We start from the raw sequence: 72,089 nt of genomic DNA on the forward strand, positions 1-72,089 counted from the left end.
CAAGACAGGATGCGTGATACCTTTATCATCGCTGCTCAATTTCGAGCGCCCCCTTGATGGTTGATGTACGCCACCTTGGTGGCGTTGCCGGACTGAACCTGCACGACTTTTCCCTGAAGAACGTGTCTTGACAACTGGAATGCCCTGTACACAGCCCGAAGTTCCAGAATGTTGATCGGGAGAACTGCTTTGTGCGCTGTCCAACGGCCCTGAAGCGAGTGTGGACCTGCCACTGTGCCCCAACCCCGGAGAATGGCATCTGTTGTCAGAAGAACCCAGTCCGGGATCCAAAAGGGGCGACCCTTGGCGAGATGAGTTGTCTGAAGCCACCAAGACAGAGACAGGCGCACTTTCAGAGACAGCACCAGCATCTAAAGTCCTGATACAGTGCGGTAACCATTCAACCTGCAGGGGCCTGCACCAGCCTGCAGGGGCCTGGAATGGAACTGGGCATATTCCACCACGTTGAATGTGGACACCATGGATGCTAGAACCTGCATTGCTGAGTGAACCGACACCCGGCGACTCTGCAGGCAACTGCGCACCCGTAGTTGTAGAGAGATTTTTTTCTGGAATTTGAAAGATCCTCTGCTTATAAGAATCCAAAAGGGCACCTAAATGAACCATCCTCTGTGAGGGAATTAGGGAGGACTTTATCCAGTTTATCAGCCACCCGTGTGCTTGCAAACAAGCAATAGTCAAGTGCAGATGCTGTAGAAGTACCTCCGGAGAGCTTGCCAGCAAGAGGAGGTCGTCGAGATACGGAAGAAGTCGTATACCCTGGACTCCGCAGGTCAGCTGCCATAACAGCCATAATTTCGGTAAATACCCTTGGGGAGGACAAAAGGCAGCGTCCGAAACTGGAAGTGTTGCTGCAGTATAGCAAACCACAGATACCGCTGGTGGGAAGATGCTATGGGAACATGTAGGTATGCGTCCTGGATGTCCAGGGTTACCATGTAATCCTCAGGTTCCATAGCCAGAATGATGTATCGCAAAGTTTCAATCTTGAATCTGGGCACTCTAAGAAACTTGTTCAGAGATTTTAGGCTGAGGATAGGCCAATGAGACCCATTGGGTTTTTGAACCAGAAACAGAGTAGAGTAGTAACAAGTCCCGTGCTGAGAAAACGGAACTGGAACAATTACCTGCGCTTTCAGCAAGGACTCTATGGCTTCCTAAATCTGCAAGGCCTTGGTCTAGTCCAGAGGAGGGCTCGTGCATAAGAACTGGTGAGGTCTGTGACGAAAGGAGAGGGCATACCCCTGAGACACCACTTCTTTTACCCAAGCATCCTTTAGACTGGGATGACATAGGGCATTTAGATGCCTTCTGAGGTTTTTTCACTCCGTAGCATGGTCTGAAAAGCCATAGACGAAGCTGCCAGATTCTGGACTGAACTAGAAAACACATCCCACCCAAGGTGGTTGTCCAGCTTGTGGAAGTCCCTGAAAGGAAATGACAGACTGTTGAGGTACAGGAGGAGACTGCATATAGAGCGGTAACCCCTGAAAGTGGACCCAGGAGTAGACTGCAATAATTGAGGAATACCCTGAGAGGGGAGGATGGGTGGTTGGGGTAACCCCATATGGGGCAAAATGTCCAGAACCGCCAGGCAATCCACAATGGAGGCCAGCACCTGAGAAAAAAAACACCCAAGGAGGGTCCTGTCCCATTGTTTGGGGGTTTGAGGGACCAGGCAACTGATAGCACCTTACAAACCTGGGTACCCACAAATATGCAACACACTGGTCCAACAATATGGCACCGTGCAGCATATAATCGTCCTCACAGACCTCACAAATACTTGAGTTTATATATGTGAGATCAAAGAAACCTCCCTACACGCACCTGTCTGGGCTGTAAGAAAAGGAAAGGGATAGGTATAGACAGAATCAGAAAAAAGACGCGGCCAGCGCTAGCATAATGCAGAAGAAGTACTTACTGCACCTTGGCACTACAATAAACCTGCCCAGATTCAGTGTCTGGGAGGGCTATAGCGCTGTATACACAGTCCCCAGGGGAGAGGTATACAGGGGGACCGGTCCGCACGCTGCCAAAGAGATCTGCGATGCAACAGGAGATGGCCACCGGAGACCTCAGAGGGGGTGTGGCCGTAGGAGGAGAGCAGCTCAGCAACTCCAGACCCAAGCAGAAAGGCGGGCTGAGCTGAGGAACCGCTAAACAGGGAAGGATGCCTCCTCTGGCTGGCTATTAACCCCCAGGACACCGGCTCCAGCTGCCGAACACAAGTCCCTGGTGGTCTAGTGGACACGCGGGGTATGGGGGGCCTGCTAATCAGCCCACTTGCGTTAAACAGTGACCTGACTCCGGCCGGGCACCAACTTAAAACTGAGGTGCCTGTGGCTCGGGGGCGGGGTATAGAGGATGGACCGAGTGCATCCTCAGAGCTAAAGCTTTTAACTGCGTGGTGCCCGCGGATCCAGATCCAGCTATACCCAAAGGTCTCCCTGTGGAGCCTATGGACCCTGAAGAAGAAATTCAGTATATTCACTTTTGCCAATATGCAGAATATACCATAATTATACACAATCATAGTTATAGCTCAATATGTACAAATGAGGTAATTCACTTCTGTCATTGTGCAGATAGTTTTAGTTATCAGCATAAATCATACATGTGTCATTTTCACAGCAGCAAAATAGACCTAAGCTGGCCATACACCTGCTCGATGAGGCCGATGCGACTCACCGTGCCGTTTTCCCTTCAAACACCTAGCAGTCCTGCCACACGATGTACATATGATCTCACGCTCGTGTGAACGGCTTCATTTGTTAAAAAAGAAAGACTGATGCACGCACGGGGAGATCCGTGATGCATGCATCTATCTGTAACAAAATAAGCACAGATGCAGGGATGGTTCAGTGAGAACCATCCGTGCATCTGTGAAAAAAAAAAGTAAGTACAACCAGCACCAGGCTAGTCAGAACCAAAATATGGGGGACAAATGACATAGGGGTCCCCAGTATTCTGTGCAACCAGCACTGGGCTCCGATACAGTCCTGGAAATACAGGGAAAAAACTGAGTAGGGTTCCCCTGTATTTTCCAGAACCAGCACCGGACTTTCTTTTAGCGGGGGCTGATGCCACAGCCAGAGGAGCCCTTTCACTGGGCCCTACAGCCGCAGCACCAGCCCCAACCGCTAGTCAGCCCAGGCCGCAGATCCCTGGGGACCCCCAATAAAGGGGTCCCAAAAATCACAGGGCTGGTTGCATGTCATTTTTTTTTTTTTTTTACAAATGCACGGATGGTTCTCACTGAACCATCCCTGTATCTGTGCTTATTTTATTACAGGTTTTTTTTTTTTTAAACAAATGAAGCCGCTCGGACGCACGATGCATCGCATGCTGAAAACACCGGCACGATCAGCATACGAACACGACGGAGAAGATGGACTGCACATCTGATCACACGATACGTTTTGACCGCTGCGGGAGCGCGCATCGCATCCTACCTAAAAAGCCACACGATTTCCACATGATCCATCATACGGCATGTCGAAAATTGTGGGAATCGGCCCGAAATCGGGTAGGTGTTATGGGTTTATGAAAGTGCATAATAATCTCCGTAATAGAGTGTATTTTTATGTATCTCTGTGTACAATGTACATATTAAATTTCAACATTCTAAATTGTAAAGATAGAGACGTCTCTGTTCTCTTTTGGGACGGTATGTATAGGTTACAAAAGAGTAGCTAGACCCTGCACTGGTGGCTTATGACTGCTTTGTAAGGATGTCCATCGACCATCAATTAATCAAACCCATCAATGGTTTATCACCAATGTCAAATAGTTTTAACATCGGAAAGCCAATGGTACTTTGCCATCGATGTATGAGTAGCATGATACCCCCGGCGGCCACTAAGCTCAAACAGCAGCAGCCATCGATGGTTCATGTACCATCGATGGCAATCATCGATGGCCACCCCTCCTGCTATGTGCAATTGCAGTGAACAGCTCCTAGGAGAGTGCGGACAGGAGTAGCTATAAAGAAAGAGGTCACCACTGCTGTGTGTCAGCCGGCGTGGAACCTGTTGCTGTGCACTACAGGGATCCTCCACTGAACCAATGAGAGAGTGATGAGAACATAAATATACCTGTGAATGATTCCAGCGTAATGCAGGATCAGCGTCTCTCAGGGACAGCTGTCATGGGTTCCCTATTGCCTCCGCCGGGTACTATAAAGGGACGCACGTTTCGCCACTCACAGTGGGCTTGTTCACCTGGTCAGCCTGTTCACATTTACTAAAAACAGGACTTATGCCGAGTCGTACGCAATTTTTGTTTTTGCGGATGTTTTTTGTGCGTTTCCGCTTGCTGCTGAACAAGCTCATACATCTACAGGCGACTCAGTCATAGATAAATCACCCAGGGGTCTAGTTACTAAGCTGTGTTAGGAGACAGAGTGAAAAGTGATAAGGTGCCAGCCAATCAGCTACTAACTGTAATTTTTCAAACACAGCCTTTGAGATGACAGGAGCTGATTGGCTGGTACCTTATCACTTTTCACTGTCTCCTAACACTGCTTAGTAAATAGACCCCACAGTTGCATTTCCACTTGCGGCTGAATGTGTGTAAATGGGTGGTAAAGGGGTATTGGCGCTCAGGTTACGTGTACAGAATGGCAGGCTATGCGGCAAGATGAAGCTCTTGCACTAAGGATAGAGCTAGCGCAATTGCACACGGACTTCAAGAAATTAAACGTATGGACAGGGCTAGTTCAGCTGCGTAGATGTGCACTGCTCGGCATACGGGTGAACCCCTGCTTTCAATACTGTGCAGGCAATGCGCATGTAATTATGGCCGACTTGGTGCAACACTGATCTGAGGCTTGTGTGTGGTGTTGAGGCCGATACATACACACTATGGGGGTCATTCAGACCCACTCGCGAGCGGCAGTACGCTCGCAAGTGGGTCAATGTTCCCCACTGCGCATGCGCACGACGGAGGGAGCTCCGTCGTGCGCATGCGCGAAACCCGGCGAGCGAAGGACTTTCCTACGCTCGGAGTCTCGCACCAAAGGGGGCGTGCTGTCGATGTTGATTGACAGCACGCCCCCTTTGGTGGGCCTGCTAGACGGAGGCGTTCCTATGGGAACGCCTACCATCTGAAGCCGGCCCCACTGACATCACTAGTGATGTCAGTGGGAGTGATTTTGGCTCTGATAGAGCCAAAATCACTCCAGGGCTTGCGGTTGAGAAACCCGACCACAGGGTTTCACTCGCAAGTCCGATGGTCGCGATGGTCTTGACCATCTTGTTGGACGCTCGTATATGCTGTGGGTGGTGACCCACAGCTATACGAGCGTCCAGGAGGACGCTCCATTTTAATGGAGGTGGGCCCTGATTCAGAGCGAGCGCTCTGGTCAGAGCGTCCGGCTCTGAATCAGGGCCTATATTCCCACACACAACGGTAACCACACACTGATCCCTCTCTTACACAACTGTGGCATACCCACCACCCTAAAACCACTCACCCAATTTCCTGAAGCTCAATTAACCAACCCCCAAAATATTAAGAAACACACAAAGCACTAGGCTCCATGGTGATTAATGAATAATCAGACTAATCTGCCAAATACCAGTTTTATTGTGAAAATAGTCACCAAAAAACAAAAATATCAGACAAGAAAGTCACATGAGAATAAGCAACACTTGGACATAGAAGTGTCCCTAGGGCAGCCAAGTGCCCTCAGCTTGTGTAGGCGGTGTTATCCATCTTATGTATGGGAAGGCAGAGTCAGGTCATGTAGCATGGGATACACAATGAGCAACAGTTGCTGCGTTGTCCGACTTGGCACAAACAACATGGCCGGTACCATTATACGATTGTTATTTAACCTAAGCATTATACATGGGCGCAGATGTACATTGGCACTGCTCACTTACTCAGTAGGCAGCCATTTTGTCGGCAGACCATACGCAGTGTATGAAACATGAGTGATATCACTGAGCCACGAGGAACTAACATGATTGGCTGAAGGTTGGTTAAGATGCCAAAATGGCTGCCAACGAGTTGAATTTTGAGATCACACCAGTCACCTAAACTAGTTGATGCATAGGCGGGGTTTGTTGAAGTGCTACACTGTGTGGAAGGGACACAAGCTATTTGGTGCATTACAACAGAAGGTTAAGGCTCCTATATTACCAGATTACAAAAAAAAATTCAAAAAGAAAACAAAAAAATAATAATAATTCTCCTTTGCAAATAAACACACCTATTTTTACCAACAACCCAAAAAAAAAAAATACCAAGTTTGGAGCCAAATTTGAAACAAGGAAGTAGATTTTTTTTATTTATTTTTTTAAAGTAAACTAAAAAGTAAAAAACAAAAAAAAACATATCTACGAGAAGGAGAAGGATGTACACTTGTCAGCAAAGACTACATGGTAGAAAATGTCCACGGTACGCTCTACAGCATATGGTCGTGTATTATTGTGTGTCGTTACCGGGTACTTATTTATTTATTTTTTATTAAATACAAACGGGTACTGAGAGGAGCTAAGGATCCAGGAGGTGGGATAACGGGTGCAGGTCACGTGACCGGTTCCGGGACTTTGTCATCATCCGGGGGGCAGTCGTTAAAGTCCGCCAACATGGAATCTGCGTCGCGCATCTCCTCCTGTGTTGAGGAAATATCAGGGACAGTCAAATCCACTTAAATCAGGCAACAAAATATAGCAACAGCATATGATCTAGTGACACAATTCAGTGATCACCTGGGAAGGGTTTAAATGCTCCAAAAGGTGGGAATATTTTTTTAATCCTTTTAAAAAAAACTTCCCCCTAACTACTAAGCCAATGTTCCATTCCAAAGACTAGACAGGCGTTTCTCATGCTCGTTCCTCGTGGAAACCTAACAGTGCGTGTTTTCAAGGTATCCACAGGAATAATAAGTAGCATCTGTAAATCTAAAGTGCAAAGGGCACCCCCATACATCAGCAATGTTTTGGGGCAATTCCCTAATCCCCATACGTCAGGGTCAGGGCATCAGTGAAATCCAACATGTTGGATTTCCCCGATTAGCCGATCCCGACCAAAATATGATCGGGATCAGCAAAACGGGGATTTTTAACAGGAAGAATTTCACTGATTCCCAGATGGATCGCCGTTCGATGGTTGCCGATCTGCGTTTCCAACCAGGAGATCAGCAGTTCCAGGTAGATCGGGGAATTAGCCGGCAGCTGTATGGGGCCCTTTAGTCAATTAACACTCCTTTGCTCCAGTTAGGTGATCTGAAAAACATGCACTGTCAGTGTTCCACCAGGACCAGGTTGAGAAACACTGAGTGAGACGAACACTCCTCCCTGCCTATGTCTGCATCCAATGCTTCTCCAGGTATAACGATTATTGTATACGATGCTCAGTGGAACGTTGACAATGCAGCTGATTAGACGCCTACTGCAGCCGTACCTAATCCAATGTATCGACATTCTCCCTTGCACAAATTCGTTCCACCAAGCTGGTAGTAATATCATTTGCAGATCATACATGATGATGAAAAGGGACACTCAATGCCACCTTTTGTCAAAAGATCAGCCGCAAATTTATCTTAAATTGCACATTATTTAAAAAACAAAAACAGGATTTTGGACTGGCCCTGCTTATGTGACCTGGCTTGTGTATCCAGGTACCCTGCCACGCCAGAAGCAAAGCAAAGGGGTGCAAACTACCGGGAAGCTGGCTGGTTATAGCCAAGGACGTAATTTACAAAAAGTTTATTCTTTAATGAAAATGATAACTGAAACCACCATTTCTTACACCAGGCACTTGCCTCACCTCATTGCAGAAACAAAGCGGACTGAAAAGGTGGATTAAAGAAATGAATTGTTCAAACAAAGTGCAGGTTTTACTTTCCAGGTTAGCGTTGCCTAGGCCTAATCCGCTGCTGAAACAGGCCTGCCTGGTGTGGCGCTTTGCCCATTTGATGGGGTATGGGAGGTCCCTGATGTCGCAGTTCGGTTCAATGGCTCTTACCCCTGAACTGGACATGCTCAGCTCGGACAATATCTGGCTGGTATATGGGGGTCTCCTCCATGGGGAAGATGCTATCTTCAAACCTTTTGAACAGCTGTGGTTGGACTTTGGTCTGCCGTTTACTGGGGTCTAAAGGTGCGTACACACTGTGCGATATTTTGGACGACGGAACGATAACCACATTGTTCAGTTGTCCAAAATAGCCTTCATTTTTGTGCGCAAAAACGATGAACGATAACGAACAACGATGAGTGCTCCCGCTGGTCGTTTGTCTTGGTCGTTCATCGCCCGAACATGCAGGCCAACCTGACGATATCGTCAGGCTGTTGCATGTTCGGGAATGAGGGAGGGAGCCCGGCACTGGACGATATAGTTCATGATATCGTTCAGTGTTTGTGCTCAGTGTCGTTAATGAGACTTGAGCACACCCCTGCCGGGAACACGCACTAGACGATGTCGCTCACGGAGCAAATAGTCTAGTGTGTACGCACCTTTACAGACATCTTCATCTCAGTCATGCTGTGCGTGCCCAGTTTGGTACTGCACCATTTCTGGTTTCTCCTTCCCTCGTTAAAACTACCCTCCTTAGATTTAGTCTTAGGAAAATGTCATTCCAAGTGCTGCCAAACATCACTGGCAGTTGGTGTGGCTCCCCTACAGTATATGATAGTGAGGGAAAGGAATGTGTTACTACAGAGGTGAGGGGGGGAATGTGTTACTACTCAGGTGGGGGAGGGATTGTCAAATGTGTTACTAAGGGTGAAGGAAGGGAATGTGTTACAACACAGGCGAAGGAGGGGAATTTGTTACTACAGGGGGGAGAGGGGGTAATGTGTTACTACAGAGGTGAGAGGGGAATAAATTACTACAGAGGTGAGGAAAAGGAATGTGTTACTACAGGGGTGAGGGAGGGGAATAAGTTACTACTGAGGTCAGGGAGGGGAATAAGTTACTACTGAGGTGAGCGGGGGCACCTCCTTTACTCCAGAGGTGAGCGGGGGCACCTCCTTTACTCCAGAGGTGAGCGGGGGCACCTCCTTTACTCCAGAGGTGAGGAAGGGGAATAACTTACTACGGGTGTGAGGGAGGGATTGTATTTCTACACAGGTGAGGGAGGGAAACGTCGAATGTGTTACAACATGTGTGAGGGAGGAAAAGGGGTTACTACAGAGGTGAGGGAGTGTAATGTGTTAGTACACAGGTGAGGAAAGGTAATGTCTTACTATAGCAGTGATGCATTGCTATAGTGGTGAAGGATTATTGTTTTACTGGAGAGGTGAGATGGAAACCGTAAAATCTTAAGTCTACTCTGGTGAAACCAGGTACATCTGCTAGTACATTATATAGTCCATAGAGCCTATCATACCCCTCTCTGTGACTTGTGAAGATGAGCGTCTATGACATTGCTGATCACCCTAATAGCCTGATTCAGAGGCGGACGCAGGAGTGACTGGCGCTGCGCCTTTGGAAGCTGCGGCTCTGAGAAGGTATGTAAATAATGCAGGTGTCGTCATTTGAACGGAGACGCCCACCTGTGCCTTTCTCAGATCCGCTACGTGTCCCAGAATACGCAGGATAGGGTCATCATAGGGAACATAGAGCTGGCCATCAGGCTTCGGAGAAACTCTGGTTCTCAGAATTCCTGCTACAACCAAGTTGCTGAGCCCAGTGTCCCTGCGTCTGCAGGCCTCACAAAAAGGGCCGACACGTCCCAGTTTACTGAAATGTAAATCTGTTCTTACCGGTTCCTGAATGACCTCCTCTTCTTCCTCCACCACCACCTCTGGCTTCTTATGCTCTTCCTCCTTCTTCGCTGGCTCTTCAGTAACCACCGGAGATTCAGGCTCTGGCAAAGGTTCGGACTCTGACACCACACTCTCCTCTTCCTGAGCGAGAACTGGAGCAGAGGCTGGTGGCGGCGTCAGCACAGGAGGCGGCGGCGGGGGTGGGCTGCTTATGACCTCGGCCTCTGAGACCCTGTCCTGAGATTCTTCCACTTGGGCCTCCCGTTCTTCACTTTCTACCAACATCAGCAGACCCGTATCCTCACCCTCATCCTCAACAGGCGACAAACGTGGGGGGCCCTCCTCTGGCTCTACCTCATGTAATACTGGTTTATGTTCTTCATGTATCGCTTGCATTGCCTCCACAGCATCATGCATTGCCTTCAAATCAGAAGTAATTTGCATGTCCTCATGTATTTCACCCTCTTCTTCCTCTCCCTCCTCCTCTTCGTCTTCACCCTCCATGTCCTCATCTTCCTCTTCTGATAGACCTTCATCGTCATAAAAATCTTCCTCCTCTTCATCCAACCCCTCTATGTCTTCTTCATCCTCCTCCTCCTCCTCCTCATCAAAAAATTCATCATCCTCATCATACAATTCTTCTTCCTCATCCTCCTCCTCCTCTTCATCGGTGCTGTTGATGTTAATTACCATGTCACCTTCTGGTGGAGGAGGAGGCAATTCAGCAGCAACGGGCAGTTGAGCTGGACCAGGTGAGGGACCGGGGCAGGCGGGAGGAGGTGGTGACAGCACTGCTGCAGCAGGCGGGGAAGCAACAGCCGGAGCGGGAGGCTCCATGGCCTCTTCAGGCGGAGGTTTGACAGAGGGTGGAGAAGGTTCAGGTTTGGGTGCAGGCTTTTGTAGGAGACCTTCAGGTACAATTACCACACTATCGTCTGAATCACTCTCCAAAGAAATCTCTACATCGGACGCCTCTTCTTTTTCATAGTGGATAAAGACGGGTCGTGGCGTCTTTCCGCCAAAAGTCTCCTGTGGTGACGGCATTGGTGGGGCAACTTGAGACTCCATTGGCTGGAGAGGACCTGTGGCCCTGGCAGAAAGATGATTTGCTAGAGATGGGGCAGGAAATGCAAGTGGAGGAGCAGGGAGTCGCTGGGTCGGCACATCTGCCTGCAGAGGCGGGCGGGGACCATGCTGTGGAAGGGGGCGTTGGAGAGTGGGCACACGGGGATGGATGATAACTCTGCAAATCGCAAGTGCCTCCGTGCAGAACATAGAGACCTGCAATGAAGAAGAAACAAATACAGTAAAGCACCCAAACTCTGCCCTTTATCTCCCCCATCACCATAGTCCCCGCTGACCTACCTGCAAGCTCTCCTCCGTCATCCCAGCTCTGAAAATCCTGACTGCACAGTGCAGAGGGGCAGTGAGTCTGGGGCTGGGAGTCAATGTCAGGGACAGCAGTAGTCGATAAAGTTGCTTCCGACAGTCACTGTTGGCGTACGGACCGACCCACTGGTCGGAACCTTGCTGTAGACGGATCAGTAGGGGAATAGACAGCTCCTGTAGGCGCTGGAGATAGAGAACACATGATCGTCTACAATGTGCCTACAAATTAATTATAACATGCTTATCCAGGGACTCCTCTAGATCAATGACTATGCTTCTCATAACATGAAGCAGGAAATAAGTTAATAACAAAACAGTAACAATAGTGATTGCGACATAGATGGGAGTACCTGCGTCATACTTTGTGGAGGTGGTACTTCTACTGAAAGTTATTTTATTTTTTTACACCCTTAAATGGTTTTAACCAAGAACAAAAAGGAAAAACAAAAAAGGGCCCGATTCAGCAGCGATCGCAAATGCAACTACGTACGCAGATCGACCGATTATTTGCCATTGCGCATAAGCCGCACTGAGATTACACACGCAGAAGGGAATCTATCGCAGAGTGTGCGACAGGCTGTGAGCGTTTGGGGGGTGGTGAAGGGGGAGTGGTCGGAGAAACGCAGACGTGTGTCCATTTCAGCGCCGTTGCTTGGGCGCGCATAAATTAGCCCCTGTGATTACATAGAGCGCTCTTCGCGCAAAGACTTACAATGTCTGCGGCAGGTCATACCTGGTGTAAATGCTACGTGACGGGCCAATGAATCTCAACCAAGGGTAATTAGTCTTTATTAAAAGTCGTCCCATAATGTCTGTATTGCATTAAATATCTAAAAAGTGCTGTACAAACTGGCTCTGATTTGTTTATGAAATGAATTCATTAAGTCCAGTTACACAATACCGTTAGAGGGTTCTGTATTTCATGCTCTCTCCAAATGCACATTATAGTGTGACACACAGGCAACTAAAACCACAGATGAACAAACAAATACACGTACCCGATGCGTGTCTTCTTTGATTAATGATCCTCCATACAGGACAATTGTGCATAGTGCTGGGAGAGATAGAGAGAGAGAGACAAAGGTAAGAAATGGGTATTAGTCCTTCGGCCTGCAGGGTGACACAGACAGAAGGGAGCTATGAGCCTGTCCCTCCTCCTGCAGGGTGACAGACAGAAGGGAGCTATGAGCCTGTCCCTCCCCCTGCAGGGTGACACAGACAGAAGGGAGCTATGAGCCTGTCCCTCCCCCTGCAGGGTGACGCAGACAGGAGGGAGCTATGAGCCAGTCCCTCCACCTCCAGGATGATGCAGACAGAAGGGAGCTATGAGCCAGTCCCTCCCCCTGCAGGGTGACACAGACAGAAGGGAGCTATGAGCCTGTCCCTCCCCCTGCAGGGTGACACAGACAGAAAAGCGCTATGAGTCTGTCCCTCCCCCTGCAGGGTGACACAGACAGAAGGGCGCTATGAGCCTGTCCCTCCCCCTGCAGGGTGACACAAACAGAAGGGCGCTATGAGCCTGTCCCTCCCCCTGCAGGGTGACACAAACAGAAGGGAGCTATGAGCCTGTCCCTGCAGGGTGACACAGACAGAAGGGAGCTATGAGCCTGTCCCTCTCCCTGCAGGGTGACACAGTGACACAGACAGAAGGGAGCTATGAGTCTGTCCCTCCCGCTGCAGGGTGACACAGTGACACAGACAGAAGGGAGCTATGGGCTTGTCCCTCCCCCTGCAGGGTGACACAGACAGAAGGGAGCTATGAGCCTGTCCCTCCCCCTGCAGGGTGACGCAGACAGGAGGGAGCTATGAGCCAGTCCCTCCACCTCCAGGATGATGCAGACAGAAGGGAGCTATGAGCCTGTCCCTCCCCCTGCAGGGTGACACAGACAGAAGGGAGCTATGATTCTGTCCCTCCCCCTGCAGGGTGACACAGTGACACAGACAGAAGGGAGCTATGAGCCTGTCCCTCCCCCTGCAGGGTGACACAGTGACACAGACAGAAGGGAGCTATGAGCCTGTCCCTCCACCTGCAGGGTGACAGACAGAAGGGAGCTATGAGTCTGTCCCTCCCCCAGCAGGGTGACACAGTGACACATACAGAAGGGAGCTATGAGCCTGTTCCTCCCCCTGCAGGGTGACACAGACAGAAGGGAGCTACGAGTCTTCCCCTCCCCTTATGGGGTGACACAGACAGAAAGGAGTCGCTGTAGATAAAGTCCTTACCACGCAGGGCTGCGGTACAGAGCTCAGTGTTGGCAGTGGCTTCTCTCTTCCGGTGGCCCTGGAAGTCACCATTTCCAACCTCTGAAACTTTCTGTTTCTTGGTTCCAATCTGCACAAACCCAGATATCTGCCAGGAGACAGAGGGAGATGGGGTGTGTAACGGGAGAATGGAGCATGAAGGCAGGATGGATAAGGGGTGTAGGATCTGCTCACCTTCACATTGTCAGTCGGGGGAGTGACGTCGCTCATCAGGTGGGCCAGTAAGATGTCAGAATGGTGAGACATCCCTTGTAAGATGCCGGAAGAACCTCCGCACACACTCACCCATCGTTCCAGCGTACGATACACCAGTGCCCGAAGCGAGCTGTGTCAAACAGGTACAAATATCAGATATACTCATATTTATATGATGCATCTGTTCATCAGCTCTACACAAAGCTTATCAGTGCCACCACTGCAATCTTATACTCTTATACTGTGTCCTCAGGATGTCAGAGCACCCAGGGGTCCACTCAGGAAATCCAGTCTGTCCTGCTAGTAACCTGATTGCTGGTCTGGGACTACTGTAAGTTGTGCTGAAGGCACGGGACGCTCAACCACCTGGTATTACTATTGCATAACATTAGTATACAAGGGAGGCAATCGGGAAGCCGACTGCCTAAATACCGGCAGCCGGCTTCCCGACTGTCTTATCCCGGCAAGGGTGAAATGCCGGGCGTCTAGTTGTAGACGCCCGCATTTCCCCGACGCCGGGAGACCGGTGCCCGGCATCACGATGCCAGGCGCCGCGAGCGGACAGCCGCGGGGGGGGGGGGGGGGTTTGGGGGAGGGTTAGGTTTAGGGCTCCCGGGGGGGACTTATTGTTAGGCATCCCCCCCCCCCCCGGGAGGGTTAGGCTAGTGGAAGGGAGGGTTAGGCAGCCCCCCGGGGGACTTAGGTTTAGGCAGTGGGGAAGGGGGTGGTTAGGGTTAGGCACTTGGGGGGAAGTTAGGGTTAGGCACCCCTACGGAGGGTTAGGGGGGTTAGGTTAGAGGATACTTACCTATCCACGATCGGGATTTCTAGCGCTGTCGGGCTTCCGCTGCGTCGCACTCTGCTCCTGTCGTGCGGCCGGCAGTATTTAATACCAATTCCGTATACACTGCATCGCATCCAAATTGTGTCACATTATATACGTTAGTACTGTACGTCATGTACTACATTGTAATTTCATACGGATTCAGAGAGCACAATCTTCAGTTAAAAATGATGTGATTAAACTGGACCTGCCGTCTTGTCCTCTCTTTTCTCCTCTCCAGGGTCCATAGGGCTCCACAGGGGGACAATGGGTTGTAGGTGGTACTTGGAGGACCGTAAACCAACAGCAAAGCTTTTTCTATCCCAGGATGCTCCGGTCCTTTCCCCTCTACCCCACCCACAGCCTGAGGGCAACTCAGTTTCGTTGGTGCCCGGCAGGAGCTGAATCACCGTTAGACAGTGGGGCTGCTATTAAGCAGCCCAGGCTTTACTTAATTTTTATACTACAGAGCGGCAGCGCTAGACAGTCCTCTGGACGTCTGCACTGCTGCTCCATCACCTGTCCGTGGCGCTAGCCTCGGCGGGGCTTTCGGGGGGACCTAGCTAGCAGGACTCCTCGGACCCCAGACTGCAGCCGGGACTCAAGGGGACAGGTAAGGCGGGTCCACGCATCTATGCGCAGTCTTTCCTCCGGTCTCAAGAGGCAGACCGGAGGTGCTGATGTGGACGCCTGTTCGTCCAGGACTCGACTAGACCACCAGGGTATAACCTATACTGGCTCAGGGGACAGCTAAGGCCAGAGAGCCGATGGTTGAGGTCAGCATAGGGGAGAGGGCCCTCTCTCCCTGCAGCCCCTCCCCCAGCTCAGGGCGCCATTATACTGCGGTCTTGCCACCCCTGAGCTGCTCCTCCCTCACCCTCCTCAGAGACTCACGGCAGCCATTTTCTGCATCAGGTCTCCGGGAACGCTGGGTCCGGTCTCCCTGTATAACTCTCCCAGGAGTCAGGTTATACAGCGCTATAGCCTACCAGCCACTGCGGTCTGTGTAGTTGAATTTAGTGCCCCCTGCAGTTATATTGTATACTCTGCATTGCATGTGACTTGTGCTAGTGCTGCTGTCAGCTTATACCTTCCCCTTTCTTTCATTATAACCCTGGAATACTGAGGTATAGGGGGTTCACTGTACCTCACATCTACCTGTATTTGTGAGGGCCATCACATACTGTATATCTGTGTTGCTCACTGCACTGTGCCATATTGTACATATATCTGTTGCTCATGTTCCAGATTGTGTGCTACATTATCCTTGCAGCTATGTCTAGCAAAGGGAAGAATAACAAGCAGCCTGCTGCTTTCAATCTGGTGTCTTGTAAGTCCTGTTTAGCAAGCTTAGCTTCAGAGGATCTAATTCAAGATGGTCTACGTGCATCTTGTTATACGGCACCTGGCCCATCAGCCCCGGGTGTCCTCTCCTCAGAACCCACCCTGGGTTACTTTTTCCACAGGTGTTCACAAAAATTGCGGACCACCTAGCGGTCCATGCGGTAGCTCCCCCTATGGGATGGCCACAGCAGTGTTCCCTGCGAATCCTTTGCCTCCCCCATGGGTAGACGTACATCAGGGCAGGGTCTGGCTACCCCTACAGCCTTTTAACAAATGCTGCAGAAAGAGAGCCCCTTACCTAGTAAACCTACTAAGCGTGCTGTGTTATCTTCCCAGTCCACCCAGCTATCAGATTCTGATTTATCATCTCGGGAGGCAGAAGACGCAGACCTCTCTCACTCTGGACAGAGGCTCTAGAAGATACATTTCCCTCTGTTGCTTCTAGGGAACAGCTCTCCTACATATCTCACATTAGAAATGCAGTCTTCCCTGACCCATTCTCAAAACAAGAGATATGGTAAGAACTTACCTTTGTTATCTCTGTTTCTACGAAGTCCATAGGGTCCACAGGGTTGACCTTGGGGTATAGCTGGATCTGGATCCATGGGCACCACGCAGTTAAAGCTTTAGCTGCTCCCAGGATGCACTTGGGTCTGTCCTCCTCTATACCCCGGCCACAGCACCTCAGTTGGTAAGCAGCCCAGGCCGGAGGAGGAGACTAAACAGAGAGAAGGAAGACTGGAACACACAAGAAACCATACTCACAGAAATGGGAAACGGAAAACCGGTGACCAGCCACACAGCCCATTTGAAGCCAGGTGCGTCAGGGCGGGCGCCCTGTGGACCCTATGGACTTCGTAGAAACAGAGATAACAAAGGTAAGTTCTTACCATATCTCTTGTTTTCTACTTCAGGGTCCATAGGGGGTCCACAGGGTTGACCTTGGGGATGTCCCAAAGCAGTACAACTAAGGGCGGGGACGCTCCTGTGCTGAAAGGAGTACCCGGCGCCCAAAGGATGCATCCTGAGAGGCAAAGGTGTCAAACGCATAGAACCTCAAAAACGTTTGAATTGAAGACCAAGTGGCCGCCTTACACAGCTGAACAGCAGAAGCGCCACGTCTAGCAGCCCAAGAGGGACCCACAGAACGAGTGGAATGAGCCTTAACAGAGGCTGGCACAGGTAAGCCCTCCTGTGCATAAGCCTCACAAATAACGGAACGAAGCCAACGGGCTAACGTTTGTTTGTTGGCAGGCCAACCCCTCTTGTGAAAACCAAAGAGGATAAACAAGGAATCAGACTTCCTAACCGAAGCCGTCCGGTCTACATAAATTCTAAGCGCCCGGACCACATCTAAGGAAGTCTCACCAGCTGAAAGATCAGGGGACTGAAAAGCTGGCACAACAAGTTCCTGATTAATATGGAACTTCGAGACCACTTTGGGCAAAAACTCAGGACGAGTGCGGAGCACCGCTCTGTCCTGGTGAAAAATCAGGAAAGGAGGGCGACAGGAAAGCGCCCCCAATTCAGACACCCTCCTGGCCGAAGCAATTGCCAGGAGAAAAACCGTCTTAAATGTCAGCCACTTGAGCTCCACCGCCTCAAGAGGCTCAAACGGAGGACCCTGCAGGACCCGTAGCACCACCGCCAAGTCCCAAGGAGCCACAGGAGGCACAAAGGGAGGCTGGATCCTGAGAACACCTTGGAAAAAGGTGTGAACGTCTGGTAGTATTGCAATCCGCCGTTGAAACCACACGGACAAGGCGGACACATGAACCTTCAGAGATGCAAGGCGTAAGCCGAGATCCAATCCTGACTGAAGAAATTCCAAGATCCTAGAAACTCGGAACACCCGAGGATCATAATGTCTGGACTCACACCACTGAAAGTAAGTGTGCCACACTCTGTGATAAATCCGTGCTGAAGCAGGCTTGCGTGCCCTGAGCATGGTACCAATAACCGAACTGGAGAAGCCCCGAGACCTCAAGACGGCTGTCTCAAGAGCCACGCCGTCAAAGACAGCTGACCCAGATCCGGGTAAAGGCAGGGCCCCTGAGACAACAGGTCCCGACGCTGAGGAAGAAAGTACGGGGCGTCGATGGAGAGGCTCCTGAAATCGGAGTACCAAGGACGTCTGGGCCACGCCGGAGCTACCAGCACGAGCATGCCGCCGTCCTGCTTGAATTTCCGCAGAACCCGAGGAAGCAGGGATATCGGAGGCAACAGATACGCCAGGTGAAGCGTCCACCAGACTTGCACCTGCGTCTCTTGTCCTTGACCCGTAAACGGGCAACTTGTGATTGTGACGGGAGGCCATCAAGTCCAGCTCCGGCAGTCCCCATCTGTCCACGAGTAGCTGAAACACCTCTGGGTGAAGCGACCATTCCCAGAGATGCACGTCGTGACGGCTGAGGAAGTCCGCCTCCCAATTGAGGACTCCGGGGATGAAGACCGCCGAGATCGCTGGAATGTGACCCTCCGCCCAAGTCAGGATACGAGACACCTCCGACATCGCTGCCTGACTGCGAGTTCCGCCTTGGTGGTTGATATACGCCACCGTGGTGGCGTTGTCGGACTGCACCTGTACCGCCCTTCCGTGAAGAGCGGGGCCGGACGACTGCAGGGCCCTGTATACTGCCCGCAGTTCCAGGATGTTGATGGGGAGAAGTGCTTCTTCCGCTGACCAACGACCCTGAAGCGACAAAGAGCCGGTCACTGCCCCCCAACCCCGGAGACTGGCATCCGTCGTGAGCAGGACCCAGTCCGGGATCCAAAATGGGCGCCCCTCGACCAGATGAGCTGTCTGAAGCCACCAAGCCAAAGATAGCCGAACGTCCGGAGACAACACCAGCACCTGAGAGCGGATCCGGTGAGGTAACCCGTTCCATTCTGATAGAATCACCCCCTGCAGGGGCCGGGAATGGAACTGGGCAAATTCCACCATGTCGAATGTCGACACCATGGACCCCAGAACTCTCATAGCCGAATGGACCGACAGGCGGCAACGGCTCAGGCAACTGCGTATCCGCAGCTGTAGGGAGGCGACCTTCTCCGGAGTCAGGAAGATCCTTTGCTGACCCGAATCCAGCAGGGCTCCCAAATGAACCATCCGCTGTGATGGAATCAGGGAGGACTTTTTCCAATTTATCAACCACCCGTGTGCTTGCAGGCAAGCGATCGTCAGGTGGAGATGTTGAAGCAGTACCTCCGGGGAGCTCGCCAGCAACAGGAGGTCGTCCAGATACGGCAGCAGCCGTACATTCTGGTTCCGAAGATGTGCGGCCATGACCGCCATAATCTTCGTGAACACCCTCGGTGCCGTGGAGAGACCAAAGGGTAGCGCCCGGAACTGATAGTGGTGTTGAAGGATAGCAAACCTCAGATACCGCTGGTGTGAAGATGCTATCGGAACATGGAGGTAGGCGTCCTGGATATCCAGGGACACCATGTAATCCCCCGGTTCCATCGCCAGAATGATGGAACGTAACGTTTCCATCCTGAACTTGGGAACTCTGAGGAATTTGTTCAGAGACTTCAAGTTGAGGATAGGGCGATGAGAACCATTGGGTTTCTGCACCAGAAACAGAGACGAATAATACCCCGTCCCTCGTTGTGATAGAGGAACGGGAACAATGACCCCTGCTTTCAGCAAGGACTCTATAGCCTCCTGAACCTGCAACGCCTTGGTCTTGTCCTGAGAAGGACTTGTGCAGAAAAACTGGTGGGGTGGTCTGTGCCGAAAAGACAGGGCGTACCCCTGGGAGACCACTTCTCGAACCCAGGCCTCCGTGGTGGTATTGTGCCAGCACTGGGCAAATAGAAGAAGTCGGCCTCCCACTCTGAGGTCCCCCAGAGGGAGGCCCGTCCCATCAGGCCGCAGGTTTATCTTCCTGCTTGGAAGAAGGGCGCCGAGCACTCCAGGCTTGCTTCTTGGGTTTAGAGGCAGTCTTACTCGCAGACTGTCTCGGGAAGGACTGACCTTTCGCCTTACCCTGAACCCGAAAGGAACGAAAAGCCGAACTCCGAACCTTAGCAGGCAGTGCCGCCGAAGGGAGGAAGGCCGACTTGGATTTAGCCAGGGTGTCCACTATTTTGTCCAAGTCCGGACCAAATAGTAATTCCCCATTGAAAGGTAAGGCCTCCAGACCTTTCTTTGAGTCAGAGTCCGCTCTCCAGGACCGCAACCATAAGGATCGGCGGGCAGACACCGCTGCAGCCGATACCCGCGAGGTCAGCAGACTAGCATCTAAAGAAGCTTCTCCAATGTAAGAAGCAGCGTCCCTCATTTGTCCCAACAACGCCCGCTGGACATCCGGAGCGTCGTCCGGGAAGGTATCTTCCAATGCATTGGCCCACCCCTCAATGGCCTTGGCCACCCAGGAGATGGCCATGGACGGTCGGGCCACTGCCCCGGAGAGGGAGTAAATAGACTTTAAGCAAGTCTCAACTTTCCTGTCCGTGGGATCCTTCAGCGAGGATATCGACGGTAATGGTAAGGTGGCGCCCCGAGTTAAACGGGTGACATGGGAATCCACCGCCGGTGGAGTTTCCCATTTTTTACAATGTGCCTCAGGGAAGGGGTAATTAGAAGCCAACCGCTTCTGAGGAAGGAATCTCTTACTGGGCGCCTGCCAAGCTACCGCCATATGATCCGTCAACTGATCCGACAGGGGAAACACCGCAGAAGCCACCTTAGTTTTTTTGAAACTAGGAAACTTCGACTTAGGAACTTAAGAAGAATAGCTCGCACCGCCCTAACTAGTGCTCGCACATTAATGGACGACTTGGTACCCATTTCCTGGACCGAGGCGTCCGAGTCAGTGTCATCAGGGACCTCCCCATCATCTGAGGAACCCTCTGAGTCCGATACCTGAGCAGCCCGTGTCATGAGTGGGCGTTTTGAAATCCTAGAATGCATGTCAGTCTGCAACATTGACTGAAAAGCCGAGGAAGCGGCCGCCAAATTTTGCACGGAGTTGGAGAGCACATCCACCCAGGGTGGAGGAGCCGCCATAGGGGCCTGAAAAGGTACCACAGGCTGCTGCGGCACAGGGGAAGCCTGTATATACATAGGCAACCCCGCATAGGGACCCACCGACTGAGACCCAGGAGGACTCCGCAATAACTGCGGGACACCCGGGGAATGGGGGATGGTCGGCTGGGGCAACGCCCTAGTAGGGAGAGCAGTCGGGACCGACAGACGGTCCGCAATAGACACCAGCACTTGAGAAAACATCGCCCACGGTGGTTCCTGCGCCAGAGAAGGTCTGGATGGGCCAGGAGCCACCTGGCATCGACTACACAGGCCCTCCTGTGACAAATCCTCCCTATCTACTCCTGCAGAACAGCGTCCGCAGGAGGCCAACACCGGAGCCACTGAGCGCTCAACCTCCTCGTCTGACATGACAGAATATATTATATAGTCAAAAAATATATCTGGCAACAGGGCAGAAGAAAACGCACTCACCGGTGTGCTAAACAACAGCCCACAATACGGCACTGTGTAGCACACAACTGCATGTGACGGACCTCATAAATACGTGATCTATATAAGTGAGGTCAGTAGAAACGCCCCTCCCCCACACACCTGTAGGGCCTGTAGGAGAAGTAAAGGGATAGGTATAAGCTGACAGTAAGCGGAAAATAAGCACAGACAGGCAGAACTAGCAAAAGTCACATACCATGCAGGAAGATATACTCACTGCACCTTTACACTACAATCAACCTGCCCAGATTCAGTGTCTGGGAGGGCTATAGTGCTGTGTACGCTGTCCTTAATCAGGGGAGAGGTACACAGGGGGACCGGTCCGCGTGCTCCCTGAAGATCTGCGCTGCCACTGTGAGAAAATGGCCGCTGGAGACCTCAGAGGAGGAGTGGCCGAGGAATCTGCAGCTCAGCGACGCCAGACTCCGTGCTGAAAGGCGCGCTGAGCTGAGGGGAGGAGCCGCTGACAGGGAAGGCTTCCTCCCCTGGCTAGCATATTAACCCCAGGGCTTGCCGGCATCCCGCTTGCCATATATCCCTGGTGGTCTAGTGGTCCCACGGGTTATTCCTCCTCAGAGGGGGAGCCCGCCGCCACCGCTAGCGGCCCCCGGTCTGTCCCCTAGGACCGGGGGCAAAGGACTGCATTTGCAGGCAAAACCAGCGAGCCGCCGCTAATCGGCGACTCGCGGCTTACCTTGTCCCCGGCGATTCCGGCAGCAGTCCAGGGAGGGACCCAGAGTCCGGCTAGTACGGACTCTGGCCTCCCGCCGCGATCCCCAGTGCAGTACTGGCGTCGCGGCGCCAGCGGGGAAGGAGAGCGGCAGCGTGGGCGTCTGCATAGACAGCCCGTCGCTGCCACACTAGAGCCTCTGTTTTAAAATAAAAATCTAACAGGCTCTTTTTTTTTTTTTTTAAATAAAAATAGAAAGCTTTTGGGGGCTGCTCCTGCAGCCCCCCTGCGCAGGTGACCAGACTCCGGCCGGGCACAAACTCAAACTGAGGTGCTGTGGCCGGGGTAGAGGAGGACGGACCCAAGTGCATCCTGGGAGCAGCTAAAGCTTTAACTGCGTGGTGCCCATGGATCCAGATCCAGCTATACCCCAAGGTCAACCCTGTGGACCCCCTATGGACCCTGAAGTAGAAAATATGAGATATGGTAAGAACTTACCCTTGTTATCTCTATTTCTACGAAGTCCATAGGGTTCCACAGGATACCTTGGGGTATAGGTGTGACGTCAGTCGCAGGGCACCAAAGAGTTAAGCTTTCAGCCTCCCAGGATGCACTAGGTCCCCCTCCTATACCCCGCCCCCGGGCCAAGGCACCTCAGTTAGTTACCAAGCCATAGGCCGGAGGAGAAGGAAGAGAGAGAACAAAGATCTGGACACATACAAGAATCACATTCTCACCAGAGGGAGACGGAAAACCGGTGACCAGATCAAAGCCCATCTGCAGCACAGGTGCGACAGGGCGGGAGTCCTGTGGAACCCTATGGACTTCGTAGAAATAGAGATAACAAGGGTAAGTTCTTACATATCTCATATTTTCTACTTCAGGGTCCATAGGGTATCCACAGGATACCTTGGGGATGTCCCAAAGCAGTATCCTTTAAGGGTGGGGACGCTCCTGTGCAGAAAGGAGAATCTGCCGCCCGAAGGAAGCATCCTGAGAGGCGAAGGTGTCAAACCCGTAATACCTCACGAAGGTATGGACAGAAGACCACGTAGCAGCCTTGCAGATCTGAACTGCCGAGGCACCACGTCGAGCTGCCCACGAAGGACCCACAGACCTAGTGGAATGAGCCTTCAGAGAAGGAGGGACCGGTAGGCCTTCATGAAGATAAGCTTCAGAAATAGCCATACGGATCCAGGCTGCCAAAGTTTGCTTTGAAGCAGGCCAACCCTTTTTACGGAAGCCATAGAGGACAAACAAAGCGTCCGACTTCCTAAACGAAGAAGTGCGGTCAACATAAGTCCTTAAGGCCCGCACAACATCCAAAGAGGCCTCACCCACGGAAAGACCCGGTGAGTTAAAGGCCGGAACAACTATTTCCTCGTTAACATGAAACTGGGAAACAACTTTGGGAAGAAACTCGGGCCGAGTGCGGAGCACTGCCCTGTTCCCATGAAAAACCAAGAAAGGGGGTCTACAAGAAAGAGCCCCTAACTCAGAAACACGTCTGGCCGAAGCAATGGCCAGAAGGAAAACAGTCTTAGCTGTTAGCCATTTAATATCCACTGAGCCCAGTGGTTCAAACGGCGGTCCTTGGAGAGCCCTCAGGACCACAGCCAAATCCCAAGGCGCCACAGGTGGAACAAAGGGCGGCTGAATACGGAGAACACCTTGCATAAAGGTGCGCACATCCGGGATTGTAGCAATCCTGCGGTGAAACCAGACAGATAGGGCCGAAACCTGTACCTTCAAAGAAGCAAGGCGAAGCCCATGATCTAGTCCCGCTTGCAGGATGGCGAGAATCCGAGACAGACGAAACTCCCGCGGTGCATAACCTCTCGGTCGACACCACTGGAAGAACGTATGCCACACGCGATGGTATATCCTCGCGGAAGACGGTTTCCGAGCTCGTAACATGGTACGCACCACAGAGCTGGAAAACCCCCGGGACCTCAGCATGGCCGTCTCAACAGCCACGCCGTCAAAGACAGCCGAGTCAGGTCCGGGTGAAGACAAGGACCCTGAGACAGAAGGGACCATTCCCCTGGATGAACGTCCTGGCGACTTAGAAAGTCCGCCTCCCAATTTAGCACTCCCGGGATGAAGACCGCTGATATGGCCGGAAGATTGCGCTCCGCCCAAACCAGGATCCGAGAGACCTCTACGAGAGCCGCCCGACTGCCTGTTTATGTAGGCCACGGTGGTAGCATTGTCCGACTGGACCTGCACCGGGTGACCCTGGAGAAACCGCTGTGCCTGCAGGAGAGCATTGAAGACCGCACGGAGTTCCAAGATATTTATTGGAAGCTCCGCTCCTGTCGGCGTCCACCTGCCCTGGAACAAGTGTGGACCCGAAACTGCTCCCCAGCCCCGAAGACTGGCGTCCGTTGTCAACAGGACCCAATTTGGAACCCAGAACGGACGTCCCTTGTTGAGGTGGGTAGTCTTTAACCACCACGCAAGGGACAGGCGAACCTCCGGGGTGAGCACAATCGTCTGGAACTTCAGAGACTGAGGCAGCCCGTTCCACTTGGACAGGATCAGGTGCTGCAGAGGTCTGGAGTGAAACTGGGCGTATTCCAGAATGTCGAACACCGACACTATGGAGCCCAGTAACCTCATCGCCGAGTGTAAGGACACCCGGCGGCTGTGCAGACAACTGCGCACCCTTGACTGTAAAGCAGAGATCTTGTCCTCCGTCACGAAGATCCTTTGCTGTCCCGAGTCCAATAAGGCTCCAAGATGCAGAATCCTCCGAGACGGGATTAGAGTGGACTTCTGCCAGTTGATTAGCCAGCCGTGCCGTTGCAGCAGTGCAATGGTCAGGTCCAAGTGGTGTAACAGGAGCTCTGGAAATCCTGCCACCAATAACAGGTCGTCCAAGTACGGCAACATGCGGACTCCTTGCAGCCGCAGAGAAGCCGCCATGACCGCCATCACCTTGGTGAAAACACGTGGTGCTGTCGCCAGGCCAAAAGGTAACGCCCGAAACTGGAAGTGGTCGCTGCGGATTGCAAACCGAAGGAACTCTTGATGGCGCAAAAGAATAGGGACATGCAGGTAAGCGTCCTGTATGTCCAATGACACCATATAGTCCCCCGGTTCCAGCGCCAGAATGATGGACCGTAGGTTCTCCATCCAAAACTTCGGGACCCGCAAAGACTTGTTGAGTGCTTTGAGGTTGAGAATCGGACGATATGACCCATTGGGTTTCTGTACCAAAAATAGATTTGAATAGAAACCCTGGCCCCTCTGGGAGAATGGAACAGGCACTATAACTCCAGCCTGGAGCATAGTGTGCAATACCTTCCGCAGCTCCGTAGCCTTGTTCCGGTCTGATGGTAGACCCGTGGTGAAGAATCGAGCCGGGGGTCTGTGCCGGAAGGAGAGGGCGTACCCGTGGGAGACCACCTCCAGAACCCAAGTGTCTGTCGTAGTGAACGACCAACACCGGGAGAACTGCAGCAGGCGGCCTCCCACCCTGGGATCCCCCAAGGGGAGACCCGGACCGTCAGGCCGCAGGCTTGTCATCTGGCTTGGGGGCCGGACGTCTGGTACTCCATGCCTGTTTCCGGGGCTTGACCGATTTCTTAGGGCCAGCCTGTCGAGGAAACGACTGTGGTTTGGGCCTGCCCTGGGCCCTAGATGACCGAAAGGACGATGGTCCAGAACCAGAAGGAGCAGCGGCCGACGGGAGACAAGCAGATTTGGCTGCCGCCAGCGTGGCCACAATCTTATCCAGATCCGGACCGAAGAGAACTTCTCCGGTAAACGGCAACACTTCCAGACCTTTCTTGGAATCTGCGTCCGCCTTCCAGGATCGCAGCCACAAGGTGCGACGAGCAGCTACCGCTGCTGAAGAAATTCTAGACACCAGAGTACTAATGTCTAGAGCCTCCTCGTTGATGTAGGTGGCCGAATCACGGAGATTGCCAATCAACTCCGCCTGTTCGGCCGGACAGTCGGATTCAAAAGAAGCCTCTAATGAATCCGCCCAGCGCTCCATCGCTCTGGCAACCCAGCAAATGGCCATAGCCGGCCGTGCTGCCCCCCCTGCAAGGGAATAAGCGGACTTCAGGCAGATTTCTACCTTGCGGTCCGTAGCATCCTTAAGGGAGGACATGGATGGCATCGGCAATGTGGCACTACGGTCAAGACGGGTCACGTGAGAATCCACCTGTGGAGGGGATTCCCACTTAGCAAAATAATTATCCGCGAACGGATAAGCCACCGCCAGGCGTCTCTGCGGCTGGTATCTTTTGCCAGGTTGTTTCCACGCCTCCTCTAAATGGTCCACCAACTGACCCGAAAGAGGAAAGACTGTGGCATCGCCCTTCACATCTTTGAAAAAGGCATACTTAGATTTAGCCGCTGGGGGAACTTCGTCCTCAATCACCAAGGCTGTGCGGACTGCCCGAATAAGTCCAGGAATATATACTTTGGACTTAGCATCAGCGTCCTTAGTATGGAGAGGTTCCTGATCGTAAGGATCCAGAATCTCCCCATCATCAGACGTCCCTTCGTCATCCTCATAAGGAGCGGACAGAGACGCCACCGGCCTTTTATGAGGCCGCATCACAGACTCCCCTTGCAACACATCCGACAAGTGCTGTACAGAACTCGTCAGGGAGTTAACCCACGCTGGCTCCTGAGAACCCGGGAGCGGGGAAATAGGGAGACTGTGGGGTACCACCAATTGTCGTGGGAACCCCTGCATGGGTGACGACACCACAGACTGCTGGGACAAACCCATCGGAGTAAACGCGGGCTGCGGAGCTAACTGGCCCACTGAAGCTGTTAACGCCTGAGCGAAACAAGCCCAGGGCGGCTCCTGTACCGGTGCTGTAACCGTAATAGGCCGCGCCAATAACAAACACTGCCGGCAAAGGCCCTCCGCGCTACCCTCCCCCTCCGCTAATGGTACTTTGCACGTGGTACACTGTAGCCGGAGGGGAAAATCACTTTCAGACATGATGGCACCACGTATGTGACCTCTCTCACCAATTAAGTATTAAATAGGCGAGAGACCACCCTGCAGCACCGCACCGCAAGGGCTTTAGCAGAAAGAACAGGGACAGTAATAAAGCTGACAGTTTAGAGAAGAAAAGTTACAGGCAGCGCTAGCACAGTCACATACAATGCAGAGAAATAACAATTCCTGCACTAACAGCGCTGATCACTCAACTACACAGACACAGGGCCTGGTAGGACACAGCGCTGCATACACAGACCTGAGCCACAGCGGAGGAGAGGTATGCGGGGGGACCCAGACCACGATGCTTCCTTCAAGACTTCCAGCAGCGTTCACCATGCGTTGCAGAGAAGATGGCCGCTGAGGAGCAGAGAGAAGCTGGCCTGGGGGAGGAGCGCTGCCACAGGACCAGTCAGCACAGTGCAGAGAGGGCTGTGTGCAGCGGGGGAGGCGCCGGCTGTGAGACAGGGAAGGCGCGCTCCCCTGGCATGCATTTAACCCCTGGGACGCCGCAGCGCTACCGCTCTGCTGCGGTCCGCTGTCCAGGGGGTAGTGGAAAGCGCAGGTTGGTCGCCTGGCTCCACGCTGCAGCCAGTCCCCAGGGAGCCCCCTGCCTGGGGACTTAGGACCATGTGACCAGCGGGGACCCACCGCGGGACCCCGCTGCTTACCTTTGTCCCCCTTGGATCCGGCCATGGTCCGGAACATCTGGGGTCACCGCTAGCTGTGACCCCAGATGCTCACCAGCATCCCCGGATCGGTACCGGCGTTCTGGTACCGGCGGGGGTGTAGGGAAGACAGCATGGACGTCAGGACTGACTGTCCATGCTGTACATCCAGATGTGCAGCCACAGCTGCACTGAAGAAAGCTTCAGGGGCTCTTCTAGCCCCCACTCCGACAGGTGCACCCGACGCCGGGTGGGCACCAAACTAAACTGAGGTGCCTTGGCCCGGGGGCGGGGTATAGGAGGGGGACCTAGTGCATCCTGGGAGGCTGAAAGCTTAACTCTTTGGTGCCCTGCGACTGACGTCACACCTATACCCCAAGGTATCCAGTGGATACCCTATGGACCCTGAAGTAGAAAGAATGGTACATATGGGAGCCTTCCTGGATTCTCAGGCTCAGAGAATCTTCCTGACAGCAGACAACTCCAGTCGCCGAGTGTCAATTCACTCTGCATGCAGACCTTGGGATCCATGGTGTCTGCCTTCGACACGGTCGAGTTTGATCAGTTTCACTCAAGGCCCCTACAACACCTGATCCTCTACAGGTGGAATGGGCTGCCCTATCTGCTCAAATCCCAGACGATGGGCCTCTCTCCGAGGGTTCGCCTGTCCCTATCCTGGTGGCTACAGACATCCCACCTAAACAAGGGTTGCCCCTTTTGGATCCCGGACTGGGCACTCCTCACCACGGACGCAAGCCTCCTTGGGTGAAGCGCAATGACCAGCCAGCACTCCTTCCCAAGACGCTAGACTCCAGCCGAGGCGATCTTACCAATCAACGTCCTGGAACTCCAAGCCATTTACAAAGCCCTCACTCTGGGTCAGGATATTCTTCAAGGCAGGCCATTACAAGTACCAGTCAGACAACGCCACGGCAGTGGCCTACCTCTATCACCAAGGAGGAACTTGAAGTCGGTCAGCAATGGCAGAAGTGTCCCGCATTCTCACATGGGCCGAACACCATCTCCCAGCCATCTCTGCAGTGTTCATCACGGGGATACTCAATTGGGAGGCTGATTTCCTCAGTGCATGCAGGGAGTTGTCTCACAATCCAGAAGTCTTTCAGCTCCAGGTGGACAAATGGGGTCTACCAGACGTGGACCTCATGGCCTCACGTCACAACCACAAGCTTCCAGTGTACGAAGGCAGGATGAGGAACCCAGACGCAGCCTTCGATGACACCTTATCTGTGAGGTGAACCTTCCATTTGGCGTTCCTCTTTCCTCCAGTCTCCCTTCTGCCTCGGATTCTTCAGAAGTTCAAGCAAGAGTGGGGGCATGGCCCTGTTGGTAGCTCCGATTTTCAAAGTCTCTCCATAGACGTTCCTCTCCAACTTCCACTTCGACCAGGCCTATTGTCTCAGGGTCCCTGTCTCCATCAGGACCTGGCCTATCTGTCTTTAACGGCTTGGCTCTTCAGACATCCCTCCTAAGGTCTATAGGGTTTTCTAGCTCTGTGGTCCAGACCATGCTCAGAGCGCGTAAAACAAGAGATATGGTAAGAACTTACCTTTGTTATCTCTGTTTCTACGAAGTCCATAGGGTCCACAGGGTTGACCTTGGGGTATAGCTGGATCTGGATCCACGGGCACCACGCAGTTAAAGCTTTGCTGCTCCCAGGATGCACTTGGGTCCGTCCTCCTCTATACCCCGCCCCGGCCACAGGCACCTCAGTTGGTAAGCAGCTAAGGCCGGAGGAGGAGACTAAACAGAGAGAAGGAAGACTGGAACACACAAGAAACCATACTCACAGAAATGGGAGACGGAAAACCGGTGACCAGCCACACAGCCCATTTGAAGCCAGGTGCGTCAGGGCGGGCGCCCTGTGGACCCTATGGACTTCGTAGAAACAGAGATAACAAAGGTAAGTTCTTACCATATCTCTTGTTTTCTACTTCAGGGTCCATAGGGGGTTCACAGGGTTGACCTTGGGGATGTCCCAAAGCAGTTCAACTAAGGGCGGGGACGCTCCTGTGCTGAAAGGAGTACCCGGCGCCCAAAGGATGCATCCTGAGAGGCGAAGGTGTCAAACGCATAAAACCTCAAAAACGTCTGAATTGAAGACCAAGTAGCCGCCTTACACAGCTGAACAGCGGAGGCGCCACGTCTAGCAGCCCAAGAGGGACCCACAGAACGAGTGGAATGAGCCTTAACAGAGGCTGGCACAGGTAAACCCTCCTGCGCATAAGCCTCACAAATAACTTAACGAAGCCAACGGGCTATCGTTTGCTTGTTGGCAGGCCAACCCCTCTTGTGAAAACCAAAGAGGACAAACAAAGAATCCGACTTCCTAACCGAAGCAGTCCGGTCCACATAGATTCTAAGTGCCCGGACCACATCCAAGGAAGCCTCACCAGCCGAAAGATCAGGTGACTGAAAAGCTGGCACAACAAGTTCCTGATTAATGTGGAACTTTGAAACCACTTTGGGCAAAAACTCAGGACGCGTGCGGAGCACTGCCCTGTCCTGGTGAAAAATCAGAAAAGGAGGGCGACAGGAAAGCGCCCCCAATTCTGAAACCCTCCTGGCCGAAGCAATTGCCAGGAGAAAAATGGTCTTAAACGTCAGCCACTTGAGCTCCACCGACTCAAGCGGCTCAAAAGGAGGACCCTGCAAGACCCTCAGTACCACCGTCAAGTCCCACGGAGCCACCGGAGGCACGAAGGGAGGCTGGATCCTGAGAACACCTTGGAAAAAGGTGTAAACATCTGGCAGTATAGCAATCCGTCGCTGAAACCACACGGACAAAGCAGACACATGAACCTTCAGAGAGGCCAGGCGTAAGCCGAGGTCCAAACCCGATTGAAGAAATTCCAAGATTCTGGAAACCCGGAACACCTGCGGATCATAGTTTCTGGATTCACACCACTGAAAATAAGTGCGCCACACCCTGTGGTAAATCCGCGCGGAGGCAGGCTTGCGTGCCCTAAGCATGGTACCAATCACTGAACTGGAGAAACCCCTAGACCTCAAGACGGCTGTCTCAAGAGCCACGCCGTCAAAGACAGCCGACCCAGATCCGGGTAAAGGCAGGGCCCCTGAGACAACAGGTCCCGACGCTGAGGAAGAAGGTACGGAGCGTCGATGGAGAGGCACCTCAGATCGGAGTACCAAGGACGTCTGGGCCACGCCGGAGCCACCAGCACGAGCGTGCCGCCGTCCTGCTTGAATTTCCGCAGAACACGAGGAAGTAAGGATATCGGAGGAAACAGATACGCCAGGTGAAACGTCCATTTCACCGACAGAGCGTCTACCAGACAGGCGCCTGCGTCTCTTGTCCTTGACCCGTAAACGGGCAACTTGTGATTGTGACGGGAGGCCATCAAGTCCAGCTCCGGCAGCCCCCACCTGTCCACGAGTAGCTGAAACACCTCTGGGTGAAGCGACCATTCCCCGGGATGCACATCGTGACGGCTGAGGAAGTCCGCCTCCCAATTGAGGACTCCGGGAATGAAGACTGCCGAGATCGCTGGAACGTGACACTCCGCCCAAGCAAGAATGCGAGACACCTCCGACATTGCTGCCCGACTGCGAGTTCCCCCTTGGTGGTTGATGTACGCCACCGTGGTGGCGTTGTCGGACTGCACCTGAACCGCCCTTCCGTGAAGAGCGGGGCCGGACGACTGCAGGGCCCTGTACACAGCCCGCAGTTCCAGGATGTTGATGGGGAGAAGTGCTTCTTCCGCGGACCAACGACCCTGAAGCGATAATGAGCCGGTCACTGCCCCCCAACCCCGAAGACTGGCATCCGTCGTGAGCAGGACCCAGTCCGGGATCCAAAAGGGGCGCCCCTCGACCAGATGCACCGTCTGAAGCCACCAAGCCAAAGACTGCCGAACCTCCGCGGACAACACCAGCATCTGAGAGCGGATCCGGTGAGGTAACCCGTTCCATTCCGATAGAATCAGCCCCTGCAGGGGCCGGGAATGGAACTGGGCAAATTCCACCATGTCGAATGTCGACACCATGGACCCCAGAACTCTCATAGCTGAATGGACCGACAGGCGGCAACTGCTCAGGCAACTGTGTATCCGCAGCTGCAGGGAGGAGACCTTCTCTGGAGTCAGGAAAATCCGCTGCTGACGAGAATCCAGCAGGGCTCCCAAATGAACCATCCGCTGTGATGGAATCAGGGAGGACTTCTTCCAGTTTATCAACCACCCGTGTGCTTGAAGACAAGCAATGGTCAGGTGGAGATGTCGAAGAAGCACCTCCGGGGAGCTCGCCAGCAGCAGAAGATCGTCCAGGTACGGCAACAGACGTAGACCCTGACCCCGAAGGTGGGCAGCCATAACCGCCATCACCTTGGTGAACACCCTCGGAGCCGTGGAAAGGCCAAAAGGCAACGCCCGAAATTGGTAGTGATGGTTCAGGATAGCAAACCTCAGATACCGCTGATGTGCCGGTGCTATGGGCACATGGAGATAGGCGTCCTGGATATCGAGGGAGACCATATAATCCCCGGGTTCCATCGCCAGAATGATGGAACGTAACGTTTCCATCCTGAACCTGGGAACTCTGAGGTATCTGTTCAGAGACTTCAAATTCAGGATAGGGCGATGAGAACCATTGGGTTTCTGTACCAGAAACAGAGTAGAATAGTACCCCGTCCCGCGCTGAGACTGCGGAACGGGAACAATGACCCCTGCTTGTAGCAAGGATTCTATAGCTACCTGAATCTGACCAGCTTTGGTCTTGTCCAGAGAAGGACTCGTACAAAAAAACTGGTGGGGCGGCCTGAACCGAAAAGACAGGGCGTACCCCTGAGAGACTACTTCTCGAACCCAGGCATCCGTGGTGGTATTGTGCCAACACTGGGCGAATTGGAGAAGTCGGCCTCCCACTCTGGGGTCCCCCAGAGAGAGGCCCGTCCCATCAGGCAGCAGGCTTATCCTCCTGCTTGGAAGAAGGGCGCCGAGCACTCCATGCCTGCTTCTTGGGCTTGGGTGCGGCCTTGGTCGCCGAATGTCTCGGGAAGGACTGGCCCTTGGCCTTACCCTGAACCCGAAAGGACCGAAAGGCAGAGCTCCTCACTTTAGCCGGCGCAGAGGCCGAAGGGAGAAAAGCCGACTTGGACTTAGCCAAAGTATCCACTATTCTGTCCAAATCCGGACCAAATAGTAAATCACCATTAAAAGGCAAGGCCTCCAGACCCTTTTTTGAATCTGCATCAGCCCTCCAGGACCTCAGCCACAGGGAGCGCCGAGCAGATACCGCTGCAGCCGACACCCTAGAAGTGAGCAGGCTGGCATCCAAAGACGCTTCCCCAATATAGGAAGCTGCATCCCGCATCTGTCCCACTAACGCTCTCTGGATATCCGGAGCCTCATCAGGAAAGGTATCCTCCAAGGCATTGGCCCATGCCTCAATGGCTTTAGCCACCCAGGAGATAGCCATGGACGGGCGAGCCACCGCCCCGGAAAGAGAATAAATGGACTTTAAACAAGTCTCCACCTTCCTGTCCGTGGGATCCTTCAAAGAGGAGATAGACGGCAATGGCAACGTCGCGCTTTTGATCAAGCGGGTAACGTGGGAATCCACCGCCGGCGGAGTTTCCCATTTCCTGCAATGAGCTTCAGGAAAAGGATAGTTCGCCGCCAACCTCTTCTGTGGATGGAACCTCTTACTAGGTAATTGCCAGGCCGCCGCCATATGATCCGATAATTGATCAGACAGGGGGAACACAGTTGAGGTCACCTTGGCCTTTTTAAAATTAGGAAACTTCGACCTAGGAGCCGGCGCATCATCCTCAACATGTAGGATAGCCCGCACCGCCCTAACTAAGGCTGGAACATTAATGGAGGACTTAGCTTCCACCTCCTGCCCCATGACATCAGAGTCAGAGTCCTCATGGATTTCTCCATCATCTGAGGACACTTCCGAGTCCGACAACTGCGCAGCTAGTGAACTCACAACCGGACGTTTAGACACCCTTGGTGGCACATCACCTTGCAACATAGACTGAAACGCCGAGGATGAAGCCGCCAGACTCTGTACGGAGCTGGATAGAACATCCACCCAAGGCGGAGGAGCCGTCGGAGCAACACTCTGCAAAGGCACTACAGACTGACACGTCCCTGGGGAAGACTGCACATACACAGGCAGTCCCGAGTAAGGACCCACAGTCTGGGCCCCGGGGGAAGACCGCAACATTTGTGGAACCCTCGGGGAATGGGGGATGGTGGGCTGCGGTAACGCCCTAGAAGGGACCGCTGATGGGACCGATAACCGGTCCGCAATAGACGCCAGCACCTGTGAAAACATCGCCCAAGGAGGGTCCTGTGATACAGGGGGGTTGGAGGGGCCCGGTACCAGCTGGCACCGCCCGCACAGACCATCCTGAGATAAGTCCTCCCCATCAACTCCAGCAGCACAGCGTCTGCAGGAAAATAGCACAGGAGCCACAGAGCGCTCAGTCTCCTCATCCGACATGATACCGTAAATACACAAGAAATAGGTATCACCAGAGGAATTACGGTTTTAACACCCGCGCACTCACCAGTATGCGAAACAACAGCCCAGATATGGTACTGTGTAGCACACAACAGTATGTGACTGACCCCACAAATACGTGTTTTATATATGTGAGGCTCAGAAAAACGCCCTTCCCCCACACACCTGCCGGGCCGTAGGAGAAGGAAAGGGATAGTTATAAGCTGACAGTAAGGAGAATAAGTCACAGACAGGCAGCACTAGCAATAGTCACATACAATGCAGAAAAGTTATACTCACTGCACCTTCCGCTACAATCAACCGCCCAGATTCAGTGTCTGGGAGGGCTATAGCGCTGTGTACACTGTCCTTTAGCAGGGGAGAGGTACACAGGGGGACCGGTCCACTTGATACCGCCTGGGAGTCTGCGATGTGCCAGTAAAGATGGCCGCCGGAGACCTCAGAGGAGGAGTGGCCGAGAGATAAGAGCAGCTCAGCGACGCCAGACTCCTAGTTGAAAGGCGCGCTGAGCTGAGGGGAGGAGCCGCTAGACAGGGAAGGCTGCCTCCCCTGGCTAGCAATTAACCCCCGGGTTGCCGGTCCCGCTACCAGCCTGATACCCTGGTGGTCTAGCGGACACGCGGGGTATTCCTCAATTGAGGGGGAGCCCGCCGCCGCCGCTAGCGCCTCCGGTCTGTCCCCAGAGACCGGAGGCTCCTGACTGCATTGAAGTATCCGCGGGCCGCCGCACGCGGCGACCCGCGGCTTACCTGATCCCCGTCGCGTCCGGCAGCAGTCAAGGGAGTCCCCAGAGCCCGGCTAGTACAGGCTCTGGGGTCCCGCCGCGATCCCCAGAGCTGTACTGGCGTCGCGGCGCCAGCGGGGAGAAGGAGCGGCAGCGTGGACGTCCTAAAGGACAGTCTGATGCTGCCGCTCTAAAAGTGTAAAAAAAGAAGAAAAAAATAAAAAATTTCTCTTTTAAAATAAAGCTTAGGGGCTGCTCCTGCAGCCCCACTGCGACAGGGTGACCCGACTCCGGCCGGGCACCAACTAAAACTGAGGTGCCTGTGGCCGGGGCGGGGTATAGAGGAGGACGGACCCAAGTGCATCCTGGGAGCAGCAAAGCTTTAACTGCGTGGTGCCCGTGGATCCAGATCCAGCTATACCCCAAGGTCAACCCTGTGGACCCCCTATGGACCCTGAAGTAGAAACTGGCCTCTGCCAGGATTTATCACCATGTGTGGCATACAGATTACCAGTGTTGTGCTACTAGAAACTATGAACCTCAGGATTTTAGGGTTTCTAGAATCCTTGTCTAAGCTAGATTGGATCTCGGACTCCGCCTAGCCTCTCTGAAAGTGCACGTCTCTACTCTGTCCATCTTATTACAGCGCAGAATTGCTCCTCTACCGGATGTTCACACCTTCCTGGAAGATGTTCTACGTATACAACCTCCCTTTGTCCCTCATGTGGCTCTGTGGGATTTGTCAGTGGTTCTCCATGCACTTCAGGAACCTCCATTCGAAACCCCTGGATGCCATAGATATCAAAAGGCTCACTGCAAAGACTTTCTTCTGGCTATAGCATCTGCCCGTTGGGTATTGGATTTAGGGGCACTTTCCTGTCGCTCCCCATTTCTAATCTTTCATTCAGACAGGCTGTTCTTCGAACGCGCCCCAGCTTCCTTCCCAAGGTGGTCTCTAGTTTCCACCTTAATGAGGAAATTGTGGTTCCGGCATTTCAAATCACTAGACCTCTCAGCAGGTGAGACCTCTTTGGATGTGGTCCGTGCTCTGAAGATCTAAGTGGACCGTAATAGTTCCATCAGGAAATTGGACTCCTTCCCATTTTCCTATATGGTTCCACAAGAAGGGATGGCCAGCTAACAAACAGACTCTGGCAAGATCGCATTACTATCTCACAAGCTTACCCACAGACTGGCCTTCCTGAGGCAGCTACAGTATCTGCTCATTCTACTCGCTCTGTGGGTCCCTTGTGGGCAGCCTTGCCTTGGCCACACCTTTCTTAAATTTTATGCCTTTGATACATTTGCCTCTCAGGATGCTGCCTTCGGGCACCAGGTTCTCCTCCAAGCTCGGGAGCATCCCCGCCCAGCTTGGGACATCCCCATTGTCTCCTTGTGGAGCCCTATGGACCCTGAAGAAAAGGAGAGTTATGGTAAAATTTACCGTTGTTAACTCTCTTTCTTCGAAGTCCATAGGGTCCACAAGGCACCCGCTCCGACACACCTGGCTTCTATGGGTTTCTTCTCTTGGTCACTTGCTTCATTCTGTGTGTGATTCTTCAGTGTACCAGTCTTCCTTCTCTCCTATCCTGCTCCTGCCTCGGGCTTGTTAACACAACTGAGTTGCCCCAGGCTGTGGACGGGGTATTGGGGGGGTGGGGGGGGATTTGGGAAGGACCGGAGCATCCTGGGATAGAAAAAAAGCTTTGCTGTTGGTGTCCGGTTCTCCAAGCACCACCTACACCCCATTGTCTCCCTGTGGACCCTATGGACTTCGAAGAAAGTTAACAAGGGTAAGTTTTACCATAATTCTCCTTTTTTCTGTCTGTCCGCCAAGTACCTCCACACTACCCACACATGCACCCTAGGACGATCGCTGGCTTACCTACCAATACTACTAGACACAAAACAGAAGGACTGTACAAACTTATAATATCCCAAGCACTGCTCCAGCATCGATTTCAATGTATATATGAATCACTAAAGAGAACATCTCCCATTTAGCGCCCTCATGTGGATACTTAGGAATTTGCTGCTCCTGCGCTATTTTTTAACTGTTATGTTGGTGGTGCCATCTTGTGGACAGTTCCAGAATAGGTGCATAAAGTTTGTTTTATGTTGTGAGACTTTGGGGATGGTGGACTCTCCCCTGCCTTGTGGTACTGGTTTGCCATTGCTAACAATTGACTTCTCGCTGTTAGTATACTATGTACTAGAATATAATTTGCCAGTGTTTTAAGTTATTCCTTTTACTATGGTTATGGGGGGGGGGGGCTATTCAGTTTTTAATAAAAACCTCTCTCTCAAATACCAGACCCCACCCTCTCGCTTTGCTTACAGATCAATAGTAAGTCTCCCTGCCTCACTCACTGGTAACACGTCCTCTGGCCTCGACCTGAATGTCACAGCCTTAACACTGATCCTTATATCCAGCAGTAATTCAGCCCTTGTAGTGGTAGAGCGAGAGGTTACGCACCTCTTTTATAGTGGTAGTGCGAGAGGTTATACAGCTATTATAGTGGTGGTGCGAGGTTACACAGCTATTATAGTGGTGGTGCGAGGTTACACAGCTATTATAGTGGTGGTGCGAGGTTACACAGCTATTATAGTGGTGGTGCGAGGTTACACAGCTATTATAGTGGTGGTGCGAGGTTACACAGCTATTATAGTGGTGGTGCGAGGTTACACAGCTATTATAGTGGTGGTGCGAGGTTACACAGCTATTATAGTGGTGGTGCGAGGTTACACAGCTATTATAGTGGTGGTGCGAGGTTACACAGCTATTATAGTGGTGGTGCGAGGTTACACAGCTATTATAGTGGTGGTGCGAGGTTACACAGCTATTATAGTGGTGGTGCGAGAGGTTATACAGCTATTATAGTGGTGGTGTGAGGTTACACAGCTATTATAGTGGTGCAAGAGGTTATCAGTTTTTTGAAGAAAGGATAGTTTATGAATTATCAGGAGGTATAAACGTCTTATTGTGTTGTAGTATAGCAGCGAGTGTAGCAGTATACCCTGTATAGGCCCCCCAAAACTCCTGCAGTTCAATTTATAGGAGAGCTCTACTGACAGTATAGTATAAAGCCTATAATAGTTATATAATCAACCTTACAGGGAGGATTAGAATACTGTCCCCTGTATTATATGGTTTTACAGAGAAGTAACACTCAGGTCAGTATATCCGTTTCCTGAGAGAATGGGGTTCGGTATATTATGTCTCCATCCGGAATGTCGAACTGAGAACGTGGACGTGGTCATTATGTCGACAGATGTCATGTAGACATTTTTGAAATGTTGATCGTGTATTTTTAGTGTTGATTCTATCCCCAACCGTAACCCTATCGCAAATGTCGACATTTTGACAAATGTTAACATTTCACATGTCGACAGTGTCAATGTTTTTTATGGCTGGCTCACCTCACTCTCCAGCCACCTCTGCCTCTGCGCTCGTGTACCCACCTGTAGGGCCTCTCCTGCCCAGCTGGAACTCCACCTGCACCTCTCGCAGACGACCAAGAGCTGAGAAGTTGAGGAAATAATCTGCAGATCACGGTAGAGAATGGCAGGAGACGAGGACCACACCTTGGGGTGAAGAATATGGACAATTTCAATGTAGCTAAAAACAAGAGATATGGTAAGAACTTACCTTTGTTATCTCTGTTTCTACGAAGTCCATAGGGTCCACAGGGTGACCTTGGGGGTATAGCTGGATCCTGGATCCTCGGGCACCACGGAGTTAAAGCTTTCAGCTGCTCCCAGGATGCACTTGGGTCCAACCTCCCCTATACCCCGCCCCCGAGCCACAGGCACCTCAGTTGGTAAGCAGCCCAGGCCGGAGGAGGAGACGAAACAGAGAGAAGGAAGACTGGAACACACAAGAACCATACTCACAGAAATGGGAGACGGAAAACCGGTGACCAGTCACAGAGCCCATATGAAGCCAGGTGCGTCAGGGCGGGTGCCCTGTGGACCCTATGGACTTCGTAGAAACAGAGATAACAAAGGTAAGTTCTTACCATATCTCTTGTTTTCTACTTCAGGGTCCACAGGGTGACCTTGGGGATGTCCCAAAGCAGTCCAACTAAGGGCGGGGACGCTCCTGTGCTGATAGGAGAACCCGGCGCCCAAAGGATGCATCCTGAGAGGCAAAGGTGTCAAACGCATAGAACCTCAAAAAGGTCTGAATGGAAGACCAGGTGGCCGCCTTACAGAGCTGAACAGCAGAGGCGCCACGGCTAGCAGCCCAAGAAGGGCCCACGGACCGAGTGGAATGAGCCTTAACAGAGGCTGGAACAGGTAAACCCTCCTGCATATAAGCCTCAATAATAACAGAACGAAGCCAACGGGCTAGAGTCTGTTTGTTGGCAGGCCAACCCCTCTTGTGAAAACCAAAGAGGATAAACAAAGAATCCGACTTCCTCACAGAACTAGTCCGGTCCACATAAACCTGGAGTGCCCTTACAACGTCTAAGGAAGTCTCCCCAGCCGAAAGATCAGGTGACTGAAAGGCTGGTACAACAATTTCCTGATTAATGTGGAACCTGGAAACCACCTTAGGCAGGAAATCAGGACGAGTGCGAAGCACCGCTCTGTCCTGATGAAAAATCAGAAAAGGGGGACGACAAGAAAGCGCCCCCAAATCTGAAACCCTCCTGGCAGAAGCAATTGCCAAGAGGAAAACAGTTTTAAAAGTTAGCCACTTGAGCTCCACTGACTCCAAGGGCTCAAAAGGAGGACCCTGTAAGGCCCTAAGAACCACCGCCAAATCCCACGGGGCCACAGGTGGCACAAAGGGAGGCTGGATTCTCAAAACACCCTGGAAAAAGGTGTGTACGTCCGGCATAGCAGCGATCCTGCGCTGGAACCACACCGACAGACCAGACACGTGTACCTTCAGTGAAGAAAGACGTAATCCTAAGTCCAAACCGGACTGAAGGAAAGCCAGAATACGCGAAACTCGGAACACCTGGGGATCATAGTTTCTGGCCTCGCACCACTGAAAGTAAGTGTGCCACACTCTGTGATAGATCCTCGCGGAAGCAGGCTTGCGCGCCCTCAGCATGGTGGTAATAACGGAGCTAGAAAAGCCCCGAGACCTCAGGACGGCTGTCTCAAGAGCCACGCCGTCAAAGATAGTCGACCCAGATCCGGGTGAAGACAGGGCCCCTGAGACAACAGGTCCCGCCGTTGAGGTAGGAGGTACGGAGCGTCGATGGACAGGCTCCGCAGATCGGAGTACCACGGCCTTCTGGGCCACGCTGGGGCCACCAGGATCAGTGTGCCTCCGTCCTGTTTGAACTTGCGCAGGACCCGAGGCAGCAGAGATATCGGAGGGAACAAGTAAGCCAGTTGAAACAGCCATTTCACCGACAGCGCGTCTATCAGACTTGCGCCTGCGTCCCTTGTCCTTGACCCGTACACAGGCAGCTTGTGATTGTAACGGGACACCATCAGGTCCAGCTCTGGCAGCCCCCACTTGTCCACGAGTAGTTGGAATACCTCTGGATGAAGCGACCATTCCCCGGGATGCACATCGTAACGGCTGAGGAAGTCTGCCTCCCAATTGAGGACTCCTGGGATGAAAACTGCAGAGAGAGCTGGAAGATAGCGCTCCGCCCAAGCCAGGACGCGGGACACCTCCGACATCGCAGCTCGACTGCGAGTCCCTCCCTGGTGATTGATGTACGCCACCGTGGTGGCGTTGTCTGACTGCACCTGAACGGCCCTTCCGTGAAGAGCGGTGCCGGACGACTGCAGGGCTCTGTATACTGCCCGCAGTTCCAGGATGTTGATGGGAAGAATCGCTTCCTCCGCCGACCAACGACCCTGAAGTGACAAGGAGCCTGTCACCGCCCCCCAACCCCGGAGACTGGCATCTGTCGTGAGCAGAACCCATTCCGGGATCCAAAAGGGGCGCCCCTCCAGGAGATGCGCTGTCTGCAGCCACCAGGCTAGGGACAGACGCACCTCCGAGGACAACACCAGCATCTGAGAGCGGATCCTGTGTGGCAATCCGTTCCATTCTGAAAGAATCAGCCCCTGCAGGGGCCTGGAATGGAACTGGGCAAACTCCACCATGTCGAATGCCGACACCATGGACCCCAAAACTCTCATCGCTGAGTGCACCGACACTCTGCCACTGCTCAGACAACTGTGAATCCGCAGCTGTAAGGAGGAGACCTTCTCTGGAGTCAGAAAAATCCGTTGCTGACGAGAGTCCAGCAGGGCCCCCAAATGAACCATCCGTTGTGATGGGATGAGGGAGGATTTCTTCCAGTTGATCAACCAGCCGTGCGCCTGTAGACAAGCGACCGTCAGGTGGAGATGCTGGATCAGTACCTCCGGGGAGCTTGCCAGCAAGAGGAGGTCGTCTAGATACGGTAGCAACCGTATCCCCTGGCTCCGAAGGTGAGCCGCCATGACCGCCATCACCTTGGTAAATACCCTTGGTGCCGTGGAGAGACCAAAGGGTAGAGCCCTGAATTGGTAGTGGTTGTGGAGAATAGCAAACCGCAGAAACCGTTGGTGCGATGTTGCTATAGGCACATGGAGGTAGGCGTCCTGGATATCCAGGGAGACCATATAATCCCCCGGTTCCATCGCCAGTATGATGGAACGCAAAGTTTCCATCCTGAATTTGGGAACCCTGAGAAACCTGTTCAGGGACTTCAAATTGAGGATGGGGCGATGAGAGCCATTGGGTTTCTGCACCAGAAACAGCGTAGAGTAATACCCCATCCCACGTTGAGACTGTGGTACGGGTATAATGACCCCCGCCGTCAGCAAGGCCTCTATGGCTTCCTGAACCTGCAAGGCCTTGGTTTTGTCCTGAGAAGGACTTGTGCAAAAAAACTGGCAAGGCGGCCTGTGCCGAAAAGACAGGGCGTACCCCTGGGAGACCACTTCTCGCACCCAGGCATCCGTGGTGGTATTGTGCCAGCACTGGGCGAATTGAAGAAGTCGGCCTCCCACTCTGGGGTCCCCCAGAGGGAGGCCCGTCCCATCACGCAGAAGGCTTATCTTCTGGCTTGGAAGAAGGGCGCCTAGCACTCCAGGCTTGCTTCTTTGGCTTTGAGGCGGTCTTGGGTGCGGACTGCCTCGGGAAGGACTGACCCTTTGCCTTGCCCTGAACCCGAAAGGAACGAAACGCCGAGCTCCGGACCTTAGCAGGTGTAGTAGCTGAAGGGAGGAAGGCTGACTTGGATTTTGCCAGGGTATCTACTATTTTGTCCAGGTCCGGACCAAATAGTAATTCCCCATTAAAAGGTAAGGCCTCCAAGCCTTTCTTTGAATCCGCGTCTGCTCTCCAAGACCGCAACCACAAGGATCTACGAGCAGACACTGCTGCCGCCGAAACCCTAGAGGTCAACAGGCTAGCATCCAAAGATGCTTCTCCAATGTAGGAGGCGGCATCTCTCATCTGTCCTAACAACGCCCCCTGGACGTCCGGAGATTCATCCGTAAACGTGTCCTCCAAGGCGTTGGCCCACCCCTCAATGGCCTTGGCCACCCAGGAGATGGCCATGGACGGCCGGGCTACAGCCCCTGAGAGAGAATAAATAGACTTTAGACAAGTCTCCACCTTCCTGTCCGTAGGATCCTTCAGCGATATAGACGGCAATGGCAAAGTAGCACTCCTGATGAGGCGTGTTACATGGGAATCGACTGCAGGCGGAGTTTCCCATTTCTTACAATGCGCTTCCGGGAATGGATAATTGGACGCCAAGCGTTTCTGTGGCAGGAAACGCTTACTGGGCGTCTGCCAGGCCACCGCCATGTGATCAGTCAACTGATCAGACAAGGGGAACGCTGCAGAAGTAACCTTAGCTTTTTTAAAACTAGGATACCTTGACTTGGGAGCGGGTGCCTCATCCTCAATCAGAAGAATAGCCCGCACCGCCTTAACCAGAGCCCGCACATTGATGGAAGACTTAGTGTCTACCTCCTGGACTGAGGCATCTGAGGCTGAGTCATCCTGTACCTCACCATCATCCGAGAACCCCTCAGAATCCGAAAGATGCGCAGCCTGTGCCATGACTGAGCGTTTAGACGCCCTGGAGGGCACGTCACTGCGCAACATCGACTGAAAAGCCGAAGATGCTGCCGCCAAATCTTGGACAGTGTGGGAAAGCGCATCCACCCAGGGTGGAGGAGCTGTCACAGGAGCCTGAAACGGCACCACAGCCGGCTGTGCCACAGGGGTGGACTGAATATACATTGGCAACCCCGCATAGGGACCAACAGGCTGAGACCCCGGGGGAGTCTGCAATAATTGTGGGACACCCGGGGAATGGGGGATGGCAGGCTGGGGCAACGCCCTAGTAGGGGCGGCAGTCGGGACCGACAGACGGTCCGCGATGGACACCAGCACCTGGGAAAACATCGCCCATGGTGGCTCCTGCGAAATGGGAGGTTTAGACGTACCAGGAACCGCCTGGCACCGTCCGCACAGGCCGCCCTGTGACAAATCCTCCCTATCCACTCCTGCAGAACAGCGCCTGCAGGAGAACAATGCTGGAGCCCCGGAGTGCTCAATCTCCTCCTCAGACATGACTTAGGAAGAAAACGTGCGCACTCACCAGTGTGCTGAACAACAGCCCACAATATGGCACCGTGTAGCACACAACTGTATGTGACGGACCTCACAAATACGTGATCTATATAGGTGAGGTCAGTAGAAACACCCTTCCCCCGCACACCTGTAGGGCTTGTAGGAGAAGGAAAGGGATAGGTACAGGCTGACAGTAAGTAGAAAAAAGACACAGACAGGCAGCACTAGCAAAAGTCACATACCATGCAGGAAGATATACTCACTGCACCTTTCCACTACAATCAACCTGCCCAGATTCAGTGTCTGGGAGGGCTATTGTGCTGTGTACACTGTCCTTCTGCAGGGGAGAGGTACACAGGGGGACCGGTCCGCGTGCTCCCTGAGAGTATCCACGCTGCCACAGAGAAAATGGCCGCTGGAGACCTCAGAGGAGGAGTGGCCGAGTAGCTGCAGCTCAGCGACGCCAGACTCCGAGCTGAAAGGCGCGCTGAGCTGAGGGGAGGAGCCGCTGACAGGGAAGGCTTCCTCCCCTGGCTAGCATATTAACCCCCGGGTTGCCGGCATCCCGCTTGCCGCGATATTAACCCTGGTGGTCTAGTGGTCTGGCGGGGTATGCCTCCGCTGGAGGGGGGGCCCGCCGCCAACGCTAGCGCCCCCGGTCTGTCCCCTAGACCGGGGGCATGGGACTGCATTTGAAAGGAACCCGCGCACCGCCGCTAATCAGCGGTGCGCGGCTTACCTGATCTCCCCGGCGTCTTCCGGCAGCAGTCCCGGGGGAAACCAGAGTCCGGCTAGTACAGACTCTGGCTTCCCCCGCCGCGATCCCCAGTTCAGTGCTGGCGTCGCGGCGCCAGCAGGGAGAAGGAGCGGCAGCGTGGGCGTCTGTACAGACAGCCCAGCGCTGCCGCTCTGTAGAAAAACTGTAGTAAAAAAATAAATAAATTTAACTAAGTTAAAAAAAACTTTAGGGGGCTGCTCCTGCAGACCCCCCCCGCAGGGTGACCCGACTCCGGCCGGGCACCATCTAAAACTGAGGTGCCTGTGGCTCGGGGGCGGGGTATAGGGGAGGTTGGACCCAAGTGCATCCTGGGAGCAGCTGAAAGCTTTAACTCCGTGGTGCCCGAGGATCCAGGATCCAGCTATACCCCCAAGGTCACCCTGTGGACCCCTATGGACCCTGAAGTAGAAACAAAAATAATCACTGCTGCTAAAAACTGTCCAAAAACAAAAACAAAAGTACATTGAGATCTATAACAAGGGGGAGATGGGCAGCAGTGTTTCCTTGATCCTGTGGGCAACATACTAGATCACGGTCTCTCTCACCCTCACAAAAGATAAAGGACAACCGTCCCCCTCACGTTCATAAACAATTAAGAGCAATGGTGCTCCCGTCTATTGCCTTCACACAGGTACAGGCCCGTCCGTGCCTAACCCGCTCGTACACACATTTACAAAGCATCTGTTACACTCCTTACCCGGGTACAGGCCGAATGGGTGTCTCTCGCCCTGCACCGGATACAGGACAACCGGTTGTTTCTCGCCCTCACCCGTGTACAGGCCGACCCTCATACAGATTTATGATCTCATACACCATGTGTGGCATGGGGGGGTCCCTTCATCACACAACAGCAAGGGATTGTTACTAGTAACTCACGCTAGGATTGTGGACTCTAGGATCTCCAGGGCGCTCCTATGGATTTGCGGTAGTAGCAACAGCTGCAGAGACTCCTCTCCCTGCCAGCTCTGAGGGACAGAAAGAAAAGCAGGAGGAGGATTACAGGTCTATGGATAATGACAGCAATTTGGGTCTGGCTAATTCGCATCCCTATATTACAGGTCTGCCATAGTATAAAATACACGTTAAGGCCATGACAGAGCAACATCCCATTCATGGTTACAGGACTATCTTTGGGCTGCACCCACTCTATGGAATGCCTTACCACGCACAATAAGACTTACCTCTAGTCTTCAATCCTTCAAGCGTTCCCTGAAAACTCACCTCCTCAGACAAGCTTATCAGATTCCAGAACCGACCACATAACCTTCATAGCTTCCATATCTAATTACATCCCCTCTCACAGTCCACACACAACATCACATATTGTCTTTCCTTCACATACTCCTGACATTTGGCCGACATTCCTGTGTGACTGGATCATGCAGCCCCCCAAAATGCAATATATAGCGCCTATCCTTGTGTATCAATGCCTATTTCCCTATAGATTGTAAGCTTGCAAGCAGGGCCCTCTGACCTCTATGTCTGTCTGTTATTACCCTGTTTTGTTCTATAAATGTTTCCAATTGTAAAGCGCAACGGAATATGCTGCACTATGTAAGAAACTGTTAATAAATAATAAACATCCTACCATGAAAGCCCCTCCCATAACTCTGAAACACATAAACCCCTCGAATAATAAAACCACACTCATGTTATAAGTCCATATTCTGTGACTCACCAAGTTTTTTGTGTTCAAGTTGGCCACTCGACAGACCAGATTGAGGATGTCGGACAGTGGAACCCGCACGGGTGCTGGGAACTGTTCCCTATAAACACATGATCAGTACATGTACAAAATACGTAGAGGGGAAGGGAGGCTCATGGGATAGGTAATTACAGGTTGGTAACAAGACCTATTTTGGAGGGTCCTGGGGTTGTTATAAACACTCTTGTAACATATGCGAAACGCGTTTCCACAATAGTACCTTACTAGCAGGCGCACACATTGTCCCAGGGCGGTGAACCTTCTCACTAGCTGCAGGAAACTAGAAGCCCCATCATCCTCCAGGACTGGCAGCTCCAGCTCCGTCCCAGGACCCTCGTAGTGAGTGGGATCTGTGCACGACACAAGGCCACAGACAGAGAGTCAGTCTCGATCAAAGTTGGGAGTGGGAAAATTAACAACGACAAACTGCAATAATTAAAACACATACAAATGACATAATGGTGGCACATCATGTTACTACTGATACAGACAATGTTATATTTTGCTTGGATAGTGCCTGTAATGCAGAGGAGCAAAACATAAAAAGGGTCTGCAGGCTCGTACTGGTCCCCGTATAACAAATGAACTGGACCTAATTTGAGTATACTCATGGATTGGCCGCAAAGTTACCCGACTGCGATTTAAACTATTCAATCCAGTGTTGCTAACCAGTGGGTACTGGTTGTGGCAGAATGCATGAGATATAAGTAGAGAAGTGACTGTCTCAGGTCAGTTGTTCTGAAGTACAGCCTGGCAAAGGGCAACCTGTCCACTACCCAAAATGAGAATCTTGGGTGGACTGTGGAATATAGGCGATTTATTGGGGTGATTAGATAGAGTGTGGCTTGGCAATACCTATTCCCCTCAATGTCTATAACCCACTAAAACAAGAATTCTGTGGATGGTGCAGTGGCGTGATGAGTTGGGGACCACTGGAAAGGGGGCATAAAGGTCAGCGGAGAAACGCGTCAGTGAACATACTGTCCAGCGACTACGTGCATAGCTGAGTGATGTTTTAATAATACACTTGAAGCGGTGCCATTTATCTTGTAACATATGCTCCCCACCAGCCACCTCCGATAACGGCCATAGCACAGATGGAAGTTGCGCATTCCGGTTTTTCTTTACAACGTTTCCCCTATCCCGTGTATCTGTGCTCACCGGTCTCTGCGGTCTGGTACAGCTGCTGGAAGACTGCGTGTAGAGAACAGATGATGCTCTGTATCTGCCGCTCCCAGTTCTCTGTGTGTTTGACCCCCTGTGAGAAGCCAGATCCCAGCGATGGGAGGAGAGAGAAGCACTGGCAGGCCAACTGGTGACGGAGACAATCGTGTTACATCCTCAAAGAAAAAGTTGCCTCTAATAGAGTTTTGGATATGGCACCTATACTAAATGCTCACTGACTATTGTGCTTACCTCTTGGATTTGTACATTTTCTTCATCCAGGAGACTCAGGAAAAACGCAGTGAGCTTCCCCTGCAAGAGACACCGGTCAGTGGGAAAATACAGGCAGGGAGAGTTTGGAAAGACATAGCAATGGGGCTGGTGCAGAACTAAGATGGCAGAGAGTAATTTAGTGATACAATACCCGCAGGGAGCCACAAGCTCGAGGATAAGAGATCAGACAGGCCCGGATTCCTTCCAGCGCAGGAATCAGACACTACAGAACAGAAGGACGCAAGTGAGACGGTTATAAGGCTGCATTAGTGGTGCACGACGATCCACACCTCCTGCTGTCTTACCTGGCGTCTGAGACCCAGGAGGGAAGTGAGCAGCCCTGGAATGTGATTGGTGGAGACTTCCCGGGATAATTCAGGCAGTGCAGAAGAATGGGCGAGAAGAGAGCGTACCACAAACACTGCCAGGCTGATCACCCTGGGTGGGTCCTGGGACTGTAGGGAGCAGAGAAGGCAATTAATATAAAGAGATTCACAGAACCCTCTACTAACATATAGGGGGGCCATGAGCAGTGGGGAGCATACAGTGAACTTGTTTTAAAATGTACTACTGACAGCTTAACGCCCAATATTCTACCTGATGAAGATACTAGGCCCATGGGGACACAATAAACCCAGGCAGAGATCATACACTTGTTGGCATTTGACTGGAGTTTCAGCACCTCTTTGCTGTCATTCTTCATCCACTTCTCATACTAGTGTACCTTCAGAGAATCAGACTACAACTATAACCTCAAGAGCACAGATTATTTCAGGACAGGAGTGCGTTGACCTCTTTTGGGGACATGTCTGCACGATGTGGGGAAGAGAGTGGAGACACAGAAAGAGATACTGGAACGAGCAGGGTCACGCGACAGGACAGAATCCTAGAGACCTTTATATAAAAGACAGTTCATACATCCACATTTTCCAAGCGGTTTGGAATCACCTCCGCTTAGTGAAATGTCGGGATTACGCATGAACAAGCACAACGGGAACATTAGTAGCAACGGAGCGTAACAGACATGTGTCCGGCTCTACTTACTCAATGTAAGCAGTTGTCTGTCAGGTAGATGCAAGTCACAGCACCCTATGGCATGGACAGACCTGTCCTCAGTGTCACTGATGTATTATATACTGATATAAGTATCTATCATGGCATGGACAGTCATGTCCTCCCTATTCCCTTGCACTATACATATATGTGCACAACGTTTTTATGGGGTTGGGGGACATCGCTGTGTTGTACCGGAATAGAACATTGCATCTGACAGCATCACCGTGCACAATTGAGTCCACCGACAAAGATAGCGTTCCTGCTAGGCTGTTTCAGCGGGGCGCCGCGCCCTGACCTATTTCTAAAGGGCAGAAAGCACCCTGGCCTGTGGCGCCTCGCTAAAAATAGCCTGCAGGTTCTGTCCCCTCCCGCGGGCCGCAGTGTCCCGCGGGTGGGGAAAACGGTGGAGTAGCACTTGGGGGCTGTCCGGCATGTCTGTAAGTGCCGGTCACGCCACCAAGAGTGACGGAAAGGGGACGTGTAATAAAGACACGCCCACTTTTCATTGGCCACACCCCCTTTTGGGGCAAGTGCGCAGAAGTGCCCTTTCTCTAGGTCCGGCGCCCTGCAAGGGTAAACGGACAGCAAGAGATGGCAGACTGACATTAGGCACTTGGGGGAGACGCATCACCCGGCCCTATGGGGGAGGAGTGATATCAGCGCACGTTATGTGAGCTGATACCACTTCTCCCCCATGTATTACAGTGGGGTTCAGTGGTAAATGACAGGGATGCTATGTGCCCCTTTCATTATCGGCGCTGCTTTCTGCAAGATAGTGTGCCGATATGCTGGGCAATCTATGAACTGTCTGTGGCACTGCGGCTGTCGTTCCCTAATATCACAGCAGGGACTGTGGTGGCTGCTAGCCATGAGCTGCACGCTAGATCTTACGATGCTTGCAAGATCTCGCGCATGCCCAATGGAGCCGGCCGGGAAGGAGACATGGCGCATAAGCGGTTTGCTCTGGTGGGGATCGCCGGAGGGGGGAGTTTTCACTCCCCTACTCCGCAGATGAGATGTTAATACATCTCATCGGTACGGCTTCCAGCTTCGCCTCGGTAACGATGCATGCTGCTAAAATACATCTCATCGGTACTGCTTCCTGCTTCGCCTCGGTAACAATGCGTGCCGCTATAATAAATCTCTCCTCCTTGGTCTGCTGTCACATATTCACAGAAGAGTTTCAGTTCCCTTCAAAGATAATGGGTCATCCTGACAGGCGACTCACATACAGTCATAGAGGAACAACCAGCCAGTTCCCCTCCCCTCACCTGTATAACCTGCAGGACGCTGCGGATCCAGGACACGCAGTGCTGCTGAAACACGTCTGTGGGGGACTCTTCTACAACCAGAGACAGGAGAGATAATCCCTCAACCCTAAAAGAGAACACAAAGATCAGCGTGACAAGAACAAGCGGCCACCAGAAGCCAGCGGCAACCAATCAGACCGATATTTTACCAGTACCCTTTAGCAACTGGAAATTGCATGGCCATAAGCATCAATTCCCCTTTGTAGCAGTTTTCTTCAACGTTATAAGAAATCATTAATAGAAATAAAATAAATCGGGGGCAACATACCGCGAGGCAGGAGATAGCAGACGCGAGTTACAGCTCCTGAGGATGTAAGAAAGTGATGCTGATGATCCCTATAATAACAAATAAGAGAACCATGATACACTGGCCATTACCAGCACAGTAACAGGTACAAATATTATTAAGCACATACAATTGGACACGTAAATCTGTCTGTCTGTATGTGTGATGAAGTGTATGAACCTAACGACGGACTTCTCTGCTACAGGTCACCGGTTGAGACGCGTGAAAGGATCCTCTACATTCAATATTATAGTCGCACGGTCATCTGTGCTTTACCGGGCATAACAGATGTATACACCCCCATTATATCAATATTAAACAATGTAAAGATTATCACGTGTGACAGAAGCTTTAGGAGACCCAGGGAAATGATCTTGCACCCAGCTATACACAGAGAAGCAGTGGAAGGAATAGTGACAGAACTTGCTAGGAGATTAATGTGGTCACAGGTGTAGGGTAATTACACAGATGTCAGAGACGTATCACTGACGAGCATATCCTGCCATACTGATCTTCTGGAATTGAAAGAGACCTTTGTTTCCCCATCTCTGTATGCAGTCGGTGTGCCTATAACTGTTCTCTCTATTACACCATTTTATACTCTCTCTTATGCATATTTAGGGCTCTATTTACTAAGCCTTGGATGGAGATAAAGTGGAAAAAGATAGCAGACAAGTACCAGACAACCAGCTCCTAACTGCCATGTCACAGGCTGTGTTTGAAAAATGACAGTTGGGAGCTGGTTGGTTGGTACTTTATCTCCATTGACTTTATATCCATCCTAGGGTAAGTACATTGACCCCATAGGTTTTAATGAAGAACCATTTGAAGAACAGGTTTCAAGGCATTAAGAGTGTTTAGGAAGAATCTTGTATACAATTTGGTCCGTATGTTGGGGCGTTATTTAGTGCATTATCTGTCACACTATTTCTATTGTTTGTGTATAATATAGCGCAGTGGCTCATCTTAGTCTGACAGCGCGCTGCTTCATTTTGTGGCGCCATGGGAAGAGTCCTGTCATTTGTATAATATCCTGCAAAGCGTTCCCCATCCATCCCGCAGGGGCAGTAATGAAGGACAATATATTTTGAGCTATAAAACCATCACTAAGCTGTGACCAGGACAGAGTAGAACATACAGACACGGACTGGGAAACGCAATCATGCATGTACATATAATTGAAGTGAATACTCTGCATATGCAATGTACATACAAATCATGTAAATGACAGTCGTGACACCTGTGCTACATGTGAGATGGTCACGACACGCGTGTACAGTAGACAAACACGAGGGGCGGCCACGACGCATGTACAGTAGACAAACGCGAGGGGCGGCCACGACACGCGTGTACAGTAGACAAACGCAAGGGGCGGCCACGACACGCGTGTACAGTAGACAAACGCAAGGGGCGGCCACGACACGCGTGTACAGTAGACAAACGCGAGGGGCGGCCACGACACGCGTGTACAGTAGACAAACGCGAGGGGCGGCCACGACACGCGTGTACAGTAGACAAACGCAAGGGGCGGCCACGACACGCGTGTACAGTAGACAAACGCGAGGGGCGGCCACAACACGCGTGTACAGTATACAGGCGAGGGGCGGCCAGGACACGTGTACAGTATACATGTGAGGGGGTCCATGACGTGTGCTGCATACATATGACATGAGTGACATCCATTATACATGTACAGGGCACCTCCCCCCACTCCCCGGGATCTCACCTCCCCCCGCAGCGCCCCGTGCTCCCGCAGCCCCCGGAGCGTCTCCCGCAGCTCTCCTTCCGTCAGATCCTGCTCCAGCAGCCCGGCCACCGCTGCCTCCATCATCCGCACACCAACACACAGCGCCGCCATCTTCCTCCCGCCAGGGCACGTCATCACACAGCGCGGCCGTGACGTCACCAGCGCGCCGCTGTATCCATAGCAACAGGGGAACCCTCTGTACCCTCCTCTATAGGGTCTCTAGCGACCCGCCATCAATGACAAATCACAGTATACAGTGATATACATCACGTGCCTCAGACCCGGTCCCTAGTAACAGGGTCACAGTGATCCTTACTAACCAATAAGCAATAACCATAGCAACCAGTGACCCTTACATAGCAACAAGCAGCAACCATGGCAACCAGTGATCCTTACATAGCAACAAGCAGTAACCATGGCAACCAGTGATCCTTACATAGCAACAATAAGTAACCGTGGCAACCAGTGATCCTTAGCAACAAGCAGTAACCATGACAACCAGTGACCCTTACATAGGAACAAGCAGTAACCATGGGAACCATTGATGCTTACATAGCAACAAGCAGTAACCATGGGAACCAGTGATCCTTACTTTGCAATAAGCAGCAGGGGCAGAACTATGGGAGACAATGGGGGCACCTGCCGCCGGGCTCCAGCACTGAAGTGGCACCTCCTCCATTGGCCACAGTATATTCACCCCACTTAAGGCTATTCTATATGTGTTTTTGTGCATATGTGATAGATAGATAGATAGATAGATAGATAGATAGATAGATAGATAGATAGATAGATAGATATGCACCATATATAATTTCCCTTTTGTTTTAGGGGGCAGCAAATTATAGCTTGCCTCCGGGCGTCTGGGATGAACTTACGCCACTGATAAGCAGTAACCATGGCAACCAGTGATCCTTACAGAGCAACAAGTAACCGTGGCAACCAGTGATCCTTACATAGCAATAAGCAGTAACCGTGGCAACCAGTGATCCTTACATAGCAACATGTAGAAACCATTGCAACCAGTGTTTCTTGCATAGCAACATGCAGGAACCACGACAACCAGTGAGCCTTACATAGCAACAGACAGTAACCATGTCAACCAGTAATCCTTACGTAGCAACCGACAGTAGCCATAGCAACCAATGATCTTTACATAGCAACAGGCAGTAACCATAGCATCCAATGATCCAAGCATGGGAATTCTTTCTTTTCTGTTTTTGTTTATAAAAATGTTGCCCAGTGTTCTCATATACTTGTCACCACGACAGGTCAGGGGCTGCATGGCAATACTGCGGGGCGCATTGCGATAAGGAGATGGACGGGTCTGGAGGCATTGTGGAGTGGGGGGCAGGACTATGATGGCGCAATTCAACGCAAATCGAGTCGTCGGCTGCGAGTGCATGGCTGAGTGGCCCCAAACTCGGTTTTTGGGAGCCTCCTGGTCATTCCTGGAGGATAGGCAAGTATGCTTCTCATGGCTGCTTTCAGTCAAGGCAATATAAGGCCTAGTTGGGTGTGGTTCATAAGTCAGCCTTTGCCTGGATATTACCCTCTGTGTCTGAGAGGTGAGTACAATTGGCTGCAATTTAATGTTGTGTTGGACATATACATACCTCTCAACATTTGTCCTAGAGGATTCGGGACCTCCACGCGCCGAAAGCGTGTGTCCAAAAAGGGGCGTGACCTGATAGCATAGTGAGTGTGACCTGATGACACGCCCCCGTTTGCATCACTAAGGGGGAGATGCTGGGCTGCCCCTGGGCTTCCCCCGTACTGTGAATAGATGCTGTGCGTATGCGCACAGCATCTATTCTCGCTCTGTAGACCCGCTGCTCTGCTTCCCCCAACTTCTCCCGCACCGCGGGACACTGTGGCCCGCGGGTGGGACAATGGGGCAGTTCCAGAAAAACGGGACTGTCCCGCGAAATACGGGACAGTTGGGAGGTATGCATATACATCATACTTGCCGACAATCAGCTCCAGCCTTCCGGGAGGGCGCTGATTGTCGGCTAACAGCGGGGGGGGCGGAGCCGGGGGCGGGCCAGCCAGTTGGTGGTACATTGGGGGTGGAGCCGCATGATCGTGTCATCGTGGCTCTGCCCCTCTTCACAATGCCGTTATTTTCGGCATTGTGAAGCAGGGGGCGATGACGCGATTCAGCGCGAATCACGTCACCGGCTCCCCGCTGCGGGGGTTTCTAGTCTTTTCAGGGGGGAGGACGGGAGGGTCGGAGGCTTCCGGGAGGCTTGCCTGCCTTTCCAGGGGGCCGGGAGCGGCACCCGAAAATCGGGAGGCTCCCGGCCAAATCGGGAGGGTAGGCCAGCCTGATATATATCCATCACATACCTCCCAACTTTTAAGTCTCATCATGCAGGACATTTTGCGCACAGTAGGTGCGCGTGTCTGAAAAAGGGACGGGCTTCACTTAAAAGGAGCGGAGCTTCGCTGCACCACGTTTACGTCACTGTTGGGGCGTGCCCAGCACTCTCCGAGATGCTGGGCAGCCCCCAGGCTCTCCCTACACTAATGAATAGATGGCGTGCACATGCGCACATCATCTATTCTACCCATACTTGTCTACTTTTAAAAAAGCCTTTCAGGGAGATTGTGACAGCAACACCTATAAGTGCGCGTTAAAGTGGGCGTGTACTGCTACATCTGAGAGGCGTGTCATAATATTGTCTTACATCCAAATGTAACCAAACCTCAAAGCAGTTAGCATACTTGCCTACTTTTTATTTCTCTTCCCGGGAGAAGCCCGAGGATGAGAAGCAGGTAGGTTGCGATGGGGGCGGTGCCTGAAGGATTGCGTCATTAAGCCCAGCCACCTTCTCGGTAAATTGCCGCGATTGGGGCGGGGCTAAATTACGCAAATTCCAGGAGGGTCGGCATGTATGATTGGAGTGTTCCTCCCCGGGAGAAGCCCGGGGAGGAGGAGCAGGTGAGAGATGTTGGGGGTGGGGCTGGACATGTTGTGACATTAAGCCCCGCCCCCTCACAGCAATTTGCTGCGAGCAACGCATATTTAAATAAGGGGTCAAAGTTAGGTCACGCTCTCTACTCACAGACCCTCCGGTCTGCAAGAAAATTTTCCTTATTTTGCCCACTTCACTAGGAAGTGGGCAGAATGCGGTAGAAGTGCCTACCCTACCGGGGGTTGGCCGAAAAATCGGGTGCCTCCTGCGACTTCCGGGAGGGTTGACATGTATGAGTTACAAAATCTACTTCTTGATGAAAACACAGTGATACTTTTCAGGAAAAAAGCATGTAGAAGTTATACTAATTAACCCATATGATTCATACTTGCTTACGCTTCAGATTCGGCCGGGAGACTCACGAAAATCACGTGGCACTCCCGGGAAAAGCAGTCAAGCCTCCCGACCAGCCGCCAACCCCTCCGGACCCCCGCGATCCTCACACAAACCCCCGCAGCGGGGGTGGGGGGGTCCAATGACGCAATTCGCGCTGAATCGTGTTATGACCTCGTCCCCTGCTTCCCAATGCCAGTAATCTCGGCAATGTGTAGTGGAGGTGAGGCCAAAATGAAGCAATCCCGCGATAACCCACCGCCCAAAACGATGAACAATAACTACAAATGCACGCTCTCGTTTGTAGTTGGTAGTTATTGTTCATCGCCCGAACCTCCCGTCCAACCTGACGGTATTGTCAGGTTGGACATGTTCGGGGATGAGGGAGGGAGCCCACACTGAACAAAATCGTTCTTGATTTCGTTCAGTGTTTCTGCTCAGTGTCGTTAACGACCCTGAGCACACCCCTGCCGGGGACACACGGGACGATTTTGTTCATGGAGCGAATCGTCCCGTGTGTATGCACCTTCAGTTATTGAAGCAGGTAAAATGGACAAGCATAAGAATCTAAGTGACCTTGACAAGGGCCAAATTAGTGGTTAGAACATACCAAGGGCCTGATCCAGAGATGTACGCAAACCTGATAATTTGTGCACATCTCTGATGGTGGGTACTGCAAACAGGGGCAGACAAACTTGCTTACAGCTGGAAAGCTGCACATTTCTCGTGCGAGTGAACGGGTGAACTGCTGACAAGGTAACCATGGCAACCCATAACCAGTGCCATTTGCTTTATAATGAGCCTTAACCATGGCAACCAGTAATTTATGCCTAGCAATGGGCCATAACCATGGCAGCCAGTGCCATTTGTCTTGCAATGGGCCAAAACAATGGAAACCAGTAATTCATGCCTCGCAATGGCCCGGAACCATGGTAACCAATGCCATTTGCCTTACAATAGGCCATAACCATGGTAACCAGTAAGCCTTCTCTAGCAACGGTCTGTAACCATGTTTACCAGTCTGGCCCGTATTCAATTAGCAGCAAAAAGTCGGAATCCGTGAAATAGCTTCAGGGGGTCTATCTATTTGGGGAAATCTATACTGATCCCCAATGTTAGTGCATCTTTTGGGGGGTGTCTGATTTCCCCATTTTTTACAGCACTTTTCGCCTGTGAGTTTCGCCGGGACGCGTTTTTGCATTCTTTGGATTGAGTATGGCGAATAGCGGGGGAGCGCATGATAAGTTTCCGCATCAAAAACACGCAATGTAGGCGAAAAGACTGGCAGGCACAAAATTATCGCGGATGCGAAACTAATTGAATACGGGCCTAAGTCTTAACTAGCAACAGGCCGTATCCATGGCAACCAGTAAGTCTTAACTAGCAACACACCATAACCATGGCAACCAGGAACTCATGGCAACGGACCGTAATAATGGCAACTAGTGCCATTTGCCTGGCAATAGGCCCAAACCATGGCAACCAGCAACTCATACCTAGCAATGGGCCATAACCATGGCAACCAGTGCATACATGCCTACCCTCCCGGTTTTTGCGGGAGGCTCACGATTTTTCGGGTAACCCCCCGCACCCCCGGAAGGGTAGGCATTTCTCCAGCATTCTGCCCACTTCCTAGTGAAGTGGGCAGAATGAGGAGAATTCTGGCGGCGATCGCGGGTCTCCGTGTAGGGGGCGGGGCTTAAGACGTGATTCTACATAAATCACGTTGTTTGGCCCCGCCCCCTATGCAAATTTTAACCAATCGCTGCAATTTTACCGCGAGGGGGCGGGGCTTAATGACGCGATTTGTCAGGCCCCGCCCCGCCACCCCCCCTGCTGCTTCTCTTACCCGGGCTTCTCCCGAGAAGAGCAACTGAAAGGTAGGCAACTATGAACCAGTGTAATTAGTTTACATTGGGCCAGGCAACCATATTTGTCTAGTAAGGGGCTGTAACCATGCCAACCAGTAACCCATGCTTAGCAATGGGTAGTAACCATGGCAACCAGTGCTGGTTTTTTTGCAATGGACCGTAACCATGGCAACCAGTAACCCTTGTCTAGCAACAGGCCATAACCATCACAATCAGTGTAACTCATGCCTAGCAATGGCTGTAACCATGGCAACCAATAACTCTTACCTAGCAACAGGCTGTAACACTGACCACCAATAAATCTTGCCTAGCAACAGGCTGTAACCTTGGCAACCACAATTTGCTTTGAAATGGGCCTTGACCATGGCAACCAGTAACTCATGCATAACAAGCCGTAATCATGTCAGCCAGTGCCATTAGTGCCACTAGCAACAGTCTGTAATAATGACAACCAGTAACTCTTGCCTAGCAGTTCGTAACCTATGGCAACCAGTGCCATTTGTCTAGTATCGGGCCATAACCATGGCAACCAGTAACCATGCTTCCCAGCATCAGGGATGGCAAAGTCGGGATCCCCGAAAAGAGGGCAGGTCCTTGTTGCTAGACCACGTTCTCTGTGTCATGCTGTTTTGGAGGCGTCACATGTTTTATATCATACAGGAGGTGAGCCCAGCACTCCATCAGCTGCTGGGCTGTCCCCAGCCTCCTCTCTGCACTAAATGGACGCCACGCACACAGGGGCGCCGAGGGGGAAGAGTGGGCCCGGGTTTGCTAGAGGGGCCTGGCGGGGGCCCGGGTCCGACGCCGCCCTCCCCATCTCTCCCTCACTCCTCCCACCTACACAGCAGCCGCAGCAGTCTCCTATGCATGTGGGGGAGGAGCGATCACACTGCTCGCGCCCCCCTCTGGCTTTCCGCCAGGCTGAGGGGCTCGCAGCGCCCTCCTCCCCAGCGCGCAGCGCTGCTGCAAAAGTGATTTTTTTTTCTGTAGCTCAAGGGGCATGGCTACGCCTCCCGCGATTAGGTCACACTCCCTTCACCTGGTCCAGGCCGGGCTCTCTACGCCCCTGCACGCACATCAGCTTTACAGGCATTGCTTATTTCTGCTTAGCAGAGCAAAGCTGCGGTGGTGCCAGAGTGTCCCCAACATCCCAACCGCCCACGGGACACTGCGGCCTGCAGGTGTGACAGCGGGACAGTGCCCGAAAAGCGAGACTGTCCTGCTGAAAAAATCGGGACAAAGGTGCACAGCTCCGCAAACTCTTCCCCCTTACCAGTCCAGCAGTCACACTGTGCTCCTCCCAGAATGCCAGGCACACCAGGCGGGCGTGATGATGCCACCCCCAATATTCTGGGCAGCAGTGTTTAAAGTGGTCCTTGAGACGTGGTGGAATGACCCCCCCCTCCCCCGGCGATTTATCAAAAAAAGGACAATGTGTGCCTAAGTCCTGTGGCGCAAAAAAGGGGCTTCATCTCGAAAGAAAGGGGTATGGTCATACAATACTATCCCCAATTCAAATTACGCCACACAGTAGCACAATCGTATCCACATTACACCGCACATAGGGCCTGATTCAGAGCCGGATGCTCTTTAAGAGCGCTCGCTCTGAATCAGGGTGTTTTATTTTTAGTTGCGGCCTCCTGGCCGCTCGCTAAGCTGTGGGTGACCACCAGGGGCAGATTGGCCATTGATTTCTCCGGGAGGATTCCCGGTGGGCCGACACACTTGTGGGGCCGCCTGACAGCCCAGATGTGGCCCCGCCCCTAGTAGTGCACGCCAGCCGGGAAGCTAACTTGGACGGCGTTTGCCCGCAACCCGCGAACGCTGATCTCTCACTGTACTGCAGCACAGCAGGGGCGCACCCATTACTGCTGCAGTGTAATCAGCCACATCCCGGGAAACCCGCCTGCCAGCACCTGTGTAGAGAGCTCTGATGGCTCCCGCAGCACGCTGATGACCTCTGACCTTTACTGCAGAGAGCGGCCAAGCACCCGCCGCTGCTGCAGTATAAGTAACTGAGCCTCGGGAGGCCTGCAACCCGTCTGACCTCTAGCCACCGGTCGCATGTCACACAGCTCAGCTGAAGCCCACCCAGCCAACCCACATTGGCGGCCAGCTCCGGACCCTGTTGAACAGCCGGGAGTGCAGCAGTGCTGAAGGTTCCACCACGTTGGACGGGAGCAGGCAGACAGGGACAGAGCAAGCAGCAGCCCCAACATGTCATCCAGCACGGAGAGGTGTACACTGCCCAGGACCAGCACATGGTGGAGGAAGAGGAGGATTGCGTCTGAGCAGGATGAGAAGATGAATGAGGTAAGGCATTGTCACATGTCTAGCTTCTCTGTTGTGGAACTACAAGTCCCAGCACACTTTGAAAAGCTCCTTCCAGGGCATGGCTGGACTTGTAGTTCCATTGCAGGAGGCACACAGGCTGCCTAAGCTTAGTTTTCTAAATCAGGGGAAGGCAATGTGTGGGGGATGCGGCCAATATCCCGACAGTCAGGATGCTGGCACTTAGAATGCTGGCGCCGGAATCCTGACACCTGTCAGAATTCCGGCGGCAGCATCCCGCCTGCCAGCATCCTGACTGTAAGTACTGGGGTTAGTAGGCAAGTTAGGGTTAGGCACTAGGGGGAGTTTTGGTTTTGGGGTGTAGGAAGGGAGAGGTTAGGTATAGGCACTGGAGGGGGAGAGGGTTATGGGTAGGGGGAGGGTTAGGATACTGACCAACAAGTGTCGGTATCCTAACTCTGTCGGGATGCGGGTGGTGGCATTCTGACCACCAGGATCCCATGCGCTGGCAATACCCAATCCATGTGTGGCACTCAGCTGCTGTGAAACTGCACGTCTCAGCATGACTTTCCATAGATTTAGGTTGTTTTAGCAGCAAACTTTTGCATAGCATGCTGGGAAGTGTAGTACCACTGCAGTTGGTATGCCAAACATTGCCTCCACCTGTACTATATCATAAACCCCATGATCTATACCCTGCTGCAGTCTGTGTGGTCTGTTTTGGTTGGTGTAAATTAGGGATGATCTAAGTCCTGTAATAGAGTGTGGTGCAGGTTTACTGCATTGGTGGGATTCAATATGTCCCAGATTTTATTTTTGAAATATAGCAAAAAAGGTAGTCTCCAAACGTGCCATTTTGTCCGTACAGTACCGTCTCTTACCTGTCTGTACTGGCAAAATGAGCTGTAGCGACCTGTACCACAAATATCACCCCCCCCCATACTCAGCTTCCAGTCCTCTAGCATCATGTGGTACACCTTTTTCCTTTAAACATTGACTTGATAGCCACTACATGTTGATGCCATTGTTTTTTTTTTGTTTCCCTACACAAACAGGCGGCTTCCAGGCAATGTGATCTCCTGCATGAATAGTGAAAACCAACTCAAGACGCTGCTTGTCCAGGAAGGATCAATTTCTTCAGAGGTTCCTCGTTGCAGAGAAAACATATAGGTAAGTAAATACTCATTCATATGCTCGCTTTGTTTATTCACTGCAGAGAAGTACTGGGGGCATGCCCATTTGCTCCCGGAGCGGTGGGAATTTCCCCAGCATGACGAAAACAAGGGGGAAAATAGCTCACAAGCATGGCATTTTACACAATGCCACGCCCCTTGACATAAGACCACATCCCTTTTTTTTTTACGCGCGCCGCAGGCGCGCGCACATGGGGCCACTTTCCAAGATTTTTCCAGGGCCACTTTCAATTCCCAATCCGCCCCTGGTGACCACCCACAGCTTTTGCGAGCGGCCAGGTGATGGTCGCGACCATCGGGGCTTGCGACGAGACCCTTGTGGTAGGGTCTCGTCCGCCGCAAGCCCCAGAGAGCTTCCTGCTCTAACAGATGTCAGTGGTGCCTCCCACAAACGGCAGGCGTTCCTTCGGGAACGCCTCCGTTAGTGTAGCCACCCCCCCTTCCCCGCCTACAAAACGGGGTGAGCTGTCGATCAACATCAACAGCCGCCCCTTTTGTAGTGAGTCCCGGAGCAAGAGAAATTCTCTCTCGCTCCGGGGCTTGCACATGCGCGCGCCGCATGTGCGCAGTTCCCCACCATCGACCCGCTTGCGAGAGTTATGCGCTCGCGAGTGGGTCTGAATCAGGCCCATAGTGCTCCTGATTCACATTACACTATAAAGTAGTGTCCCTTATTTATGGTCTGACATAGGCAGCAGACGTTTCTGTGGATGGGGTGCGGCCCGCGGGTGTGTGTGCTGCTCTTTTTGGTGTCACCCCCTTGAAGGGTGACACCCAGTGCGGGCCGCACACCCCTTGTGATGCCACTGTGGTTAGCATTAGGGTGCCAGGACCTGGAGGGTCCACAGACATTAGCACAAGGAGTGCTGAGACATTTACTTTTATGTTTGCTTATTTTCTGTTATGTGCCTGTGTGTGTCCCGGCCTATGCTCACGTATGCTAAGGTGCAGTGTCTGCTGCTATTAAAAAGACACTGCTTTACCAAGTACCTGCCTGTCTGGAGTCCTAATTTCAATACCCCGTGTTACATGTGGTGGCCCGTATGGGGACCTCTGCACTGCTTTGTCTCAGCGCATTCGTCAGCCACTTCCAGCGAGGCAAAGGAACTGACAAGGCAAAACGTTTGGTATACGTGAGTATGGTTGACGAACCAGAAAAAACAGGAGATATGGTAAGAACTTACCTTTGTTATCTCCGTTTCTACGAAGTCCTTAGGGTCCACAGGGATACCTTGGGGTATAGGGCTTGGCTCCAGCCATGGGCACCACAGAGTTAAAAATTCTCTCCCAGGATGCACTGGGCCCCCTCCTATACCCCGCCCCCAGGCCAAGGCACCTCAGTTTTAGTATCAAGCCATAGGCCGGGAGAGAGTAAAAAGGAAGAAGAAAGTCTGGAACACACAAGATTCACATTCTCATAGAAAAGGGAGATAGAAACTGGTGACCAGAACAACACCCTACGGAAGCACAGGGCGTCAGGGCGGGCGCCCTGTGGACCCTAAGGACTTCGTAGAAATGGAGATAACAAAGGTAAGTTCTTACCATATCTCCTGTTTTCTACCTCAGGGTCCTTAGGGATCCACAGGGATACCTTGGGGATGTCCCAAAGCAGTATCCTTCAAGGGAGGGGACGCTCCTGTGCCGAGAGGAGAATCCGCCGCCCGAAGGAAGCATCCTGAGAAACAAATGTGTCAAAGGCGTAATGCTTGACGAAAGTATGGACAGAGGACCACGTGGCCGCCTTACATAGCTGAAGAGCTGAGGCGCCACGTCGAACTGCACACGAAGGTCTCACAGATCTTGTAGAATGAGCTTTCACCGAGGGTGGCACTGGAAGTCTCTCGTGAGTGTATGCCTCAGAGATCGTCATGCAGATCCAGCGTGCCAAAGTCTGTTTATTGGCAGGCCAACCCCTCCTATGAAATCCATATAGGACAAACAAAGAGTCCGATTTTCTCAAAGTACTGGTACGGTCCACGTAAATCCGCAGAGCCCGTACCACATCCAAAGAAGCCTCACCAGCTGAGAGATCAGATGAATTAAAGGCTGGGACCACAATTTCCTCGTTAATGTGGAAACTAGACACTACTGTAGGAAGGAATTCGGGACGGGTACGAAGTACCGCCCTATCCGAATGAAAAATTAGAAATGGGGGACAACACGAAAGAGCCCCCAAATCCGACACCCTTCTGGCTGAAGCAATAGCCAAAAGGAACACTGTTTTTGCTGTAAGCCATTTTTGATCCATAGAACCCATAGGTTCAAATGGAGGATCCTGTAGCGCCTTCAGAACCACAGCCAGATCCCATGGAGCTACCGGATGGACATAGGGAGGCTGGATGCGAAGGACACCCTGCATAAAGGTACGGATATCAGGCCGCGTAGCAATCCTCCGTTGAAACAAAACCGACTGGGCAGAAACATGTACCCTCAGTGAAGCAAGGCGTAGACCAAAATCCAAGCCTGCCTGAAGGAAAGCCAACACTCTCGATATTCTAAACTCGTGAGGACTGTACGCTTTAGGGCGACACCACTCAAAATAGGTATGCCATACCCTGTGGTAAATTCTAGCTGAAACCGGCTTACGAGCATGTAACATGGTATTGACCACTGCTCTAGAGAAACCCTTGGACCTCAAGAGGGAAGTCTCAAGAGCCACGCCGTCAAAGATAGCCGACTCAGGTCCGGGTAGAGACAAGGACCCTGAGACAATAAGTCCGGCCTCTGAGGTAACAGCCAAGGAGTGTCGATGGATAGACACTGCAGATCCGAGTACCAACTAATTCTGGGACACGCAGGGGCCACCAGCAGGATCTTGCCTCCTTCTTGCCTGAACTTTCGAATTACTCGAAGCAGCAGGGAGAATGGAGGGAACAGGTACGCGAATTGGAAGTTCCATCGTGCCGACAGAGCGTCCACCAGGAGAGCTCCTGCGTCTCTTGTTCGGGATCCGTACGCCCACAGCTTGTGGTTGTGTCTGGAGGCCATGAGGCTATTTCGGGAAGACCTCACTTGTCCACCAGGAGTTGGAACACCTCCTGGTGAAGAGACCATTCCCCTGGATGTACATCGTGGCGGCTGAGGAAGTCCGCCTACCAGTTCAGCACACCCGGAATGAAGATGGCCGAAATGGCCGGCAGATTGTCTTCTGCCCAAGTCAGAATGCGGGACACCTCCCTTAAAGCCGCTTGGCTTCGAGTTCCTCCCTGACGATTTAGGTAAGCCACTGTGGTGGCGTTGTCTGACTGAACCTGCACAGGTTTCCCCAGCAGGAACGGTCTTGCATGCTGCAGCGCCCTGAACACTGCTCGAATTTCCAATATATTGATTGGCAGGTTCGATTCCTCCGTCGTCCACTGGCCCTGGAAGACGTGTGGGCCTGTCACAGCGCCCCAGCCCCGAAGGCAAGCATCCGTTGTTAGAAGGACCCAACCCGAAATCCAAAACGGACGTCCCCTGCTGAGATGAGACTTTTGTAACCACCACGTCAAAGACAGGCGCACTTCCGGAGTGAGCCTGATCATCTGCATCAATATTCGACAGGGATTTCTGTCCCATCTGGACAGGATCAACATTTGTAGAGGCCTGGAGTGGAACTGGGCATACTCCACCATGTCGAACGTTGACACCATGGATCCCAGTAACTTCATCGCCGAGAGAAGAGACACTCGGCGACTGCTTAGAACATTGCGTATCTTGGACTGCAACAGGGCTATCTTTTCCTCCGTCAAGAAGATCCTCTGTTGCTGAGAGTCCAACAATGCCCCGAGATGGACCATTCTCTGAGAAGGAATTAGAGAGGACTTCTTCCAATTCACTATCCAGCTGTGAACCTGCAATACCGATATTGTCAGTTGTAGATGGCTGCAAAGGACTTGTGGCGACCCTGCCAACAACAGCAGGTCGTCCAAGTAAGGTAACAGGCGAACTCCCTGCAACCGCAGGTGTGCCGCCATGACCGCCATTACTTTTGTGAACACCCGAGGAGCCGTGGAAAGGCCAAACGGTAGAGCCTGAAACTGGTAATGGAGGTCCAACACTGTAAATCTGAGGTAACGCTGATGAACCCTGGCAATGGGGATATGCAGGTAAGCATCCTGAATATCCAGGGACACCATAAAATCCCCAGGCTGCATAGCTAAAACAATAGAACGCAGAGTCTCCATCCGGAACCGAGGGACCCTTAAAAACTTGTTCAGGGACTTGAGGTTGAGTATAGGTCGGTATGATCCATTTGGTTTTTGAACCAGAAAAAGGTTGGAGTAATATCCGGTCCCTCTCAGGGATAACGGAACAGGTTCTATTACTCCCATTTGAAGCATAGAACGCACCGACTCTTGGATCGCTAGAGCCTTCGTTGGATCTGAAGGACCTGCTGTTACAAAGAACTGATGAGGAGGCCTTCTGCGGAAGGAGAGGGCATATCCTTGAGATACCACCTCCCGTACCCGAGTGTCTGTGGTGGTTTTGAACCAACACTGGGCGTATTGCAGAAGTCGGCCTCCCACCCTGGGATCCCCCAAGGGGAGGCCCAACCCGTCAGGCTGAGGGTTTGTCGTCCAGCTTGGCAGCTGGACGTCTGGTACTCCAAGCTTGCTTCTTGGTCTTAGTGGTCTTTTTGGGACCTGAAGGTCTCGGAAAGGACTGAACCCTAGGTTTTCCCGAAGGGCGATAGGGCCGAAAGGACGGATTTTTAGACCCAGACGGAGTTGGGGCTGAGGGTAGACACGCAGTTATGGCAGCCGCCAACGTGTCTACTATTTTGTCCAAGGCTGGTCCAAACAGGACCTGTCCATTGTAGGGTAAGCATTCCAAGCCTTTCTTGGATTCAGCGTCCGCCCTCCACGAACGTAACCACAAGGAGCGTTGAGCGGCCACAGCCGCAGCAGAAATCCTAGAAGTAAGCAGGCTCAAATCCAAAGCTGCTTCGTTAATGTACGTAGCGGAATCCCGAAGGTTACCCACTAACATAACCTGTTCGCTGGTACCCTCAGAAGCAAATGATGCTTCCAAAGCGTCCGCCCACCTTTCCATAGCCTGGGGCCACCCAGCATACAGCCATAGCTGGTCTAGATGCTCCTCCAGCAAGGGAATAGATAGACTTAAGGCACACCTCCACCTTACGGTCTTTAGTATCCGTCAGAGAAGACATAGACGACATAGGCAAAGTTGCGCTCTTTACTAAGCGCGTAACGTGAGAATCCACCTGAGGAGGAGACTCCCATTTAGTGAAGTAATCTTCCGCAAAGGGATAAGTACATGCCAGACGCTTGTGAGGTTGAAATCTTTTTCCTGGAGATTTCCAGGCCTCCTCCATGTGATCAACTATCTGACCAGATAGAGGGAAAACTGCTGCAGCTCCTTTAACCTCTTTAAAATAAGCATGAGTAGGCGCTGCAGGTAAGTTGTCGTCAGTAATTACCATGGCCGCACGGACTGCCCGTATGAGGCCTGGAATGTAAATACTAGACTTAATCTCTGCTTGAGGGGTGTCAGTGTCCAAAAAATCTACAATTTCGCCTTCATCAGATGACCAGTCATCCTCATCATCCTGAGCGGATGGATATGACAATAACGGTCTTTTAGCAGGTCCGCACCCCAGAATCAGACAAACCTGGGTCAGCCTGATTAAGGACCTGTTGCGGGGGGCACTGCATTACTATCGGTCCCGGAACTCCCAGAACAGGAGGCGGGACTACCGCCTGCTGTGCAAACCCCAATTGTGGAAATGTAGGAGGGGCTGCAAGCCTATTTACAAGAACAGTCAGGGCTTGTGCAAAACAAGCCCAAGGTGGTTCCTGAGAGGTGCTGGGTACAGCAGAGGTACCAGGGATGGCCAAACATGCAGCACATAACCTATCCTGGAGTACCGCCCCCTCCCCCACACCTGCTTTACATCTGGAGCAGGAAAATAGGAGAGGTGCTCCTCTAACAGAGTCCTCACTCAGTGGTATGTGACACTCCTCTCACAGAAATATCTAAAACTGTGAGGTAAATTCCTACCCTGACAATACTGGCACTGAGAGGGCTGGTCAGGAGGAAGAGATAGGGATAGTAAAATGGCTGACAGGAGAAAGATCAGGCACACAGCGCTAGCATAAAGTCACATACCATGCAGAAAACCCTTCACTAACTGCACTATCACATACACAGACTTATAGCCTGGCAGTGATAGCGCTACATACGCTGACCTTTACTGGAGGAGAGGTATGTAAGGGGCACCCCAGGCTCCGCACCGTCACCACAGCGTCTTGATCACATAAAATGGCTGCCGGAGGATGAAGGGAGGCGGGCTTGGGGAGGATCACTGCCTCAGCCCGCCAAAAGCCTTAATGTAAGGCGCCGACAGCAGTGATGGGGAGGAGCCTCCTGTGCGCTACAGGGAAGGCGTCCTCCCCTGGCAGGCCATTAACCCCCCGGGATGCTGGAGCGTGTTCCGCAATGCTCCAGCCCCGTATCCCTGGTGGTCTAATGGAGAGCGCAGGCATCCGCCTGGCTCGGCTATACTGCCGTCCCCAGGGAGCCCCCAGCCCTGGGGATACTGGACTGTGATTCAGCGGGCGCCTACCGCAGACACCCGCTGCTTACCTTTGCTGCCCCCCGTACATCCGACCACAGCCCAAGGCCCCCCGGGGGTTCCGCTAGCTGGAACCCCCAAGAGCCCGCCGAGCTCCCCGGATCACTACCGGTGGTTGGCGCCGGCTGGGGTGTCGGAGCGGTAGCATGGACGTCCGCTGGACAGTCCTATGCTACCGTTCTTGAAGATCTTCAGGGGCTGTTACACAGCCCCCCTCTGCGATGACCCAACTTCCCGGCCGGGCACCTACTGAAAACTGAGGTGCCTTGGCCTGGGAGCGGAGTATAGGAGGAGGCCCGGTGCATCCTGGGAGAGAATTTTTAACTCTGTGGTACCCATGGCTGGAGCCAAGCCCTATACCCCAAGGTATCCCTGTGGATCCCTAAGGACCCTGAGGTAGAAACCACAGTTATATTAAGGACACTGTAACTTGCTATGCATTAGTTATGATGATTTTCTGACATCTGAGATGTGTTGTGCAGGTTTGTGTCACCACATCCGGGTAAAACCTAACATCTATTACAGAAATGACAGTGAGGATATGTCTATAGATTGGGCAGGAAACTGGCGGGGATGGGGGGGGGGGATATTGCACTACTTGTATGAGCCTACAAGGTCACATCTTCCAACAAGTGAACTGTCCAACGAGAGACATATAAAGGCATTTCCACCTAATGTCACTTTCGCTTAACACATTCTGCCCAGAGACCTTTACGAGAATACATTGGGCCATTGAGTCTGACGCAGCTCATTGTGCAGCTTCAAAAAGCCGTTTTAGCGAAGTGGGAATGAGCAGAAGCGAATATATTTGTGCTATCCCCCTGCCCATTCTGAGTCAGATGCATCTCTATGAAATGGGCGGCAATGCTGCGGTCACACGCAAGAGATCTATCTTGTGGAAGTGTCATGGGAGTAACGTGGTAGTGTTGCTATACGTACGTGCTATTCTGAGTCACAGGTATGGCACAAGGAAGCCTGATTTGATGGATCTCTTGCACATGGCATGGGGAAGTTGCAATTGGCGTTATAAGGGGGCGTTATAAGGCGTTATAATTGAAGACAAGCGGATAGTTACTTCCGCGGCTTCCCACAAATACAGGTTGACCTGTATTCAATTAGAGCGGATCCGCGATACTTTTCCACCTTCCAGACTTTTTGCCTACATCGCGTCTTTTGTAGGCGGAAAAGTATCGTGCGCGTGCACGCTTTACCCCGTATTCAATTTGAAAGTATGCGAAAACGGGAGCCGGCGAAACTTGAACAGGCGGCAAGTACTGTCAGATTTGGGGAAATCAACCTCACACCCCCCAAAAGATGCTCTGACATGGGGGTAAGCTATGGTACCCCCCGATTTGGCTTGCTGAAGGTATTAGGTATTTTTAAACGGCCTTAATAGCTGCTAAATAGCGTTTTTCTATACGTGGTGCAAAATAGTATTCAGGAGTATTTTTTCCTGAAAATAACTTATCCCAGAAGATTTGGGGTACTTGAAAATGGGGGTCAGCATATTTAAAAGTTGCTAAAGTGAAGTTTAAAAAATCATGAAAAATCCACCTGCCGCAAGCACCTGCAATCAAAAAAACACTTGGGGCATAATTGGGGACCCCCCCCCAGAGTCAAGTTAGCTAGTTTTTAACTTTGTCCCCCAACATTTTTTTTTTACGCCCCCAAATTCAGTCATTTTTTGGGGTGTTCTTAAGTCTTTTTTTAAAAAAAATTGACACAGTTTACCTTTGGGGGACTGTCTGAAGGCTGCACGGGGGTTCCCGCAACGTTGCACCCCAAAACCCCAATTCTGCACTTTTTTCCGCCTCCCATTCATAGGCGATACTTTACCGCCTATTGCATTGCATTGACTTTCTGCCTAAGCGGAAAGTCTTTCAAATTGAATACGGGGTAAAATCCAAACGGGCGAAAATAACGTCATCGGCGAAAACGGCTTTTCGCTCCAAATTGAATACGGGCCTTTGTGTTCGAATCGGGCCCATTGTTTTATCTATCTAGCCTACAATCTCCGCTTATTAGCTATGCTTGCTGACATTCTGGCTGACCTCTCCGGGAGGGCGCAGCCAGGTCGGCATAGTGGGGTAGTCGTGGCGCTTCCAAAAAAGGGGCGTGGTGGGGAGGGCAAGCTAAAATGTTGCAAAGGTCGGCCCAGTTGCAGCACCAAAGTAGTGCACCTGACACGTTTCATTGTGGAATATCAGCTTCATCAGATGTACTTGTGAGTTATTCCATAATGCAGCACATCAGGTGCCCTCCTTTGGGACTTCCACTAGACTGACCTTCACAACTTCTTTAGCTTAATAACAAGTTAACAAAATATCTGGCAACCCTGAAAATATGCTATAGCAGTGTTTCCCAAACTCATTCCTCAGGGACCACTAGCAGTGCATGTTCTCCAGGTCTCCTCACAGAATCACAAGTGAAATAATTAGCTCCACCTGTGGATCTTGTAAAAATGTGTCAGCCAGTAATGACTTCATCTGTGCTCCAACTAGGAAAAAATGGAAACCATGCACTGTTAGTGCTCCCTGAGGAGTGAGTTTGGGAAACACTATGCTAGAATCTAAATTGGACTGTTCTAGTATCCTAACCAGTGGCTGGTCTAAACTAGGGGCTGCGAAGCTGCAACCCTTTCCCCCCCCCATTATAATCAGTCACTTCAGTGAACCAGTGCATTCCGTGACTGCACTGGCTCCACTGTGACTGGAGGTGGCTTCCTATTGGAAGCGCCACCTGCCAGTCACACTGAAAACAGGCAGCCAGGGGGAGGTGTCCCCTCCCCCTGGGACTGCCGGTCCGGACTGCGATCAGCAGAGAGCGGCTTCCAGTGGAGTCCTGAGAGATGTGTGAGGATGAACAAATGTATGGGGTCGTGCACGCAAATGTGGGCTGCTGGCCTCCCTATGCCAGGTCTTTTTACACCCAGTCGGGCCTGCTTCAATGCAGTTGTGATAGTGGGTGCCTGAGAAAAGGGTAAGAAATTAAAAGCAGGGGTAGGCAACCTGTGGCACACCAGCTGCTGTGGAACTACACCTTCCCCAGCATGCCCTGCCATCATTTTAGCATGCCCTAACAGCAAAATTGTGGCAGGGCATGCTGGGAGGTGTAGTTCCACAGGTTGCCTACCACTGATGTAGAGGGTGCTATATATAAAACCATACTCTCGCTGACTTTTCAGATCCTCAGGGAAGGAGCTCTGTGAAATCAGGTCAGGTGAGACTTAAGGACATGATTTGTGTCCCAGATGACATCATCATGCTCTACCCACTACAGTGTGATGGTACAAAATGCGCCATGGTGGCTGGGGTTTAAGGACGCCAATCACGTTGTTATGCCCACAATATGTAATGCTGGATGGACCATCTGTGAGATTGCTAGACTCTCTCGGGAGCCAGGGAGATCACCCACTATTCCAGGTATCTCCCAGGCATTCCGTTTGTCCAGGAAACATATCTTTAAAGTTAATACTTTTTTTGTTAAGGAAAAAGCTGCTGGAAAAGTTCAGCGCATACGCATGGTCCCTGCCCAGAGACGCCCGTTTCACGGAAAGAGTGGTTCGATCAATCCGTCTGCACTTGTGATCTCCGTAGACCTGATTAATTAGGCATTTGTGCTGCTGCAGAGGATTTTCTATGGTGCACGTTCAGTTTGCTGAGAGCTGCAAGATGTGTCTGCAAACCCACTTACGTCCAATTCAGAATCAGGCCCACAGTATCTTCTGATCATTGCAGCCTTTCATATAAACGCAATGGATCTGGAGGTCAGGGTCATCTTACATTCATTTAAAAGGTATATTATAATTTAGGCCCTCATTCAGAGCCGTACGCTCTGAGCAGAGCGCACGCTCTGAATGAGGGCCGCCCTCCATGATTATGGAGCGTCCTCCTGGACGCTCGTATAGCTGTGGGTCACCACCCACAGCCTATACAAGCGTGCAGTTTGATGGCCGCGATGGTCTTGACCATAGCGACCATCGCCACTGCGAGCCGGAGCCTGCGGTTGAGTTTTTCAACTGCAAGGCCCGGAGTGATTTTGGCTCTATCAGAGCCAAGATCACTCCCACTGACATCACTAGTGATGTCAGTGGGCCGGCTTCTGACGGTAGGCGTTCCCTTAGGAACGCCCCCGTCAGGGAGGCACGCCCACCAAAGGGGGCATGCTGTCAATCAACATCGACAGCACGCCCCCTTTGATCAGACACAACGAGCGAAGGAAAGTCCTTCGCTCGTCGCGTCTGGCGCATGCGCACGACGGAGCTCCCGCCGTCGTGCGCATGCGCAGTGCACAACATCGACCCACTTGCGAGCGGACAGCCGCTTGCGAGTGGGTCTGAATCAGGCCCTTAGTTTCCATGCACAGTGCAGTGATAGGGAAACAGCCATTTTTGCCGACATTCTGGCTGTCCTCACAAGGAGGGGCGTGGCGGGTACTTTACATGGCATTGGGTCATACATGCCTACTCTCCCGAAGGTCGCGGGAGGCTACCGATTTTTCGGGTAACCCTCCACACCTCCTAGTGAAGTAGGCAGAATGGGGAGCGCTTCCACGGCGATCGGGGGTTCCCGTGTAGGGTGCAGGGCTTAATGACGTGATTTTGCAAGATGCGAATCCTCAGGCCACGCCCCCATCGCCACCCACATGCTTCTCCTCCCGGGGCTTCCCCCGTGGAGGAAAACAAAAAGGTAGGCAAGTAGCAGGGGGCGTGGCCTGTTCAATCACGTCGCCATGGGGTGGGGCCACGATGACACGATTCAGCTGGAGGCTTATGTGTGTGGGGGAGCGAGTGCAGGGGCGTTTCTAGAGAGAAGGGGGCCCATGTGCAGTCTCCATCACGGGCCCCCTCCTCTCAGTCCGGCGCACTAGAGCGTGCCCAGAGTCTATAGCGCATGCGCAGGTCACCGGGAAAATGGCCACAGCGGCCAATTTCCAGCCGTTTTTACAGGGCAGCCACCGGCGCCGACGTGGGACTCCAGAGAGGTAAGTATACTATGGGTGCAGGGTGTGGGCCCAGGAGGGCCCACACCCCGCACTGCACACCCTGCACCCATTATAAATACGCCGCTGAGCGGGTGGGTGAGCGGAACGGCAGGGAGAATTGCCCACTTTTTCAGGTGCCCTTGAGTGCCACCCAAGATTTTGTGAGCCTCCCGGCCGTTCCCTAACCCATTTCAAGGGCCCTATGAC

The 72,089-nt window shown here is 52.3% G+C and overlaps 1 protein-coding gene across 1 annotated transcript; it reads right to left on the reverse strand.

Annotated features, from left to right (window-relative positions):
• Positions 1-6,288: 6,288 nt before the first annotated feature.
• PELP1 (proline, glutamate and leucine rich protein 1) lies at positions 6,289-51,844 on the reverse strand. Its single transcript, XM_088446172.1, has 17 exons — positions 51,638-51,844; positions 49,894-49,961; positions 49,587-49,692; positions 47,565-47,714; positions 47,411-47,482; positions 47,239-47,298; positions 46,984-47,134; positions 46,043-46,172; positions 45,796-45,883; positions 44,994-45,082; positions 38,248-38,370; positions 13,569-13,719; positions 13,356-13,482; positions 12,131-12,186; positions 11,109-11,315; positions 9,741-11,024; positions 6,289-6,643 (listed from the first exon to the last, which is right to left on the reverse strand). The coding sequence occupies exons 1-17, from the start codon at positions 51,791-51,793 to the stop codon at positions 6,557-6,559; spliced, it is 3,105 nt and encodes a 1,034-aa protein (XP_088302298.1). The 5' UTR covers positions 51,794-51,844; the 3' UTR covers positions 6,289-6,556.
• Positions 51,845-72,089: the final 20,245 nt, after the last annotated feature.

The sequence above is a fragment of the Taudactylus pleione genome, unplaced genomic scaffold (assembly GCF_031769625.1).
Source record: "Taudactylus pleione unplaced genomic scaffold, aTauple2 ptg000393l, whole genome shotgun sequence".
Taxonomy (NCBI): domain Eukaryota; kingdom Metazoa; phylum Chordata; class Amphibia; order Anura; family Myobatrachidae; genus Taudactylus; species Taudactylus pleione.

Bases quoted from the DNA above. Each gene is read 5' to 3' on its own strand.
- PELP1 (XM_088446172.1), bottom strand. From the start codon at position 51,793: ATGACGTGCCCTGGCGGGAGGAAGATGGCGGCGCTGTGTGTTGGTGTG. The intron at 49,693-49,893 runs GTATGTTGCCCC...GTTCTCTTTTAG, and splicing joins CTGCTATCTCCTGCCTCGCG to GGTTGAGGGATTATCTCTCC. The intron at 46,173-46,983 runs GTGAGCACAGAT...TGTCGTGCACAG, and splicing joins GTACCAGACCGCAGAGACCG to ATCCCACTCACTACGAGGGT.